Consider the following 68,249-nt stretch of genomic DNA (forward strand, 5'->3'; position numbering starts at 1 on the left):
GATCTTGTGAAAAATGTGGCCTCTAGAGAGGTCACAAGGGTTTTCTATTTTTAGACCTACTGACCTAGTTTTTGACCGCACATGACCCAGTTTCGAACTTGATCTAGATATCATCAAGATGAACATTCTGACCAATTTTCATGCAGATCCCATGAAAAATACGACCTCTACAGAGGTCACAAGGTTTTCTATTATTTGACCTACTGACCTAGGTTTGGAACGGACATGACCCAGTTTCGAACTTGACCTAGATATCATCAACTTGAAGATGAACATTCTGACCAATTTTCATGAAGATCTTGTGAAAAATATGGCCTCTAGAGAGGTCACAAGAGTTTTCTATTTTAAGATCTACTGACCTAGTTTTTGACCGCACGTGACCCAGTTTCGAACTTAACCTAGATATCATCCAGATGAACATTCTGACCAATTTTCATAAAGATCCCATGAAAACTGTGTCCTCTAGAGTGGTCACAAGCAAAAGTTTACGCACAGACGCATGCACGGACGGACGACGGACGCTGCGCGATAACAAAAGCTCACCTTGTCACTTTGTGACAGGTGAGCTAAAAATAGGGGGCACACCAAAATGAAAAACAAGCGAATTCGATGAATTGGTATCCCCCGCCGAAAGGGTTTGTGGTGAGGAATGGCAAAAAGATATATCCGGCAAAAAGTTAAGGATGTTAATAAGAAGCAAATAATTTCATTAGTCAAAATCAATTTAACAGAAAACAAATGTTTAATTAAAGAGTACATAATAAATGTATGATACTTTGATCCTGACTAAAGAATTTATTTTGAATGGGATATGCTTACTGTAACAAGGTTAGCTTTTAAAATTAAATGCAGTTAATTGAAATGTGAGCTTGAAGTTTAACTGGAATGAAATATTGTCTTTGAGTGGTTTGGCACCAGGTGTTGCTGTTTTACATGTACATTTGAACTTAAAAGATCAGATGTCCTTAAGAGAACACAGGTAAGATATCTTGAACATGGCTGAGGGCAAGGTTTGTGCAGTCACAACTTAACATGTTGAAGGTTTGAACATTTAAAAAAAAAAAAAGGAATGGAAATATATATTTTTTTAGGGGGTGGGGGTGCAGGGGAACGGGAGAGGAAACAAAATTTCACATGTTGATTATAAATATTGATTGAAAATTAAAAATGAAAAAAAAAAAAGGTAAAAGGGTGGAGTTGGAGGGGGGGGGGGGCAGAGGATGCATGATCAGTGGTGGGCATGACTGGGTGGAGAAGTGAGGTGGGGGAATGGTACAACTTGGAAGGTTTGAAAAAAAATCTAAAATAAGAAATGAAAAAAATTAAAAAAAATTTGGGAGGTGGGGGGGGGGAGGGGGAGGGGGTGTGACCAAGGCAAGTGGGTGACCAGGTGTGGGTGCGCAACTTCACATGTTTATAATAAATGTTCACAGAAAAGAATGAAAGAAATTTAATGAAATTCTGCCAAATGGTAAGTTTGTTATGTACAAATATGTTGATTTTTTGACAATTAAAGGGCAATAACTCTGAAGTTACAAAAATAAATCCGTCCAAAATTGTCTGTGCACAACCACATTATAGTGCTCTAAATTCTGTTAAAGTTTCATAGTTCTAGGTCAAATATATCAAAAGTTATGATGCAGAAATTGGCATATCTATAGATTTATAGTACCCTAAACTTGTAAGGGCCATAACTCTGGTGTTACTTGGGCAATCTGTCTGAAACTTGATGGGCCCCATAACCTCATAGTGGTGAACATGTATATGAAGTTTGTTTGAAAAAAGTCTAAAGTAAGGAATGAATTTTTTTTTTTTTTTTGGGGGGGGGGGGGGGGGGGGGGGGGTCGGGGGGATAGGGGGGGAGGTGTGTGATCAAGGTAAGGGGGTGACCAGGTGTGGGTACACAACTTCACATGTTTACAATAAATGTTCATGGAAAAGAATGAAAGAAATTAAATGAAATTCTACCAAATGGTAAGTTTGTTATGTACAAATATGTGGATTTTTATACAATTAAAGGGCAATAACTCTTAATTTACAAATAAATCCAAATGAAATTGTTTGTACACAACCACATTATGGTGATCTAAATTCTGTTTAAGTTTCATAGTTCTAGGTCAAATATATCAAAAGTTATGATGCAGAAATTGCCATATTTATAGTACCCTATATAGTTAACACTAGAAACTTCTAAGGGCCATAACTCTGGTGTTACTTGGGCAATCTGACTGAAACTTGACGGGCCGCAAGAACTCATTGTGGTGAACATGTATATGAAGTTTTAAATAAATATTCCCAACCATTTCCTAGATATGGCTCCGGACGGACGGAAAGACGGAAGGACGGACGGACGGAAAGACGGACGGAAGGACGGACGGACAACGCCAAAACTATATCCCTCCGACTTTTGTCGGGGGATAATAAGAGGTGCACAAGTTCATATCATGATTAAGACTCATGCAAGGTTTCATGAATCTATATCAATACTATTTGAGCTTGGCCTGTCACAAGGTGAAAATGTGCATTTTTGACTATTTCTGGGGCCATAACTCTAGAAATAGTGCGCGGACCTAGATTAAAAATAGGAGGTGCGCAAGTTTATATCATGATTAAGACTAATGCAAGGTTTCATTAATTTATATCAAATACTTTATGAGCTAGGTGCATCACGAACTTCGGACGGACGCATGGACAAGACCAAATCTATATGTCCCCCACCACTCACAGTTGGCACAAAAGTCAGATTAGCTAATAAATGAAGTCTCTAAATGGCTGTAAAAGCCAAAATAGCAAATTTTGGCCCTTTAAGGAGCCTTAACTCTGGAACCCATGATGGGATCTTGCCAGTTTCCAGTTTTTAAAAGAAACTGAGATATTATGCCAATGCAAGTTGTGTGCAAGTTTGATAAAAATCACTTGCAAAATGTGGTCTCTTTCATGTTCACAAGTCAAAATAGCATAACTCTGGAACCCATGAAGGAATCTAGCCAGTTTTCGAATGGAACAAGATATTATGCCAATACAAGTTGTGTTTGAAAATCAATTGTTAAACACGGTCCCTATCGTTTTCACAAGAAATTGTGGATGGACAGATGACAGACAAAGGGCAATCACAAGAGTTCACCTTGTGCTAAAAATGAGATCAGCTAGTGTATTTCCAAATGTTTACTGCTAATTAATGTAAACTAAAGCACATGATACTATTTCTGCACACTTCTGGTTAGGCAGTTATCACTAATAAAAGTGCTGTAACTTTTTTTTAAGACTGCACCCAGCTGACTGAAAATTTACTGTATATGAAGAGAAAATCAACACAAGTTTTTATCATTGTCTTAATGCTTGAATGCTATAAATGACTTTGGCTTACTTACCTAAGAATACCCAGTTTGAAATGAGCAAATTCTGTAGATTTTTGTACTGTATATAATTCTCTGTTATATGTTGTCGTTTTTCCACCATTTGCAGCACCACAACTTCAACTCCAGTTTTTTCCCTATTTCCAAGCTCACAGTATCCAAATACAACAAAACCAATCTCAATATCTGACTGATAGCAGTGAAGCTGACATTTTCTAAACCAGCAGAGCCGATGCTCTATCTTTATTGAGCGACTGCTATTTGTTGGTAAATCCACATCTTCTCCAATTAACATCACATGGCTACTGGTAATAGCATATGCATTGTTGCTCCCTTTCCTGACTATGGGAAATCCAAGTGTACCTGCCCCCCATCCATGCCTATTTATTGGCATTCCTACCATTTTACAGTTTTCTATATAATGAGTTTCAAAAAGGCACTCTGAATGTGGTCTATCTACCAGTAGTATTTCCTTTGACTCTGAAATCATACAAAAAATAAAAGTAATGTAACTTGTATGAGACTAATTTCCTTGTCTTTTAGGACTGCAATAACCCACAAAATTAAATACAAATTAGAGGTGCTTTTGAGAAAAGCACATGTCTCCCATAACTGACTAATTGTCTGAATAGTAAGTCTGTCTGTGTATACTGTTTGTGGCCTATTGTTATTCACATGTTGGAGTAACCGGTCTAAAATGCTGCGTTGGTAGTGGAAACTGGTCCACAATGCTGTGCGGGTCTACAATGCTGTCTGACAGTAGTGGAGTGGAGTAACCGGTCTACAATGCTGCACAGTAGATGTTGGTAATTATGTTCAATGGCCATAAAGTGTCCTGGCTAGTTATCGAACTTGGCCGAGGTCTTATGGTCAAACACATTTTGTTCAAGTTTGGTGAAGATCGGATGAGAAATGTTTGACTTAAGAATGCAGTTAAGCTTTGTAACACACACACACACAGAGGAGTAAGAAAAGCGCCCACAACTGCAACATTGAAAAATGTCTAGTTTCTCTCGATGGCTTTGATGAATAGGCCCCATTGAAAAATGCCTAGTTTCTCTCTATGGCTGTGATGAATGGATCCAATCAGCAATTCAAGGGCCATAATTTAAAAGTGCCTGGGTGGATTTGGCTAGTTATCGAACTTGGCTGAGGTCTCATGGTCAAACACATTTTGGTCAAGTTTGGTGAAGATCAGATGAGAAATGTTCGGCTTTAGAGTGCAGACAAGCTTTGTGACAGACAGACAGACACACACAGACTGGAGTAAATCAATATGTCTCCCACACCACTGTGTGGTGGGAGACATAATAAATGTATAAAATTCCTATTTTTATCCCCCTCCCCCTCTGCCAATCCCACCTCTCAAACAGCATATAGTAATTGCAATGTCTGTGCTTAGGTCCATCCATTTGTTCATTTGTCCCAAATTTGTGTCCGGTCTGTAATTGTGTTGTCCGTGTTGTTCATGGATTTGTTTTCAAACAGACTTGGCATAAATGATCAGTATGGCATGACAATGTGTCACATGCAAGAACTATACAACTATACATTTACCTGTCTTACTTTTGAATGTCCATTTATTGAATGTCCATTCAGAATTCAAGTCTGGTCTATAACTTTGTCACTGGCAGATGGATTTAAAAAAAAAACAACAACTTAACACTAATGATCAGTATGACATGAATACATGTCGCATGCAAGAACCTTATATCAATTTCCCTTACTTTCTGAATTATCTCCTTTTACTGAATTTCCTGTCCATTCTTTAACTTTGTCATTCATGGATGGATTTTAACAAGAGCTCGTAGAACGCGAAATCCCCCCTTAATGCATTCAGTAATTGCACAAGGAACAGAAACTATTTGGTCACTGTGACCTTGGCCTTTGACCTACTGACCTCATAATCAATAGGGGTCATCTGCTGGTTATGATCAACATCCCTATTAAGTTTTGTGATCCTAAGCCTAAGCCTTCTTGAGTTATCACCAGGAAACCGTTCAACTGTTCTGGATCAGCATGACCTTGACCTTTCACCTTCTGACATCAAAATCAATAGGGATAATCTGCTGGTCATGGCCAACCTCCCTTTCAACTTTAATGATCATAGGCCCAGGCGTTCTTGAGTTATCACCTGTTCCAGGTCACCGTGACCTTAACCTTTGACCAAATTACCTCAAAATCAATAGGGGTCATCTGCTGGCCATGATTAACCTCTCTATCAACTTTCATGATCCTAGGCCCAAGCGTTCATGAGTCATCATTTGTAAACCGTTTAACTGTTCCTGGCCGATGTGACCTTGAACTTTGACCTACTAACCTAAAAATCAATAGGAGTCATCTGCTGGTCACCACCCTATCAATTTTCCTGATCCTAGACCCAAGCATTCTTGAGTTATTGTCCGGAAACCGTTTTACTGTTCCTTGTCACTGTGACCTTGACATTTGACCTACTGATCATAAAAACAATAGGGGTCATCTGCTGGTAATGACCAAACTCCTTTTCAACTTCCATGATCCTAGGCCCAAGCATTCTTGAGTTATCATCCGGAAGCCGTTTAACTGTTCCAGGTCAGTGTTACCTTGATCTTTGACCTACTGAACTCAAAATCAACTGGGGTCATCTACTGGTGATGACCAATCTCCTTATCAAATTTCATGATCCTAGACCCAAGAGTTCTTGAGTTATCATCTGGAAACGAATTGGTCTACATATAGACTGACCTACAGATCGACCGACACACTGACCGACATCTGCAAAACAATATGCCCCTCCTTCTTTGAAGGGGAAGGAGGGGGGGGGGGGGGATAACAAAAATTTTGCTCCAATGTCCAATGATCAGCATGACAATCATGATGATATATCAAGTGCAAGAACCTTTTAGAGTTATATATATTCATTGAAATTTCTTGTTCAGTGCATAACTCTTAAAACTACTGTAGGGAGTATATGCAACTTACACACATATTGATTGAGGAAATTCAGAGAAAGTGCAACAAATGGACCATTACTTTATCATACAATGGGACCCCGTTATAACGCTGTTGTCGGGGTCCAAGGTTCGAGACTCACGGATCTAGCGGGGTTAAATTTATAACGCAGGTTGATCGTATACATATAAGCGGTATATGCAATACCCCACCTACCGGTAATGTATTAGATTTATTTATTTATTTTATTTTGTTGGGTTTAACGTCGCACCGACACAATTTTAGGTCATATGGCGACTTTCCAGCTTTAATGGTGGAGGAAGACCCCAGGTGCCTCTCCGTGCACTATTTCATCACGAGCGGGCACCCGGGTAGAACCACCAACCTTCCGTAAGCCAGCTGGATGGCTTCCTCACGTGAAGAATTCTACGCCCCAAATGAGGTTTCGAACCCACATCGATGAGGGGCAAATGGTTTGAAGTCAACGACTCAAACCACTCGGCCACGGAGGCCCCGGTAATGTATTAGATGTATTTTGAACGCTGTTTTATGTTACATAAGAAATTCTAATCGTATAATCGGGACATTTATTTACCTTAAATGCTACTGAAAAATACATTAAAAGAATTATAACGTTGTGTAAGCTTCTCATTTTGTTGTGATTCTAAAAGAAAGTTGGAATTGTGTATCCCGGAAGTAAACATATAACGCTGTGTGAGAAGTGCACGGACGTGAAAATTACATATGCAATGGGAGTTTATGTAACTAAAAGAGAAAAAACGAGGACAGTCTTAAAAAAAAAAATTTAATGTTGAATACATGAAGAAAATCGATAAATAAGATAGAAAATTGTAAAATCACCGTCGTTAATATACGATATCTCAATACCCTTACAGAAGAAAAAGGCCTGCCGGGTACTCTTGCTATGTACATACAACGTATTTGACGCGTACATGATGTGTACTGAAATCAAGGGCTTTAAATAGTTTGCAGGATATACACCGCACATACACCGATAGTACGTTTGTAGTACACTTTTGACATGCAAATGAGCTCTGCCGCGTACTACTTGCTGCGTACATGCTGTGGACTACATAGTACACAGGATGTACGCTGGAGGAATCTAATACGCGGGAAGTACACCGGAGAAATAGTACGTAGCATGTACGCGGCACATACACTTTTCACATGCAAATGAGCCTGCGGTGTACTACCCCTGCGGCGTACATGCTGTGTACTCCTGCGGCATACATGCTGTGTACTCCTGCTGCATACATGCTGTATACTCCTGTGGCGTACATGCTATGTATTCTTGTGGCAAAACTGCTGAGAACAGGTTTTACTGTGCATGTGCAGCCTTTTCTAAATCAAACAAAATTCATAATGCTCAAAAATACCATATTTAGTTTAAAATTAACAGTTTTAAATAGTGACCTAAAATGCACAATAATTCGACTTTGGACATTCAGTAACAAGTGCACTTAAAGCATATGGCAAATCTGCGATAAATGCTGAGGAGCATGGGTAAGACACAGTTCACTGCTCAATTTTTCATTATAATTGCATATACAGGTGTTACTTTACATTGCATGCAAGGTGCAGCTCAGAAATCACTTAGATGTAATCTTCACAAATGAACATTGCAAATAGTTTGGCAAATTTTCATTGTTCAGAATAATCTGAACTATTCTATGCTATTAAGATAAAAGTTACTCGGAAATCAATTTCTTGCTTCCAAAAAAAAATGTACAAATCCTTCCTGCATGATGTATACTTCAGACTTTTACCTAAAAAAATTCTAAGTATAAACACCAAAAGAAAATGAACAAGTCTCTCCTGCGTATATGAAGTGTACTTCAGACTTTAACTTATAAAAAAAACTTTCCGCATATATGAAGTGTACTGCACAAATTTCACAGTATCTGCGGTGTACATGCAGTGTACTATTTTCTTGTACAAGTCCCTCCTGCGTACATGCAGTGTACTCTGTGCTGCGTACTTGAAGTGTACTAGTAACCTCCTGCGTACATGCTGTGTACTCTTCGAAATAGTATACGGCATGTACGCGGCATGCGGTGTATGTAAAATGTACTCCTCTGGCATACTACTGTGTTTGCGGCATATACACAGCAAATACGCAGCATGTACGCCACAGAGGCTTGCTTCTGTAAGGGTATGGCTTTCAGTGCGTCGAATCTTCGTTAATTCCGATGAACTGAATGTGATGATTACGAAAAACGGCTGCATTTTATTACAAAACTGGGCCTGTTGTTTGATTTTTTATTCACTCAAATGCTCATGCCAACCACTTAATTGGTGCAAACATAAACGGTTTGATAGTTGAATGACCAATGTTACACGCTTGTTATGCAAACAATCTAATTTTGACACAGTACTGATTGCCTAATAGTCACATGTCTACAATCATGTATTCAAACTTTAACAAAGGCGATACGCACACAAGTAAGCTAGCAGACAATTATTGATTTTTGTCATAGTTGTCATGGCAAAGGTGTTAATGTACACAGGTACATGTAGTTTTAACGCTGGTTATGATCAAATTAAATAACATCCGCGGACTGGTTTAATTTTTTTTTTACCCCCGAAAATTCGGGAGCCAAGAGCATACCGCGTTATGACAAATACCGCGGTATATCGAGTAGCATTATAACGGGTTTAGAGTGTACTTATTTTGTTACTTATTTCCCTTTATTGTTTTTTTATATGCGTCTTTGTTGAACTGCCTATTGTATCAATAGATAAAGAACACTTATGGACATAGATTAAATATGAATAATGTCTCAGACTTAAACACTGGTGAGACATACCGGGATATCAAATGGTAAAAGCTAAGTATACTCTGGGCAAGAAATGTTGCTACAGTATACTAATACTGAATAATCAAAGTGCAATTACGCAGTGAAAAATCATCCAACTGAAAAAAGGAAGAAAATATGCACATCTCCTCTTGGGAGTGAAGCTTCCTATGAATTCAAATGGCAATAACTCACACAAACGAAGCAGCAAATATATGCTGCTCCTTCGGGAACATAAAAATTGCATTATTATATTTTGCTTTGAGAAAAGTTAGTAACATACCAATCATTTCCATCCCCATTGATGTCAAATATATGTTGAATCTTTCCTTGTCTTTTTCCATTCTTGAAAGCCGTTTAAATTTTTGCTTCAGCCCCTTTCCTCCTAAAGATAAGGCAATTTCAAGCAATGGTTCAAATTCTGGCAATAATAATGCACATAACTTGTTTTTCTCCCTATCTTCTGTGGGTAGATTACCATTCTCCTCTAGTTTTCTAACAATAATGTCCAGCTGCTTTAACAACTCATTCATATCTGGAAAGCGCACTTCATTCTCGTTTCTGCCAATATTCTCTTGTGTGTGACATGGCATGGAAAGCAATGCCCATAATGTTTCAAAGTCCCCTACCACCTCAAGAAGTTTTGTTAAGTCATCCAGTTTCAGGGTCTCTAAAAATAGAAGAAAACAAGGCAGTCTGAAAGACAGCTAAATCCCCCGCCACTGCTATGGATAGTGAAAGGGTAAACCTTTGATTTTAGCTGTGACCTTGACCTTAAACTGACATGGCTGACTCATGAATTCTGCACAACGTCTTGATGAGGTGATCATTTGACCAAAGTTTCATGAAAATCCTTCAAGGGGTTTAGGAGATACAGAGCTGAAACCTTTGACCTTCAGTTGTGACCTTGACCTTGAGTTGACATGGCTGACTCATGAGTTCTTGATGAGGTGATCATTTGACCAAAGTTTGATGAACATCCTTCAAGGGGTTAAGGAGATACAGAGTGGACACCAAATGGAAGGCTCAAACCTTCGACCCTTAGTTGTGACCTTGACCTTGAGCTGGCATGGTTGACTCATAATTTCTGCACATCGTTCTGATGAGGTAATCATTTGACCCAAGTTTTATAAAATTCCTTCTAGGGGTTTAGGAGATATAGAGCAGACACGAAATGGAAGGCTCAAAACTTTGACCTTCAGTTGTGACCTTGACCTTGAGCCGACATGGCTGACTCATAAGTTCTGCACATCGCCTTGATGAGGTGATTGTTTGACCCAAGTTTGATGAAAATCCTTCAAGGGGTTTAGGAGATATAGAGCGGACACAAAATGGAAGGCTCAAACCTTTGACCCTAAGTTGTGACCTTGACCCTGAGCCGGCATGGCTGACTCATGGGTTCTGCACATCGTCTTGATGAGGTGATCATTTGACCCAAGTTTTATAAAATTCCTTCAAGGGGTTTAAGAGATATAGAGCGGACACAAAATGGAAGGCTCAAACCTTTGACCTTGTTTGTTTGTTTTGGGTTTAACGCCATTTTTCAACAGTATTTCAGTTATGTAACGGCGGGTTGAGTTGTGACCTTGACCTTGAGCCGGCATGGATGACTCATGGGTTCTGCACATCGTCTTGATGAGGTGATCATTTGATACAAGTTTTATAAAATTCCTTCAAGGGGTTAAGGAGATATAGAGCGGACACAAAATGGCAGGCTCAAACTTTTGACCTTGAGTTGTGACCTTGACCTTGAACCGACAAGGCTGACTCATGGGTTCTGCACATCGTCTTGATGAGGTGATCATTTGACCCAAGTTTCATGAAAATCCTTCAAGGGGTTTAGGAGATATGGAGCGGACACGATTTTGTTACGGACGGAAGGACGGATGGAAGGAAGGACGGACGGAAGGACGGATGCAGACCATTCCTATAATCCCTCCGCCACGGCGGGGGATTAATAAAACTTGAGTGCTTCAGCAAAAAACAAGAGGCTGCATTCAATAAGGGTTTACGACCATTCATCGAAAGATAAATAAAAGAATAAGACAATTAGTCAAATGGACAAACTAAAGAATGGAAGAATTGTCGAATACGACAAATGGTCGAAACATATTCATACGACACTTCGCCGAATAATTGTTTGTGATATTTTTGACGTTGTGTCGCACTGGTCTGCATCCTGATCTTTGGCCTATTTGATTACCTAAAACACGGTTCAAGAATAAGTTACGCGCGATTTGACCAATTAACTAGGTGAGCGAAAATCAGAATTACTCTGCGAGCTATATTGTACAGTTATAATACATTGTAAATAATTGTCGATTTTGCAAGGTTTTAAAATCATTTCTCTTGTGATATAGTACATGGCTAGTTGAAAGTGAAATAAAATGGAGAAAAATGTAAGTTATTTTACAAGTTCAAGGGGAGCCAAGAAATTGACTTTGGATGGCTATGTTTATGGGAAGTACAAAAGTGATCAAAAAAGTTGAAAAACTTACTGGAAATGTCAAAATAGAACATGCAAGGGACGTTTAATCACCGGATCTGACGATAGAGTTTTGACTTTCTTCGAGGTGTTGCTTACAACTTCCGTTATTAGAAATACATGTAGCACCATCAATGTGCTCTGATAGACATTCCACGGTGTAAAGGAATATACAACTGTATGACCTCTTTTGACAAGTTCGATTGACTTATAGATTTATACTGATAATAAATCAAATACAGTCTGTTTTGTTTTCTTACTTTCGTTCTTAACTCATTCTTTGCCTTTGATGTTTTGGACAGGTAATTTCGACAAGTTTTCGAAAACTTTTCGACGAAATTCGACACTTATATCATTTCTATCAAATATCCATTCTACCACTTGTTGTATTCGATCAGATGTCCATTCTACCAATTGTCTTATTCTATCATATGTCTTTCGACGTAATGTCGTGCACCGGTTCAATAAACGCTTGATGCCCCCAGTGGCATCCTTGTCGATAAATTTTGCACCTAAGTCCAAAACGAGGTCAAGGTCAAACTGAGGTCACGTGATGTTTGAAGATGAGGAATGGTCACAGTTTACATCTGTATTAGTATCAATTCATTCTTGTATTGATCAGTAGATGCTGGGGGCATAAAAAGCAAAACAAGGACTCATATTGGTCTGACCTTTGCATAGAAGATGTAACATGAGTGTCTTTTCATACTGAATTTATAAAACAAGTTGAATAAATTCGATGTGGAAAATCACATATGTAATATTCTTTTTATTATTTTTAGAAAATTTTTGAAGATTTTGCTATGTAAAATCAAGTGACCCCTGGGGCAGGGTCATGATTTGAACAAATTTTGTAGAGGTCCACTAGGCAATGCTACATGTGAAATATCTAAGTTCTAGGCCTTCTGGTTTATTTTTAGAAATTTTTTTGAAGATTTTCCAATGTAAAATAAAGTGACCCATAGGGCGGGGTCAATTTTGACCCCTGGGATTACGATTTGATCAACTTTTGTAGAGGTCCACCAGGCAATGCTACATGTCAAATATCTAAGCTCTAGGTCTTCTGGTTTTATTTTTAGAAAATTTTTGAAGATTTTCCTATGTAAAATCAAGTGACCCCTGGGGCAAGGTCATGTTGACCCGAGTGGTCATGATTTGAACAAATTAGGCAATGCTACATGTAAGATATCTAAGTTCTTTCTAGGCCTTCTGGTTTACTTTTATAAAATTTTTGAAGATTTTCCTATGTAAAATAAAGTGACTCCTAGGGCGGGGTCAATTTTGACCCAGGGGGTCACGATTTGAACAAATTTTGTAGAGGTCCACTAGGCAATGCTACATGTGAAATATCTAAGCTCTAGGTATTCTGATTTATTTTTAGATTTTTTTTAAAGATTTTCCTATGTAAAATCAAGTGACCCCTGGGACGGGGTATATTTTGACCCCGGGGTCATGATTTGAACAACTTTATTAGAGGTCCACTAGGCAATGCTACATGTCAAATATCTAAGCTCTAGGCTTCTAGTTTTTGAGAAGAAGATTTTTTAAGATTTTCCTATGTAAAATCAAGTGACCCCTGGGGCGGGGTCAATTTTGACCCCGGGGTCATGATTTGAACAAACTTGGTAGAGGTCCACTAGGCAATGCTTCACACCAAATATCTAAGCTCTAGGGCTTCTGGTTTTTGAGAAGAAGATCTTTAAAGTTTTTTTCCTTTCGGTTGCCATGGCAACCAGAGTTCTGTATGGAATTCAATTCTTTGAACAATTTTGAAAGGGGGCCACCCAAGGACCATCCCTGTGAAGTTTGGTGTAATTCTATCCAGTGGTTTTCAAGAAGAAGATTTTTTTAGAAATTGTTGACGGACGACGGACATCAAGCGGTCACCTGAGTAATATGAGCTACATGTTTCAAATGTCAAACTGATGATTTTTAGAAATTTTTTGGAAGATTTTCCGATGTACAATTAAATAACCCCTGGGGCGGGGCAAATTTTACCCCGGGGGTCATGATTTGAACAAAGTTTGTAGAAGTCTACTAGGCAATGTTACATATCAAATATCTAAGATCTAGGCCTTCTGGTTTATCTTTAGCAAATTTATGAAGACTTCCCTATGTACAATCAAGTGAACCCTGGGGCTGGGTCAATTTGACCCTAGGGGTCAAGATTTGAACAAATTTTGTAGAGGTACACTACGCAATGCTGCATGTCAAATATCTAAGATCTAGGCTTTCTGGTTTATTTTAAGAAAATTTTGAAGATTTTTCTATCTACAATCAAGTAAACCCATGGGGCATTGTCAATTTGACCCTGGGAGTCATGATTTGAATAAATTTTGTAGAAGTCTATTAGGCAATGCTACATGTCAAATATCTAAGATCTAGGCCTTCTGGTTTATTTTTAGAAATTGTTTGAAGATTTTCCTATGTAAAATCAAGTGACCCCAGGGGCGGGGTCAATTTTGACCCCGGGGGTCATGATTTGAACAAATTTTCTAGAGGTCCATTAGGCAATGCTACATGTCAAATATATAAGCTCTAGGCCTTTTGGTTTATTTTTAGAAATTTTTTGAAGATTTTCCTATGTAAAATCAAGTGACCCCTAGGGCGTCATCAGGTTATAAAAATAAAACAGTCTAGGAAATATGATCAGAAGGCATTTTTTCCTATTTAACTCATAAGGCAATGCTACATACCAAATATCAATGGCCTAGGTCTTGTGGTTTCAGACAAGAAAATTTTTAACGTTTTTTTCCTATATAAGTCTATATAAAACTTAGGACCCCTGGAATGGGGCCTCTTTTCACCCGCGGGGCATAACTTGAACAATCTTTATAGAGGACTATTAGATGATGTCACATGGCAAATATTGAGGCTCTATGCCTTGTGGTTTCAGACAAGAAGATTTTCAACGTATTCACTATATAAGTCTATGTAAGCCAGGCGCGTAGCTACCTATACACAAAAAACGCAGTTGAGTACACATGGTCCTCAAAAATTAAAAACACAAACAATCTAAAAATGCAATAAAAACTGAAGGGGGAGGGGGTATCAGGCATTGTTTGAAGGAAAACTAACTAACAACAAACATTTCCGTAATTTGAACCTTTTGTATTTTATTTGAGGAAGCCCCGATGATTTGCAAAGTTGCAATTATTTCCAATAAATACAACTCATGACGTGAAAGTCAACATTCCTAATTTAAAAAAAAAAATCATTTAATTGCTACCAATATAGTTCTCAGTACATTTAATAAACATGTAAATTGTTATCATTATCTTTGGACATTAGGAAATATAAAATTTTCAACCACATGACACGTGATGTTCTGTCTCATGAAACGATGTCGTGTGTGTATTAAAATTATCAATGCATATTTGAATATTCAAAAATCTCCAGTGTTTCAGTCACGTACTAGATCATCAGGATTCAATTTATTTTGAATTTGCAAGAATATTTCTAATGAAAACCATTAACACTCGCGCTAGTAACTACTGTAGCATAATTTTTGGCTATTTGCGACTTTGAAAAAACTAGGGTTTCATCGGATTAGATAGTGATAAAATCTGCTAGCCTTATTTCATTGTTCATTTTGTATCAAACGTTATCTTATACATTGTTCTAAATTCCCTGAAAAATGTATTCAGTTCTTTTTGGTAGGTTTAAAGTTATTGCGGAAAGGCTACCGGTAGCGTAAGTAAAGTTAGGTGATACGAGGTTAATTTACGACATACATTCTACAGGACGGTTGATTTTATTTAACATGAAATGATATTTTATTTTGGTAAAATATTTCAAAGGATTCAAAATTTTACGCTGTTTTTCCAAATCTAAAAAGAAATAGCAGTAAAGAGAGCCTTTTGGTTTACACCTAAAGTTCAATGTTAATGTTTAATAGTTAATGACAAATGCATTTAAAACCATTTTGATGAAAAATATTCGCTGATTTGATCAGCATTTAAGGCAAAGTTCCTTACTTTTACACATTTTGTGTCATCTTGTGACTTTCATTTTTGTAGTGTGTGTTTTACTTATAATGCATACAATTCTATATAAGTGGGGCGTTTTGAAAGCGGTTCAGTGTATTAACTGGAAACATAATAATCTCGTTGAAATATTTAATCAAACACTGTTGCCACCTGATTTTCCATAGGTGGGAGGGCGCCATTGAGACAGACATTCCATTCAGCTTGCCAGATACCATTATTCAAAGCAGCACTGCAAGACCTATATCCTCTAATTGTATTGTACTCTGTGTTAGTATTCCAGTATCAACGATCGTTCAGTATATTGAGACGAGTAAAGACATTGAACACAATGACCACTGACACGCTGTCGGGACTTGGGCTGTTAATCGTTTACCGGAAAATGTACTGAACAGCGAGTCTGTTCTAGATAACTTCACTAGAAGGAAGAGTAGGAAATTGGCGCTTATTTTTTGAATGAACTGAACTATATTTTACATCCGTCAATTCTACCATCAGAATAATATGCACATAATAATTTTACACGACTTTATACAAATTAAAGTTATACTACTAAATTTAAGTTAACATTATTAACCAGGCCGAAATATCATTTTTTGGTGAAATTAATTTTTAAAAAATCATTATTGTTGGAGAAACGTAATTAGGAAGACATCGCGGAAGTGAGCATTTAAATGTTTTCTCTGCATTTTTTGAAACGAAAAAGATTTAAATGACAATTTTCACTTGTAATGTCAAAAACTCCACTTTGGAAAATAAGCACATGTATTTAACACGTTTTACTGACTCTATTTCTTGTGAAAATACTCCCAGATTGCACCAAAAACGTTCTAGCAAACGAAAAACCCCTAGAATGCTTGCGTACACATTTTCTAATGCCTAGCTACGCCCCTGTAAACCATATGATCCCCAGGGCGGGGCCATATTTGACCCCAAATGAATAATTTGAACAACCTTGTTTAAGGACCACAAGATGATACTATATATCAAATATAAAAGCCCTATGGGCTGTGATTTTGAAAAAGAAATTTTTTAAAATTTTTCCTTTTGGTTGCTATGGCAACCAGAGTTCTATATGGAATTCAATTCTTAAACAATTTTTAAAGAAGATCATCCAAGGAACATCCCTGTAAAGTTTCATCAAAATTGACCTGATGGTTTAGGAGGAGATGCTGTTCAAAGGAAAATCTGGAAGGATGCCGGATGGTGAGCGATCACAATAGCTCATCCTGATCCTTTGGCTCAGGTGAGCTCAAATAATAAAAAATCATTTTCCTGAAAATATGCATTTACCCATTTTATGTTGATGACAAACACCAAGTTTTATTTGAATTCGATGGAAACTCGAGGGGTTATGTACACACAAAATTGTGATGGACAGGCATACAGTTTATGTCTCCCCTGACTTCTACATCTTTTATTTATTGACCCTAAAACAATAGGAATCCTCAGTTTAGTCATCATATAGTTTGAAAGCTGTAGCTGTAATAGTTCCTTAAAGTGTGTAAAAGGAAAAAGATGATGGACAGATGGATACTGCCATAACATAATAATCATTTTTTTCAAAACCAGCCTAAAATGGGGACATAAAATTTACTCTCCTTTCATTCTTTCATTCATGTATAATTTTAAAAACATCAACTCACCAGTTTGTTTGAGCCTGACAATTAAACATGCCCAATGGACTTCCTTTGATACAATCCTTCGTATTCTATCAATCAAATCTTTCATTATCACTGTAAATGACTGTTTTCTTTGTATCATATCCTGAACAATGTATGTGATGGTGACCTGTTTTGCATTTTTGTCATCTAATCCAAGCATCTCCTTCTTATCAGCTGTTGGCATAAGCAATGCAAGGTATTGCCAGTCCCCACCACAGACATCATTCAATTCATCTAATTGTTTAGTTTCTTCTATTTCTGAATTACAATAGGCAACATCATTACCAGAAATAATAAACAGAGCCTAACAGATGTAAAACTCTAGCACTTTTTATCTGTTTTTTTCACTTTTAATTAATAAATGTCATAAATGTTAAAATTCATCACATTTTGAAAAAAAGATGGTCGTGATGACCCTGGATCGCTCACCTGAGTAATATGAGCTACATGTTTCAAATGTCAAACTGATGCTAAAATATTAAGAAAGTAAGTAGGTCACATTCATGGTCAATGAAATTCAGTTTTACGATCGATGTGCAAAAGTGTGTATGTCATCCAAATTTAAAGGCTGTATCTTAAAAAACAAGAAAGTAGGTCAGTAGGTCAAGTTCACAGTCAAGTGGCATCATATTACTTCACATCATCAGGTAATTATAATTTAACAGTCTTGGAAATAGGATCAGATAATTATTTAAGTATTTTTTCCCATATAACTCATAATAACTAAGTGACCCCGGGCTTGGGCCACTTTTAACCCCTTGGGCATAATTTGAACAATTTGGTAGAGGACTACTAGGCAATTCATCATACCAAATATAAAATGCCCCTGGTTGTGTGGTTTTAGACAAGAAGATTTTTGAAGCTTTTTTTCCTATGTAAGTCTATATTAGAAGTCCCTAAAAGTTTCACACAAGAAGATTCTATAAATTTCTACTATAAACATATAGGGAAAAGTGACCATGCACACTGGCAGCCATGTTTTGAGACAAATCAGAATCATTTGAATAATCTTGGTACGGGGTCACACAAGAACCACTTGTGCAAAATTATATTAAAATCGGGCCAGTAGTTTCACAAAAGAATTTTTTTTTTAATTTCCACTAAATACTAAACACAAATAGGGAAAAGTGATGTTGCTGCCCCTAGTGACCATGTTTTTGGACAAATTTGAACAATCTTGGTAGAGGGTGACATAATGACCATTTGTGTGAAATTATTTCAAAATTGGACCATCAGTTTAGGAGGAGATGTCATTTGAAAATTTTTACTATTATTAGCTCTGGCGCTATGTGCAACCAAGCAGTACCACTGGAATAAATTTGGTAGAGGACCATCTTAGGAACATACAGGCCAAGTTTCATCAAAATTCATTCAGTAGTTTTGGAGAAGATGTCTTTTAAATACAACTTTTGACGACAGAGGACAGATGCCGGATGGTGTGCGATCACAACAGCTCACCCTGAGCGCTTTGTGCTCAGGTGAGCTGAATATGATAAGTGATTTCACAATAAATGAATTATGTAATAATTCTTTTTGGTTAATAAAGTTAAGTTTCAGACTTACGGAGAACATTTTGTGATGCTGAAGCGTTGTTAACACCTGGAAGAACAGGAGTGACCTTATGCTGTAAAATAAAAAATAGAACTCATTCAACTATTTACATGCGCAACAAAAGTGAAACTTTCAGGCAAGGCAAATTTTAAGGTCAAGAGCATGATATGAAAAACACTACACAATGATATAGGCCAAGGTATTACAGTTTACATTAAAGAAATTTTAGTGTATCCTACATAAGTACAAAAACAAGAGGGTCTTTGACCCTAAAGCGCTCACATGTTTACAAGGCTTTGAGTGTGTTTAACATAATAGTACAAGTACAGAGCAGTCAAACCCTTATAACACAATCATGCAAAATATCAAAGCTCTAGAATAAATGATTTCTGAAGTCTGACTGCTGCAAACCTATTTTAACTTAAAAGCCTAATAAGTTCAATGAACCAGAACCATTTGAACAATTTTGAAAGAGAGATACCCAGAGATCATTTGTGTAATGTTTCATTAAAATCTACTCATTGCTTTTTAAAGGAAATGTTGTAGGTCACAGAAGGACAATTTGTGTGAAATTATTTCAAATCGGGCAAACAGTTTTATTCAAGAAGATTTTCTGCAAGTTTCCAATATACATATAGGGAAAAGTGACCAGGCCCCCTGGCAGCAATGTTATTTTACCAATCGAAATAATATGAACAATCTTGGTAGAGGGTCACACAAGGACCATTTGTGTAAAATTATTTTAAATGCCCCCTGGCAGGCATGTTTTTTGATGAATCAAAATAATTTGAAAATTTTGGTAGAGCGTCATACAAGGACCATTTGTGTAAAATTAATTAAAAATCAGGGTAGCTGCTTTGAAATCTTTTTAATTTCCACTATATACATACAGGGAAAAGTGACCATGCATGCTGGCAGCTTTGTGTATTGACAAACTGGTATATCTTAGTCTTGTAGAGGGTGACATAAGGACCATTTGTGTGAAATTATTTCAAAAAAGGACCATCGGTTTAGGAGATGTCCTTAGATGATTTTTTCTTATTTTTAGCATTGGCAGTCCCTACGTGCAACCATGCGGAACTGTTTGAACAACTTTGTTAGAGGATCATCCAAGAAACATTCATGCCAAGTTTTAACAAAATCCATTTAGTGGTTTTTGAGGAGATGTCGTTTTAATACAATAATTATTGTTGATGATGGATGGTCAGCATGATCATAATAGCTCACCTTTTTGCTCAAGTGAGCTAAAAAAATCTGGGTGGCACCAATTTCAACATCAGGTGCATGAATGAATGATATAAACCACATAGCAATCATCAAAGTTCTCTGCCTTGTGGTTTTGAAGAGGAAGATTTTTTTTACATTTTTATTTTTGTTGCCTTGACAACAGAGTTTTGCATGGAATGAAATGTTTTGAACAACTTTGGTAGAAGATCATCCAAGGAATACCCGGGCAAAGTTTTATCAACTTCCATCAAATGCTTCCAGAGATAACTATGTAAGACAAGAAGGCCATGAAGGCCCTGTACTGCTCACGTGACCTATTGACCTAAAGATCATCAAGATCATCAATCTGACCAAGTTTCATTAAGATATGATCATAAATGTAGTCTCTAAAGTGTTAACTAGCTTTTCCTTTGATTTAGCCTGGTGACCTAGTTTTTGACCCTACACGACCCAGATTCAAACTTGACCTAAAGATCATCAAGATTAACATTCTGATTATGTTTCATGAAGATACAGTCATAAATGTGGCCTAGCAAGCTTTTCCTTTGATTTGACCTAGTGACATAGTTTTTCCTTTGATTTGACCTAGTGACATAGTTTTTGACCCCATCTGACCGAGATTTAAACAAGACCTATAGATCATCAAGATTAACATTCTGAACAAGTTTCATTAAGATATGGTCATAAATGTGGCCACTACAGTGTTAACAAGCTTTTCCTTTGATTTGACCTGGTGACCTAGTTTTTGAACCAAGATGACCCAATATCAAAATCGTTCAAGATTTTATTGAGGTAACATTCTGACCAAATTTCATTAAGATTGGGCCAAAATTGTGACCTCTAGAGTGTTAACAAGCTTTTCCTTTTATTTAACCTGGTGACCTAGTTTTTGACCCCAACTGACCCAGATTTGAAAACAATCTATGGATCATCAAGATAAACATTCTGACCAAGTTTCATTAAGATATGGTCATAAATGTGTCCTCTAGTGTTAACTAGCTTTTCCTTTGATTTGACCTTGTGACCTAGTTTTTAACCCTACATGACCCAGATTCAAACTGGACTTTGAGATCATCAAGATTAACATTCTGAATAAGTTTCATTAAGATATATCATAAATGTGACCTCTAGAGTGTTAACAAGCTTTTCCTTTGATTTGACCTGGTGACCTAGTTTTTGACCCCAGATGACCCAATATCAAACTTGTCCAAGATTTTCTTAAGGGTAACGTTCTGACAAAGTTCTATTAAGATGAGTGTTAACAAGCTTTTCCTTTGATTTGACCTGGTGACCTACTTTTTGATCCCAGATACATTGTAACAATTACCCAATATCGAATTAATCCAAGATTTTATTAAGGGTAACATTCTGACCAAGTTTCATTTAGACTGGGCCAAAATTGTGACCTCTACAGTGTTAACACTCAAGTTATTGACGACAGACAGACAGACAGACTATGACGGACACAGGGCGATCACATCGTTACCACTAGTGCGCAGGTGGCTGAGGGACGGATATTTCTATCTGATTCATAAACACAAAAGTGATATTCTTCTTGCGTATCATATAAATAATAATGAGCTTTTTATTCTAACAGATAATTTTACTTGCATGCCATATTTTACAAATGATAAAATAAACTAAACTTTTTAGGTCTCATTCTTATACAAAGTGTGGGAAATTTACTTTGTAAACAGAAGTGACAACATGTCGTTTCAGTGAATAACAAAGTTCCACTTTAGTTTTATCTTTTGTAGAGTAATGAAATGTTCTTACCATAAAATAACGTATTTTGAATCGAGAAATGTAATATAAGGAACGGAGAGTAACTATCAAGGTACCTGATTTTTTCATATAAACAATATATAACCAATGTATGGATCGTTAGTTGTCATTAACAGCATAAGAGGCATCTGACATGGGAAGTACCAGATTGGTTTTGCTGGCATAGGTTATATCACCGAAAATGCCAGTCCGGTGTGCAAGAATAAGAAAAGTGGGCAAATATAAAAGGATATTGTCATGTACACTGGGACCCCGTTATAAAGCTGTCGTAGGGGTCCAAGGTTCGAGACCCGCAGATCAAGTGGGGTTAAATTTATAACGCGGGTTGATCGTATAAGCGGTATATGCAATACCCCACCTACTGGTAATGTATTAGACTTATTTTGAACGCTGTTTCATGTTACATAAAAAATTCTAATTGTATAAACGGGACATTTATTCACCTTAATTGCTACTGAAAAATACATTAAAAAAATTATAACGCTGTGTCAGCTTCTCATTTCGCCGTGATTCTAAAAGAAAGTTGGAACTGTGTATCCCGGAAGTAAACATATAACGCTGTGTGAGGAGTGCGCGGTTGTGAAAATTACATATGCAATGGGAGTTTATGTAACTAAAACAGAAAAAACGCGGACAGTCTTAAAAAATTTAATGTTGAATACATGAAGAAAATCGATAAATAAGATAGAAAACTGTAAAATCACCGTCGTTAAAATATGATATCTCAATATGGCTTTCAGTGCACCGAATCTTCGTTAATTCCGATGAACTGAATGTGATGATTACGAAAAACGGCTGCATTTTATTACAAAACTGGGCCTGTTGTTTGATTTTTTATTCACTCAAATGCTCATGTCAACCACTTAATTGGTGCAAACATAAACGGTTTGATAGTTGAATGACCAATGTTACACGCTTGTTATGCAAACAATCTAATTTTGACACAGTACTGATTGCCTAATAGTCACATGTCTACAATCATGTATTCAAACTTTAACAAAGGCGATACGCAAACAAGTAAGCTAGCATACAATTATTGATTTTTGTCACAGTTGTCATGGCAAAGGTGTTAATGTAAACAGGTACATGTAGTTTTAACGCTGGTTATGATCAAATTAAATAACATCCGCAGACTGTTTATTTTTGCTTTGTTTTTTTATCCCCGAATATTCGGGAGCCAAGAGCATACCGCGTTATAACAAAATACCGCGGTTTTTGAGTAGCGTTATAACAGGTTTCGAGTGTACTTGATTTTTTTGCTAGACTGATGTGAAAACTTTAGACCTCAAGCAAGTTTTCATGCTGGGAGCCGATGTAAAAATCACAAGATATTTTCAAAACTAGATAATCTTCTAGTGATTCTTCTCACAGATAAACATAATTATTGTCTGTTATATAATCAAATAAAATATATTGGTATTGTGTTTATTTTTTATATATTACTTATGACTAAAAAGATTGACATTTCAAACTGATAATTGAAATTTTATCGCATTTCCACAAATTTAAAATAATATTTTATCTTTAGAAAGTTATTAAAGTTGATGTTATTATATGGTTGTCTTTTCTTTATGCAAGGTGATTTCTTTATTTTATATATTTACAGATAAATTATGTTACATTATTACTTTCGGTTTATCAAACATGCAGAACTACCTTGAGTAAATAGCATTTTAAGTTGCAGTCATTCAAATACCTGTACACACTTACTGGTACTATTGTAGTAATACTGGTAGAAAATTCTGGTCTTTGTTCACAAATTTCAATATCAGGCTTTTTTACATCAAGGTCCTGAATGTCTTCAAAACTACTTCCAGTCTGTTCATCTTGTGCTGAAATATATAAAATTATATGTTCATGGTGAATCAGAACAAAAAGTATCAATGTCATGGGCCTAACTATAACAGAAGAAAGGAGCCAAAGTTGCCTACATGAGAAGGGAACCACAAGACAATGCTACATGTCACCATTTTCCTTCTGTGAAAGTCATTAAGTAAGTAACTACAACTTGAGTAATTCATTAAACTATTCACATTGTTACCTGTTTAAATATCAATTCTTTCAGATCAGTTGCTATAGGTACTACGGGATGTAATCGCTGCGTGGAATTGCCACAGTTACGTGAGAAGAAACAAACGACCACATTCTACGATTTATATAATGAAACAGAATACACAGAATACATGTTATATTTTGCTACAGAAATAATGTTTACATTAACAATCGAAACTATATTTTTATTTGTTTCAACGGCAGTGGTTTTTTTTTTTGCTATTTTTATACTAAACAAATTCGTTTTAAAAACATTCTGACGCAAGCTGAAAGTAATATTGTATAAAGTGCTTTGTCTCTAATTTGCTTAAGGGGGGGGGGGGGGGCGTAGATGTAAGCAATTTTTGTTTAAACACATGTTTTCAACTGTATTTCAAGTTATATTAAGAAAGTGGACCCATAATGGAGTTAACATTATTTTGCACTGTGTTGCATTTTAAAAAGACTTTTATCGTATCGTTTTTCTTTTCTATTTTGTTTAATTTGTTATTTCCTCAAGTTCAAACAGAGACAAATTTCTGGTTTATTTTAAGAATTTTTTTTAAGATTTTCATATGTAAAATCAAGTGACCCCTGGGGGGGTCAATTTTGACCCCAGGGGTCATGATTTGAACAAATTTTGTAGAGGTCCATTAGGCAATGCTACATGTCAAATATCTTAGCTCTATGCGTTCTGGTTTATTTTTTAAAAAATTTTGAAGGTTTTCCTATAGAAATCTAAGTAAAATCAAGTGACCCCTGGGGCGGGGTCATGATTTGAACAATTTTAGTAGGGGTCCACTAGGCAATGCTACATGTTAAATATCTAAGCTCTAGGGCTTCTGGTTTTTGAGAAGAAGATTTTTTAAGATGTAAAATCATATGAACCCTCGGGCGGGGTCAATTTTGACCCCGGGGTCATGATCTGAACAAAACTGGTAGAGGTCCAATAGGCAATGCTTCACACCATATATCTAAGCTCTAGGGCTTCTGGTTTTTGAGAAGAAGATTTTTTTAAAGTTTTTCCTTTCAGTTGCCATGGCAACCAGAGTTCTGCATGGATTTGAATAATTTTTGTAGAGCTTCACCCAAGGAACATTCCTGTGAAGTTTGGATGAAACTGGCCCAGCGGTTTATGAGGAGATGTCGTTTAAAGTAAAAGTTTACGGACGGACAACAGACAATGAAGGACGGACGATGGACGCCGGACGGTGAGTGATCACAATAGCTCACCCTGAGCCTTTGGCTCATGTGAGCTAAAAAAGTTTGGTCCTAGTGAGGCTTGAACCTACGCCTTCCTGAAAAATTAGTTAAAGTAGTCTCCTAAATATGGTATATTGGGCCAAAATGTGGCCTTGATATGAGATTTTATTTATTTATATGCAAGTCCATGCTATATTAAAGTCAATGAATCAACTTGGCTGTTTAGTTTTACTTTGAAACCATGGTGGGGGCCAATGATAAGGTTACAAAAGTAGCATAAACCAGTTTAAATTAACCTCTATGTGTTTGCTACTGACATTGACGGTGCCCGACTTTATTCCTGTAGTTTTTTATTTTGCCCCCGTTTGTCTACAGTGTTTACTTCATTTATATTTTGAAGATATGTTTATGTGTACAAATCAATACATACACTGTTACGAGGTTGTGGTTTGATTGGACTGCGTTCTCGGAACCTGACTTTTTAATCTTTTCATTTTCCAGATTCCCAAGTGAGAATTTTGTGCCGTTTTTCTCATTAATTATGTTATCCCCAATGGGGCAAACACAATGTATTTTTTCTAGGGCTGTAACGAGTATCCGAGTCCTCGGATATCCACGAGTTTGACCAAAAGTTCGAGTATGGATATTCGTCATTGTCAAGATCATTGGATCGCGATCTTTTTCATTATTACATGCAATTTGTAAAATTCTATCAATAAAACTAATAATTTAAAGCCACATTAAACGTCTTCAATATATTTTCTAGCACATCTAAGATGATTACACGTTTTTAGATTTTAAACCAGATGTAAACAAATGTCTTAGGTAGAGTTAGCATGGTCCTATTTTCAAACTAAAATTAATATGGAATCTATCAAAATAGCGAATAAACATTTATCATTTAAGTAATTAAATTCAATAAAAAGTTAGATACAAAATTTCTGTCCAACAAATAAAATTTTCTTATCAAAAAAACGCGGAACTGTTACTAAATATTGTGATATTAATGACTGACGTCATATCGTTCATCTGCAAGAATGGCCGAACATTAAAGAAGTCCACCCGCAAAACCTGATTTTAATTAATGAGCAAAACATTAAACATAGGTCAAAACTATTAAACTGGGCACTATGAGAACTGCAAAGCTTAGATTCCATAGAAAAAAAAACAGTACAAAAAATAACAGGCTTGCATTTTTGTATCATTATAAGTTGTTGCTGGTGATCCGTGGTTCGATCTGTAAATCGTCAGCCCCGACTCGCGGATCGGATCGGATAGCCACTTGTCTGACGATCCACAGCCCTAATTTTTTCATCATCTATAGTCTGCAGTATCCTTACACTAACTTCTTAAGTTAATAAAGATGATTCATCGTAACAGTACTCTACGCTCGCCTTAAGTTTGCTATGGAAAACCCACAACATCTTTCCCTCAGTTTTCATCCAGTGTTTTGTGGTAGCCAGCCTTTCTGTACTTTCAGCACTTTGACTGTGGAAGGGAATCTCAAAGTTGGAATTTTGTCCAGAAACAAGGTTCTTGCTAGTTTCTGTACACATCTCAAACCCAAGACATGATTTCCTCATTCATGCAAACTAATTCAACTAATTTACCACTACACTTACCAGACTGTTATTGTGAAATCATATATATATATTTGTCCAACAAAGAGAGCTCGAAAAGTAATCAATTGACCTAAATTGTGTCTGAGTGGCTCTAATCTACCTAAATTGTGTCTGTGTGGCTCTATACAGACAGATTCAGTGAACATTGGCATAAGTTTACAGCCAAAAAGACACAATTTATGTTAAATAATGACTTGTTCAACTCTTTTGATGGTGAAAGACCAGGTTCCCTCTTGGCAGGCAAGAACATAGGTAGACCCACCAACTTTCTATAAGGCAAGTGAAAGGTCAGTTACGTTAACTCCTCAGACACAGAAGCCTTTACAGTGACATCAGGTAACAATGACGAGCAATAATATGGCTATCTGGCATTGTGCATAATAGATTAAGTGAACATTGGAGTAAATAAGGCAGAAACAACGCAGTCAGCCTATCAATAAGTTACGTACCTGTCAAGACACACGCATTGCGCATGTGCCACACGCATTTCGGCCTTAGATCATGCTCACACGCCTACTATTCAAGGTCACATGCATGTTAAAGAAATAAAGCAATCAATTGTTTTTTTCGTAGAAAATTATTGAATCAAACATGCAAGGTGACGTTGACACAGTGTTTTTATACCGTATAATACAGCTTTTACATTCACCGGTGCAACATGTTATTTCTACTGCATGAATAAACATCACAAAAAGTAAACATGGAGGGAGACTATTCAAAACCAGATCTATTGTGTGTTAAAAGTCTAAATTTTCTATGTGAGGGCGTTTCCGGCTTTTAAGGATCATCGCCCTCCAGACCCTCACGAGGGAAACCTTCCCTTCGAACTCCGATCACACTCGTGGCCTTTGTGGAGCCTTGACAGCTATGAAGTTACAAAATAAAGAAATCTGTGACTGGTGTGAGACACGCGATGCCTTATTTGGTGAGATAAGATTTTCTCACAACTGTTTTATTCAAAATACAGTTTACTGCCTCATAATCTCAAACTGGTGTTTTATCTGAATCACTGGTACTCAGTCCCACAGGTGAGAAATTGGGAATCATGGTGGGGGTGGGTAATAATAAAATCAATAACAAAATGTCATAATGGTCCTCTTGTTCTTTTATATTTTAGAGTCCTACTTACCCGGCTGGGCCGAAATATCAAACTGATCAAGCAAAGTTTCTAGAATGGAATCAAAACTGCTCAAAATAACAGTCAAGTACAATCAATGTAAATCCTCAAACAGTAAAAACAAGAGTGCCAGAATGTCAAAATATACGCCCGTCACAGCAAATTTCTTTACTCTAGCACCTGTATTTGCAAATGGAATTTTAATTTTGTGGTTGTTTAGTAATCATTGTAAGTCATTTGTTTTTCTAAGTCCACAAAAAAACTCCTTACCAGGTAGAGATACATTAAAATACACCTAAAATTTGAAAGTAACATCTATGTTGTACCACAGAAAAGTGGTCTTGTTTTTTCCCTACGGTCAATTATAAAAAAGTTACAATATAAGTTATTTATAGTAACAACTAAGGGAAGATAATCTTAAAAAAAAAAAAAAAAAAAAAAAAAAAAATCCAAAAAAAAATTGTAAGTCCACACAAAAATCTTTACCAGGTAGAGATTGGTCAAAATACACCTCATAATTGGATGTAGCATGCATGTTGTACTACAGAATAGTGGTCTCGATTTTTCCCTACGACTAGTAATGAAAAAGTTACAATATAAGCTATTTATAGTAACAACAAAGGGAAGTAATTCTAAAGAAGGGAACTGCGCAAGACACTTCGTCTCATGATGGTGTATAATTGTGCCAAGTTACATCAAAATCCCTCCATGCATGAAGAAGAAATGCTTCGGACAAAGTCATTCTTGTATCTGACCTTTGGCCTCTAAGTGTGACCTTGACCTTTGACCTAGGGACCTGGTTCTTGCGCATGACACTCCGCCTCGTGGTGGTGAACATTTGTGCCAAATTTTATCAAAATCCCTCTATGTATGAAGAAGAAATGCTCCGGACAAGGTTTTCATTCTTGTATCCGTTGACCTCTAAGTGTGACCTTGACCTTAGACCTAGGGACCTGGTTCTTGCGCATGACACTCCACCTCGTGGTGGTGAACATTTGTGCCAAGTTATATCAAAATCCCTCCATGCATGAAGAAGATATGCTCCGGACAAAGTTTTCTTTCTTGTATCCTTTGACCTCTAAGTGTGACCTTGACCTTAGACCTATGGGACCTGGTTCTTGCGCATGACACTCCGTCTCATGATGATGAACAATTGTGCCAACTTTCATCAAAATCCCTCCATGCATGAAGAAGATATGCTCCGGACAAAGTCATTCTTGAATTTGACCTTTGACCTCTAAGTGTGACCTTGACCTTAGACCTAGGGACCTGGTTTTTGCGCATGACACTCCGTCTCATGATGGTGAACAACTGTGCCAAGTTTCATCAAAATCCCTTCATGCATGTAGAAGATATGCTCCGGACAAAGTCTGTGGACGCCGCCCGCCCGCCCGCCAGGGGCGTTCCCATAATACGTCCCGTTTTTCAAACGGGCGTATAAAAAAACACTACATACCATTTGTTGGTTCTTCAAAACCTCCATAAGCACCGAGAGAACGTACATCAGTCTGCTTCTTGAAATCAGTCTGCAAAATATGTTTCTGTTGATTAGATTTTTATCACATTTGAAGTCTAATTAGATGGCAATACTAGTACTACTTTGAACACATGGCCTTTAGGTCAAGTTGAATTTTAATGCAATATGTCGTTCCAGAATCATATTATTGAGCTGAAACCATCTCTTTAATCAAATAGTGACTTTGACTCTATTGACCAACAACTCTATCTCCACCCAATCTTTCTATAGCCCAAGTTTTATTGCAAATGGTTATTCATAACTCAAGATATTGTAATATACAAATTATATCAGGAAATGAACTGGCATATAGCATCAAGCTAACCCGTAAACCAACTGAGAAGATTTTTTTATTCTGTACATGCACAAATGTTGAGGCAGAAATATACTGGCCGTAAGATGTCTGCCTGTAAAATGTGCTGAATAAAAAGAAATGATGCAGTAAACAATGTCTGGCTCCCAACATGTAGGTGTCATTTTACTTAGCAGACAGTAGATTAAAAATTCTGGGAGCAGTCAGTGTTTTTCCACTGCTATATGACCAAAAAAACATTAGGGGTCATCTACTTCATAAGCCCAATCATGCTATCAAGCTGGTTTAAAGTTATTGAGCAAAATCAGCATGTCAAAATTAATTCAATATATATAGCAATGGAAATACCCATATACGACCAATTTTCTGTCCAGTTTGCCAAGAACCTACATATTGTAAGAATTATTTACGTTTCTCTTTCAGAAAATGACACATATCTAGAAATGCATCACCACAAATATATGTTCCTTCTAAAACAGTAAAACAAATGTTCATAAAATTAATGCATTTTTAAAAAATCACCTCTTCTGAAAAACTCTCTTTGCCAGATTCTCCATTATTTTTCTGACCCCCAGTCTCCTCACATCCTGAAACACAAACTATTCACAATTATAAATAAATAAATTGTATTCTTTTACTGGCAATCATAGATACAGTGATGAAACCAAAAATTCAAACTGCCTCCGGAACATGTAGGTGTATAACTTTCTGACGTGTACCCAAATTTTACAATGATTTAACTTCACTTTAATGTCGAAAGTCAATTTTCTATCACTACATGTGTTCCTACTTAGGAAAATGAAGTAAGTGAAAGATAACTTTTCTAGGGCTATTCATTTATCTGTGCAAAGTATTTAATATAGAAATATAGTCTCTGTCATTGCAAATTTCTGTCATTGCAAATGAATATTCTGAAATACAACAAATTTTCTTACCATCTTCTAAGACCCCAATGTACTCTTGTATATTATTCATCTTGTGCCATTTTGTGTCACTACAAAACAGACATAATCTTATTAGGTTTATATAATACATGTCACCATTTATTCCACCTTGTAAAAAAAAGCAAAATAATGTGACTGAAGACTTCTAGGTTGTTTATTTTATTTTTTTGTTTGATCTTGTGTCATACAGAAACAGTTTGTTTATGCTTTTATTGGTGTTGTATGACCAAAGGTGCCCCGGTGAGTATCATCTCTGCAACCAAGCTTGATGAAAAATCATTCTTGCATGCTAAGCAGGACTTTTCCATCCTTTCGCAAATGCTGAAAAAACTCATCTTACACCTGGTGTTATAAATAGTGCTTCAAAAGAAGCATTCATTTTAATAATACCTCACCACAAGTGGTGGGGGGTTAAACTTTGGTCTTTCAGTAAGACAGCATTTCAGACACATAAAAATAACAATTTTATACAGGCTTATTTTTAGAAAAACCTACCCCCTTTAGGCCTTTGTTGGATGGCATCGAGAGGCAATATGCCTACTAACAGCTACTATTCTAAAGAGACAATTGAAGAGTCAAGTTTGTAAAATATTCTAAATTTCACAGAAAACATTGTATTGCTTGATTTTGACACAAAATTTATGACATTAAACATAACCTTTTTTATCGATTTATCCAATCAGCTTACATCTCATTGACTCTTACGGGTTTCCCTACACTTTATCCAACCAATCCAAAGCAGTGATCATTAATTACATGTTCCAGCAACAACTCTCGGAGCCCTTTCTTTTTTACTAGTTAAATGCTTTTGAAAATTTTTGATCAAATCATATTCTATATTGTAGAAAAAAAAAAGGATTATGGTCTAAACGTACCCAAAACAAAATGTACCTACATGGTTAAAGTCAAAATGTACCTAAAAAGACCAAAACTTGCCTACATTTAGTGTACAGTACATTCGCGATCCTACGAAAAGCAAAGGGATCGGCCGTTTTCTTCGTAATATCGCATTTTTGTTCGAGCATAGCATAGGAAATTTTGCTATACAGCACCGTAATATCTACATGTCGTAACCCATGGAATTTAAACATTTGATTTTCGTATTGCGGTACATGTATACCAATTTTATATGTACATCTGGGTTTACTACAATTCTTATTCGAATCTAAACTCATATGGTATCTGGAATGTAAACGGGTTGATTTTTTTCTTCACTTTTTATTAACTGTACATAAAACATAAAACAGGGTGCATTGTTGCACGAGAACAAAAAATCGCAATTACATACTGAATTGTTCGGAATAATAAAACAGCAACAGAGATCAGGACTTAAATTTTTTTCTTTATGCAGCGATTGTTTGAGATGTATAATAGCTATCAAAGCAAGTGTGACTGGTATGCCATCCGATCTGAGAGTTATAGGAGAAAAAATTAACCACTAACTTGTGTCATAGTGTACAGCGCATGTGTTTCGAAATTAATTACTAAGTTTTCACACTTTAATAACTGTTTACGCCCAGCTAAATGATAGTTACACTTTCCACTCCGAAGCGTTTTTACACTATTATGGAAGGTGTGAATTAGACGAAACAGGTATTCGTAAAATCGCAACTTAAACAAGTTGGAAACATGCTTTAAGGGCATAACAATACATTCGTAGGAGCAAATTTTTCGTAAAATTGCATTATCGTAAAACCGCGACTTTGTAACATAGAAATAAGAAGGAAAGCTGCCGGGACCAAGACCCCTTTTCGTAGTATACCGGTATTTCGTTAAATTGCGATTCGTAGCATTGCAAATGCACTGTATTTTATTGTTGACAGTATAATCGATTAATTATGTGGAACAATCTTTCACAATCAAGTAGTTCTTATTGTTGTGCCAATCATTTTGGTTGATCATCGGATTATTTAAATTTTAAATTGATTGGTAAATTTGTTTACTGTTATACATATTTTGATAGGTTGGCTGTATATGTACTATATAGATTTCTCTGTTTTTGTCACTTCATTCCAGTTTTTTCTAGCATTCTGATCACCTCAAAAAATTTCTTTTAACACAATTTTTGATAATTTTCACACCTTCAAAAACTGAGCAGAGTAAGTTTCACACCTGACGACAAGTTGGCAACAAAAAGTAATTTCTGTGAAAGTCATTAATCATTTCTTTCAAATTTTTAATGGAGTGACACCTAACACCGTCCGGTAACAGGACACCTAGCTTGCGTTCAACCCAGGGTGTATTAGTGTCTGAAGTAAGTAACAGGTAAATCATTACTTATTCATTAAGTAATTGATTATCTGACGGCTAGAAAATATCCCAACGACTAGAACGCAGGCTACCAGATGGCTAGACACTTCCATTCAGGAAAGCTTGTGGAAAGGAGAGATAAGCTCCTAAGTGTGTAGATAAACCTAACAAAACAAAATCAACAACCTTGCTTAACTAAAAATATTATCAAAATTCATTCTCTTACCCTTAGAAACCTTTAAAAGTTATTGTTTCAAGGATAAAACAGCAAAATGTTCAAATAATGTGATTGCACAACATGTCATCAGACACATTTAGGATACAGTTAATTTAAAGAAATAACTAAAACAGTATACTACAATTTCATTTACAATGTTTCAACATCTCAACAGAAACAAAACTACCTACTAAATTGTCAATAAAGATATATTCCTGATCAACAAATGTCTCTTTTCTTGTACCATGTGACAAGAAAAAAAAAGCGGAAATGACGTCACTATTTAACGAATAGCAAATCATCATCGTCGTAAAAATTATAACCATTGAATGATAATCTTTTTGGAGATGAGATTAATTGCATGTTATAAGATACCTGAAATTAGATCTATAGCTTCAATGCTCAAAAGCCATTTGTTTAATTAAAGTATCACATTAATGTAGTAAAATGAACTTTACTTACGCTTGATTATAATTTTCTCAATGCACTAACGACTTGCTCATAGATTTTTGACTAGAATAGAATGCTTAACATTAATCTGCAGCAAATTTTTGACATCTCTCATAAGAGACCGAGAGTAGTAAACCTGAAACTTGAAACTTGTTTATTTACTTAAATGCCTACTTCTACATATAAAACATATTCAGTGACGTTGTACAATAATAAACAGTTAAATGATAATAAAGCATCAATTACATGTATTACATTAATACACATACAAGACTCAGTCAGTTGTCAAAGCTAAAATGCACAACATATTATAGAATGTTATTTACAGAAATTTATTATTTTTATTCAAGTGATATCTAAATACCGACAGATCTCAAATCAAATTTATCAACAAAGAAATGTTATGGATTCATGTCAGTGTCATTGCTCTATCTACTATGACTACAATTTTATAATAATGTAAACTCTGAAGAAATGTTTTCAAATGTTTCTTGAATATGTTCACTGATACACTTTGTCTTAAGTTCAAAAGCAGTTCATTCCAGAGCTTGGGTCTGAAGGTGCTGAAAGGCCTTTCTCTTGTTGTCTTTTGTTGTAAGGAACAACATAGCAACTTGCTGATGACTCTGAAGATCACAGTGTGCATTTTGGGACTTTGACAGACAACAGATCAATCAGGTATTGAGGGGTATTTCCAACAGAACAGTTGTACATATAAGTAAGAGTATTAAAGTTAATTCTTGCATTGATGGGTAACCAGTGCAGATCATACAATGCCTGTTTTGAACTATTGTACCTACGGCGACCAAGAACAAGTTTAGTACACATATTCTGGATATGTTGTAATTTACCTAATTCTTTCTGAGTGATTCCACAGAGAATAACGTTGCAATAATCTAAGTGGGAAATCACAAATGAAAGAACTAAAACCTCTGTGGCTTCTTTAGTTAAATATTTCTGAATACTTTTGATCTTAAAATAGTTCAACATTGCAGTTTGGCACTTCCTTTTCACATGCTCGTTGGAAGTTAAAGTGTCGTTGAGAAAAGTGCCTAAGTATCTGATACAATTCTGTAATTCAATTTTATCACCACATATATCAATTTCCTTGGTGTTACACTTATTCAGTTATGGGCGACTGCCAAACATGATAAACTCTGTTTTAGATGCATTCATTTTTAGTTCATTTTTGTTCATCAAATCTCCGATAACAAAAGCACAATCTTGGAGTTTGTGAATTGCAGCCTCTTCTGCGATTGCTGTTGGTCTGAAACGCGTATTGACCGTGTGATCATCCACAAATCCAAAGTAACGGAGATAGATGGTGGCACATTGTCATAAAGAGTTCCCACATAGGTCAGATAAAGCCAGGGGCCCAAACGACTTCCTTGTGGAACACTAAATTTCAGCTCATGTTGAGATGACAATGTTTGATTTACCCTCACAAAACAGCTTCGCAGTCGCTGGTATGAGTCAACCCACTCCAATGCTGAACCATAAATGCCATATTGGTTATGATGAGTAGTAAGAAGTAATAGAATACTCTTTTATAACAGTTTCAAACAAGAGCTGTCCGTAAGACAGCCAAGCTCGACTATTCGAAATATTGTCACAGAAGCAGGAAATTATTACCCAAAATGTTAAATATCAAAAGAGTTTTAAGTTCGAAAGGGGACATAATTTGACCAAAATACAAATCAGAGTTATGGGACTTGATGTTATCAACTAGTTTTATAACCCCGAAGAAACATGTTAAGTTTCAATTCAATATCTGCATTAGTTTTGGGGATAGTAACTTGCATGTAAAACTTTAACCAGAATTTTCTAAGTCCAAAAGGGGGCATAATTTGCTCAAAATACATGTTAAGAGTTATGGAACTTGACCCAGTGAGGTTGGTAATTGACCTAGAAAAAGAATAAATAAGTTTCAAAGCTATATGCCTTTTGGTAATAGCTGTATGTACTTGCACGCAAAACTTTAACTAGGATTTTCTAAGTCCAAAAGGGGGCATAATTTGCCCAAAATACATGTCAGAGTTATGGGACTTGGTGTTATCAACTAGTTTTATAACCCCGAAGACACATGTGAAGTTTCAATTTAATATCTGTAGTAGTTTTGGAGATAGTTACTTGCATGTAAAACTTTAACCAGGATTTTCTAAGTTTAAAAGGGGGCATAATTTGGCCAAAATACATGTCAGAGTTATGGGACTTGACCCAGTGAGGTAGATAATTGATCTAGAAAAAGAAAAAATAAGTTTCAAATCTATATGCCTTTTAGTAATAGCTGTATGTACTTGCACGCAAAACTTTAACCAGAATTTTCTAAGTCCAAAAGGGGGCATAATTTGGCCAAAATACATGTCAGAGTTATGGGACTTGACCCAGTGAGGTAGGTTATTGATCTAGAAAAAGAAAAAATAAGTTTCAAATCTATATGCCTTTTAGTAATAGCTGTATGTACTTGCACGCAAAACTTTAACCAGAATTTTTTAAGTCCAAAAGGGGGCATAATTTGGCCAAAATGAAGGTCAGAGTTATGGGACTTGGTGCTATCAACTAGTTTTATAACTCCGAAGACACATGTGAAGTTTCAATTCAATATCTGCATTAGTTTTGGAGATAGTAACTTGCATGTAAAACTTTAACCAGAATTTTTGTAAGTCCAAAAGGGGGCATAATTTGCTCAAAATACATGTTAGAGTTATGGAACTTGACCCAGTGAGGTTGGTAATTGACCTAGAAAAAGAATAAATAAGTTTCAAAGCTATACGCCTTTAAATGATAGCTGTATGTACTTGCATGCAAAAACTTAACCAAGGTGTGACGCCGACGCCGACGCCAGGGTGAGTAGAATAGCTAGACTATTCTTCGAATAGTCGAGCTAAAAATTAAAGCTATAGTTTGTTAAGCAGCCTGGATCGCACTTCAGCATAAAGCAGAATGTAAACAAAACAAGCCATTTCAGTAAATAAGTTGTTTTGTGAATGTGAAAGATATTTTAATTTCCAGATATACTCAAGTTATGTACAAATGGACAATGCAACAGATTGTTAGTTCTCGTTTTTTACAAAATCAAGGGATAAAGCTTTGCACTGTAATGATCTATATTTGTATTAAGTTTCATGAAGATTCATTAATGGATTTTGGTATGTGCGAATCTATGAATTGTAAAATAATTAACCTTTACCCTGTTAAATTTCTAAAATGAAATGGTCCATCATTCAATTTGGGCAGTACCATTTATTATTCGAAGGGGTGTTCAATGGAAATTTACTGAGTAAATAGCGAACAGTGCAGACCATAATCAGCCTGCACAGATGTGCAGGCCTATCTTGGTCTGCACTGGTCACAAAGGCAGAATCACTTACCACCAGCAGGCTAAAGGTTAACAGGCAATTACTCTGATTAATGGACTCATCCCCACAATATTCGCAACTCTCCTTTTACTAGGTCAAGGGGGAAATACTAAATATGATCAAAGTTCATTTATAAATCAGTCATTATTTGAGATGTGATTCCAATTAAAGAACATTTTTTAATTCTAAGCATTTTCAATTTTTTACCAAATCAAGGGGAACAAGTGATGTCCATAAGACACGCTCAACTTTTCTCAGTGCTTGACTCTGAATCAGAGTTTTGCCAGTAAAACCTTTAAAACCTTTAACCAAAAAAATTCCATTTAAAAAGGGGCATTACTCTGTCAAAATTCAAATCAGAGTTATGGGGATTGTTTCTCCTGGTGTAGACTTTGATAGTAAGCAAGACCTATCACTAATGGTGATGAATACCACCAGACAGCATCTTATTGTCAGAGAAACAGGGGTATTGAAAATATACATTGCATTTGTATATTGCATAGGGAGAAACTGTACAAAGATGCATAATAAATGTTCTGCAAAACTGTATAAAATCTCCAAATTTCATGGTTCAAAACTGTACAAGTGGTCCAAATTTTATGGCAGTATTTTAAACAAGAGGGCCATGAAGGCCCTGTATCGCTCACCTGACCTACTGACCTAAAGATCATCAAGATCAAAATTCTGACCAAGTTTCATTAAGATAATTATGGTCATAAATGTAGCCTCTAAAGTGTTAACTAGCTTTTCCTTTCACTTGACCCGATGACCTAGTTTTTGACCCCACATTACCCAGATTCAAACTTGACCTAAAATCATCAAGATTATAAGTTTCAAGAAGATACAGTCGTAAATGTGGCCTCTAGAGTGTTATCAAGCTTTTCCTTTGATTTGATCTAGTGACCTAGTCTTTGACCCCACCAGACCCAGATTTGAACTTGACCTATAAATCATCAAGATAAACATTATGACCAAGTTTCATTAAGATATGTCATAAATGTGGCCACTACAGTGTCAACAAGCTTTTCCTTTGATTTGACCTGGTGACCTAGTTTTTGACCCCAGATGACCCAATATCGAGTTTGTCCAAGATTTCATTAAAGGTAACCTTCTGACCAAGTATCATTAAGATTGGGCCAAAATTGTGACCTCTAGAGTGTTAACAAGCTTTTCCTTTGATTTGACCTGGTGACCTAGTTTTTAAACCCAGATGACCCAATATCAAACTCGTCCAAGATTATATTGAGAGTAACATTTTGACCAAGTTTCATTAAGTTAAGGTCAAAATTGTGACATCTAGAGTGTTAACAGTCAAATTGTTGACGACGAACGGACGGACTGACGACGACGGGCACAGGGCGATCACAAAAGCTCACCTTCAGCACTTCCTCAGTAGGTCAAGGTCATGGGACCATGAAATTACTATGGGTCATCAACTAGTTATACTTAACAGCATATGAAATATGTCAGAAAATTATTGAATTTTTTTTTCCAATGTAACTCTATTCATATCTGAAACAAATCAAGGGCCAAAAATACATGAAAAATCATTCAAATGGAACGTGCTTCGCACAGGCACAACTACACTTGGTACCAATGAAAATTACAAGGTTTGATAAAAGTCTGGCAAAAAAGTACAGAGAAATAGCACAGACAATTTTTTTTCATATACATATAAAGAAGAAATTAATAAAGGCCCATAACTTCATGAATAATCATCTGAATGGAACCCGCTTCACACATGCACAACTAGGCTTGGTACTGAAAATAATTACAAGGTTTGGTTGAAATCTGGCAAATTATTGCTGAGAAATAGTGTGGATTTTTTGTTCCATATATACATATATAGAAAAAATTAATAAAAGGCCTAACTTTGTGAAAAAACCCGCTTGCACATGCACAACTAGGCTTGATACTGATAATAACTAGAGCTATCACTAAAGATGATGAATGTACCCCCCTCATGCACTGACACAGTACATTGCAATTTAACACACACAAGATTGCATAATTATGTGGACTGTATGTATACAGACTATATGTATACAGTATAGTAACAAAAAACAAAGACCCATAACTATGCAGAATATTTATCTAAAAGAACGCAACATGCACCATGCACAACTAGGGTTGGTACTGATCACTTGTGTGAAGTTTCATTAAATTATGTGCAAGGGTTCGGAAGATTAGGCGCGCACAAGATTGCATATGCAGACTGTATGTACATAGTATTTTAACAAGAAACAAAGTCCCATAACTCTGCAATTTTTGTTGTTGAAAGAACCTAACATGCCCTATGCACAACTACTGTTGTTACTGATCACTTGTGTGAAGTTTCATTAAATTGTGTCAAGGGGATAAGAAGAGATGGTGCGCACAAGATTGTGTCTATGTATATAGTATAGTAACAAAAAACAAAGTCCCGTAACTCTGCAAAAAAAAATTCTGAAAGAACCTAACATGCCCCATGCACAACTACTGTTGTTACTGATCACTTGTGTGAAGTTTCATTAAATTGTGTCAAGGGGATGAGGAGAGATGGAGCGCACAAGATTATGTCTATGTATATAGTATAGTAACAAAAAACAAAGTCCCGTAACTCTGTATTTTTTTTTTCTGAAATAACCTAACATGCCCCATGCACAACTTGTAACTGTTGTTACTGATCACTTGTGTGAAGTTTTATTAAATTGTGTCAAGGGGATGAGGAGAGATGGAGCGCACAAGATTGTGTCTACGGACAGACAGACGGACAGACAGACTGACGGACAGACAGACAACCTGAAACCAGTATACCCCCCTTACAACTTTGTTGTCGGGGGGTACAATTACCAGGTTTGATGGAAATCTGGCAAATAATTGCTGAGAAATAGCCCATACAAATTCTGTCTACAGACGGACCAACCGATGTACGTACGGACCAGAATCCAGTATAGCCACCAGATACTAGTGTCCCTACTGTAAGTGATCTTATATTAGCGCAGCTAAATTTTAGCGCAAATGCCTAAAATTGAGTAGTTTTGACTTATTAGCGCGTACTTGTATTAGCGCAGTATCAGCAGCGCTAAAATAGCCAATCTGAAACACCAGTTTTCGAAAACTAAGCAGTGGCCCGAACATGACCGTTGTGTCAAACAGTTTTGCCATTGAATATATATACTCTTTTTTTTTTCTTTAAAAATATTACCTAATATTATTTGCATTTGAATTACGTCTTTTTTAAATAAAAAGCAATATAGATATTGTGCATGTTGATTTGTTTTCTTTTTCTTTGTTTTCTTACTACGGAAAAATTTCATATTGATAATGTTATTAAATCAACCAGGCACGCAAATAAATGTACATTCGTTCAGATCAGTGTTAATCTGTGTACTGTAACTTTATACATGAATACAGTGCAGAATGTTGATAATTGTTTTTAAATTCACACTTGGCTTTCAAAGCAGTAAAATGTTATGGTGATACTAGAAATTAACTCAACCTGACAAACTGGCGATCTACTCCGAAGGTGTTATATACAATGTTTACGGACAATGGCGAAGATAAAAAATGCAACTTAATTTACAAAATTATTTGAGTTCTGCACTAATGTTCAAACAGGTTTAATCATTCTATTCAAAATTTTCTGCAGAATATCAGTTAAGAATGCAGTTATTGTCATATTTACACACTAGATATGTATTTCTCTGTGTTCTGTTATATTGTAATAACGGTATTTTCGATGCGATAAATGTTACTTTTTTATTAGAAAAGCCTTTCATTTCAGTCTAATATTAGCACGGTGCCTATCCATATCGGCGGACTCTTAGCGAAATCTGCTATATCGGCGGTTTCTTTGCGTTGGTACTGGCTTTTCTTTGCTATAAAGAATGTCCTGATCGGATGAGGAGGCGAAAAATCGAGCTGCCATCCATGATAATATGTATGCTGCTCAAAAATAAGTAGAGCACGGAACATTAGAATGTGTTTACTATGTATTGTAGCGTTTACTTTTTAATTATCAGCCATTTTGCTTGCAAACTTGATGAAATTAATTGATGGTCTACTGACATGGAACACTAACCCGACCTTTTCCACAGTCTTTAACGAGTATTTGCTTTGATATCATACGTATCAAGCGCACTACTTGTATTCATGTTTTAATATTCTTCCAAAAAATATTGACAAATAGGCCAAAATGTAAATAGAATTCTTCAAAACCCCTTACTTTCGGTTTTGTCGGGGCACCGGCGGTCTCTCTGCACACCAGGTTTTGATGCACAGGCAGGCTCTCTGCATTACGCACAGGCAGGCTCTATGCTAATTTCTATTTGGACATGTTATAGCTTAGTTCATTTGGTGTGTAGATCTGACTTTTTATAACTGTCCGCAACCATCACACCTTATTTCAAAACGTCAAAAACCAAGCTGACAGGGCAGATTAAAATTTCGGATGTTCAAACCTTTACACGCACGCGTCGTTTCACAAAATATACTTAATATTTGTTTGTGTATTGCTACGAACAGCCGATCTACACCAAGAAAAGCTACTTTGAAAAGTTGTTTCTCCCCTTAAATTTCTTTCACCAGTGTCCATGTTGTCGGTTTCAATTGTTCTACGAGTGTAAAATTACAGCTGCTTTTTTGTTTAGTTATTTTTTATCTTTATTGTGTGTTTTCTTTTTCAGATATCACAGACTGCAGGTTTTTAAAAATGGTAAGTTTTTTTTATTGTTAATAGGGTCGATATCAATATTTTCTTACTTGTACGAACTTAACAAATTTATATTGATAGTCTAAATGGTTCACCATATCTACATTTCTTTCGATAAAACAGGCTGTTGTGTGTAATAGGAATAGCAAATGTAAATATAAAAACATATTTTGTATGGCAGAACCAGGATTCGAACTCTTTCCGTATGGCAACGTCGCATGGGAATGTCAAAAAGCAAACTCATACTATACATAATATTGTTTAAAAGCAAGGGAATGATTCAAATAAAGGTTTCAGAACAGAAGTAAAATGATATGAAGTTCAAAGATGTAAATGCTAAAGTCACTTTTCAAACGGGTCTGTCGGGCCCCGCGCGGCATATGAGGTCGGGCGAGCACCGGTCTTTTCAGTCCTGATAAAAACTGCCCATTTATTGTGCCAAGGTGGGTACCGACAGGGTTCGGGCGGCTTGATTTTAAAATAAACGAGAGTTCTCCTCGTGTATTTCGTACAAGTAAGAAAATATTGATATCGACACTATTAATAGTAAAACAACTTACCATTTTCAAAAACCTGCACAATCTGTGTTATCTGAAAGAAACAACAGGAAAGATAAAAAAGCAGCTTTAATTTTACATCCGTAGAACATTTGAAACCTACACTGGTGAAAGAAATTTTAGAGGAAAACAATTCAGTAGCTTTTTGGTGTCGGCTGTTCATAGCACTACACAAACGGAATTTTTGTGAAACGAAGCGTGCATGTAAGGGGTTTGAACATCCGAAATTTAAATGTGCCCTGTGACTTTTCAGACGTCTTCAGGATTCCTGGTTCAATAAAAAAAAACACAAAAAAAACTCTTACATCTAAATATAAAATTTGTCACTTCAAGGTAAATCTTTTAAGTACTTCAATATAGTAATATTATGGGTCGATAGTAAACTCATTTTCAGCTTGGTTTTTGACGTTTTGAAATAAGGCGTGATGTTGACAGTTATAACAAGAGTGCCAGAATGTCACAATATACGCCCGTCACAGCAAATTTCTTTACTCTAGCACCTGTATTTGCAAATGGAATTTTAATTTTGTGGTTGTTTAGTAATCATTTAAGTCATTTGTTTTTCTAAGTCCACAAAAAAACTCCTAACCAGGTAGAGATACCTTAAAATACACCTAAAATTTGAAAGTAACATCTATGTTGTACCACAGAAAAGTGGTCTTGTTTTTTCCCTACGGTCAATTATAAAAAAGTTACAATATAAGTTATTTATAGTAACAACTAGGGGAAGATAATCTTAAAAAAAAAAAAAAAAAGTCCACACAAAAATCTTTACCAGGTAGGGATTGGTCAAAATACACCTCATAATTGGATGTAGCATGCATGTTGTACTACAGAAAAGTGGTCTCGATTTTTCCCTACGACTAGTAATGAAAAAGTTACAATATAAGCTATTTATAGTAACAACAAAGGGAGGTAATTCTAAAGAAAGGAACTGCGCATGACACTTTGTCTCATGATGATGTATAATTGTGCCAAGTTACATCAAAATCCCTCCATGCATGAAGAAGAAATGCTTCGGACAAAGTCATTCTTGTATCTGACCTTTGGCCTCAAAGTGTGACCTTGACCTTTGACCTAGGGACCTGGTTCTTGCGCATGACACTCCGCCTCATGGTGGTGAACATTTGTGCAAAGTTATATCAAAATCCCTCTAAGCATGAAGAAGAAATGCTCCGGACAAGGTTTTCATTCTTGTATCCTTTGACCTCTAAGTGTGACCTTGACCTTAGACCTAGGGACCTGGTTCTTGCGCATGACACTCCGCCTCGTGGTGGTGAACATTTGTGCTAAGTTATATCAAAATCCCTCCATGCATGAAGAAGATATGCTCCGGACAAAGTTTTCTTTCTTGTATCCTTTGACCTCTAAGTGTGACCTTGACCTTAGACCCAGGGACCTGGTTCTTGTGCATGACACTCCGTCTCATGATGATGAACAATTGTGCCAACTTTCATCAAAATCCCTCCATGTATGAAGAAGATATGCTCCGGACAAAGTCATTCTTGAATTTGACCTTTGACCTCTAAGTGTGACCTTGACCTTAGACCTAGGGACCTGGTTTTTGCGCATGACACTCCGTCTCATGATGGTGAACAACTGTGCCAAGTTTCATCAAAATCCCTTCATGCATGTTGAAGATATGCTCCGGACAGTCTGTGGACGCCGCCCGCCCGCCATCCCGCCCGCTAATATTAATACACTTACAGTATTATACCCCTAGGAATAATAACTACTTTAAGTACAAGTCAAAAGCTTTGATAGTAACAGAGATATTTGACTTTATCAAAAACTTTAACCAAAAAATTCTGAAGAGCCTACACCCTATTGCCTTTTTGTTCAGTTGGTCAAAGGTCAAGGTCACAATGACCTTGAAACTGGAAACGGTTTGTGATCAATAGCTGAAGAAAGCTTTGACCTACAGGCGTCAAACTTCATACGATGATTGCATGTAGTCAGTATATGACCTTCTATTATTTTTGGCGTTGATAGATTAAAGGTCGAGGTTGCTGTGACCTTGAGACTGAAACTGGGTTCCAACAGATAACTCAGTAGATTATATCATTGTTTTTTGGGGTCAATAGGTCAAAGGTCAAGGTCGAAGTGCATTTGAGACTGATAATGGTTTTTCTGATCGATAACTGAAAAACAATTTGGCCTACAGGTGTAAAATTTCATTAGATGATTTCCAGTGGTCAGTGGATTTTCTATAGTTTTTTGGGTCACTAAATCAAAGATCAAGGTCACAGTGACCTCGAAACTGAAAAACGTTTTCTGTCGAACTGAACATGCTGGCTAATAGTAACTAACCACTTACAACACCAACTGGTGTAAACAAAAACAAAATTGGTCAATATTCTGTATAAATAAATGACATATTTATCTGTTTAAAAATAAATATCCAAAATTACTGGGGAAGAGGATGTTTTTTACCGCATGCTCATGCACTGTCAACACATGAAGACCTGACATTCAACTTTGAACTGGGTCACTTTTCATTACTTGATCAGGAATGACTGTTTCAGCAATTTTTGGAAAGTTTCAATATAATTCTATGGAGAATTTTTTTTAAATGACAAAGTGGTCGACTTTATCATCAGTCAATGTTCGTACAGTCCCCATTTTACATACCCCTCTCAAGGCTTCATTTTGTGAGTTTGCTTACTAAGTATAAATTTAAATTATGTCAATTTTTTGGCAAAAGTTAAGCTTTATTTTGATACCAACCACTGATAACAATTTGCCGACCAGTCATAATCAGAAACTGATTGCTGGTTGTACCGCTGTAGATGTAGATGAATTTGCAAAAATAAACGTGTTACCGGTAAGAACCTCATTTTCTGTCCGCATTTATCGTCAGTACCAATACATATGTATGCCCCTTTTTAACTTAGAATATTTTTGTTAAAGATTTATATAGATAACGTCCAATATTTCTGTTACTTTCAACGCTATTGACTATTAGCTTACTACCCTTTTTAATCGCCAAGCTCTAACTCATGGTCAAGCACTGAGAAGTCATGCCTGCCGTCTAATGACAGCTCTTGTTCTAACTTAAATCTTTTTAACAGATTAAATTTGTTGAAACAAAGTCTCAATTAAGGTCTGAAATGGAGATTAACGTTCATTAACATTATTCTACTCAGGAAATGGAAACTTCGATCTAAATTGTTCTGAACACAACTCGTAATGTAAATTAATTCCTTACTCCACTTTGTATACAAATGTTGATATCGGTCATGCTAAAATAGAGAAAAGTGGAAACTTCACAGGTCGCCCAACACGACAAAAACGAAAATGTTGCAGGCTCGGTTTGATTGAGCCTGTTCATGGACGGTAGTGGAAATGCATGCTACCGTCCACGCCCTCTAGCCCAGGGTTGAGCAGAACTCATCATTTACACATGCTAAAAGTACAACAAGCAATTTAGAGACATCCGCAGATGTATTCAAACGGCGGTGAACATGGAACCTTCAATGATACACGTGTTGAGGCGTGTAATTCCATGAAGAGCGGCGTTTGGTCCCAGATAAAATAATGGGTTTGCCCCAAACGAGAAAACAATGGGCAGAACTAAACAAACTGGAATTTTGGAAGGGGATCTGAGGTTATGGAGCCTGCGTATCACAGGAACTGTCAAAAGACAAAATTAAAAAGCAGGCACCATATCCAAGGGGTGGTTTTACAATACCCATGGCTATGAAAGCGGGAGTATTGGAACCACCCAGGCTGAAATGGTCATGTTGAGAAACTAAACAGTACCAATCACACGACATAAAAGTTGTGCTGAACGATCCGAGAAGATCGAAATATAACAGCCCTGACTGAATGTACGGGGGAGACTTTTTACGGCTGCCACACGGCACAAACAACGCTGCTGTGATAATGAAATAGAGAAAAGTGGAAACTTCACAGGTCGCCCAACACGACAAAAACGAAAATGTTGCAGGCTCGGTTTGATTGAGCCTGTTCATGGACGGTAGTGGAAATGCATGCTACCGTCCACGCCCTCTAGCCCAGGGTTGAGCAGAACTCATCATTTACACATGCTAAAAGTACAACAAGCAATTTAGAGACATCCGCAGATGTATTCAAACGGCGGTGAACATGGAACCTTCAATGATACACGTGTTGAGGCGTGTAATTCCATGAAGAGCGGCGTTTGGTCCCAGATAAAGTAATGGGTTTGCCCCAAACAAGAAAACAATGGGCAGAACTAAACAAACTGGAATTTAGGAAGGGGATCTGAGGTTATGGAGCCTGCGTATCACAGGAACTGTCAAAAGACAAAATTAAAAAGCAGGCACCATATCCAAGGGGTGATTATACAATACCCAAGGCTATGAAAGCGGGAGTATTGGAACCACCCAGGCCGAAATGGTCATGTTGAGAAACTAAACAGTATCCGGATACCAACAGGCTGGTAACATTGCCCGATCGGGCTTATGACACAAAAAGTAATATTTCTTGAAAAATAAGGCCTAAAAAAAAAATATGTTTGTTTCCTGTAACATGCTGAAAAAATGGAGGTCGGTAGGTAGGAAATTTTTTTTTTTTTTTTTTTTTTTAGGTGTTAGAACATTTCAGTGTTTAGTAACCTTATTATCGCCGATTAACTGCCTAATCAGGCCTCGACCTTAACTTTTTTCAGCAGTTGCCAGCAGGTTCACCAACTGCTAAAATCTAGTAGACCTGCTCAGACTTTAGTGGACCTCCAATTCTATCTCATAAATTGTGATGCTGTAGACGTCATAACTTCATATGACTCAAAGAAACAGGACTTATTTCTAAAATAATTAAAAATGGAAGACTGTAGCAATCTGTTATCCCGAAAAATAATTATTTTGAAAAGTGTCCCAAAATATGGACAAAATCATCATCCTCCCGACCAGTGTTGAAAGTGAAAAAATTCCGATGATAAACTAAGTAACTGGCCTCGTTTTATCATCAATTAACACCCCCTCAAAGAGCTAAAAGAAGTGTGTCGGTTATTGTGGCATCTGCAGTGGAGATCAAAGCGGTATAGTTTCCCCGAGATTGTCATTGCATTACGTCATGTTTTCGCGCCATGTGACACATCACTGTCTGATCGTACTTTCTCGATTCCTTTAATTGTTGAGAAGAAATCAGTAAAAAAGTTTTTTCTTTAATTTTTTAAAAGCGAATGCGCAATATCCAAAATAAAGTGACATGTAAATGTGTCAGACCGTGAACGATGATGACCTATTTGCCCTCAAGAAATTTACATTATTGTTTGAGAAGAATATCTAACAAAGTGTTGTGTCAAAAAATATATGTACGAAGAATCATTTAAAACTTATTAAAAATCGCAACGACATCATACTGCTTCATTTTAAAACCACATTTCTATTTACGTTCATGAGGTCACGTAACCTATTCTGCCGTGCTAACAGAAATCTGTTTGCCAAAAAATCGTTTTACTCCATGTATTTTTGCTGCCGCTTTTTCATTATTTAAGATTTTTTAATTGTGTTTTTTGTACTTTCTGGTCAAAAGTCTGAATTTTATTACCATAGTATGTACCGTTTATTTACTTTAAAAAGGAAATAAATAATCAAGATCTCACTGTTTGAAATTTTACAAAACATTATATGAAAATTTGATCGCTTTTAAAGAATTTTGCCTACATTCCTGTCGATATCTTATTAAAACTGTTATAGAATTCAAACTGTATTAGTTCTCAAGCGGTGTTGAAAATCTGAAGCGATTATATTAAAAAATGAATGCACTACGCACGTTTTTTGTGTCAAAAGTGACTGCGATGTAAATTAAGTATTACGATAGGGCGCACGTGCTTGTGGAATGGAAAATTACCAGCATGACGTTTTGATATTTTTACAATTCGCGGGTAAATTCCAGTCAATCCAGGTAATTTTGCCTGATGTAATTACTCAATTTGGTAAAGTTACCACGTAAAAACCACTCGCCCGATCGATGGAGTAGTCCATTCGTGCTATCCTGACTTTAACTCGCTAATGCTTATAACTGTAGAATGCCGTACTAAGGCAAAATCAACTTTCGTTTTGTGAATTTGCCGATATGGGTACGACCCCCCCCCCCCACTCCCCCGCTATTTTTCACTTTTAAGGGTTTTATTTTATTTGCAGACCGTGACTGAAAATTGGTTGACCGTCGGTCTACCCAACTTTTGATAGTGGACCTGCCGATATTTTGGTTGCGTCGGTCCAACGGTCCACCGCTAAGGTCGAGGCCTGCTAATCAAATAAAATTTTTGAAAACTTGCTCCCGCCTTTCAATAACAGCTGTTGTTCATACAAGTTCTTTTTCTACACCGATTCCTTTTGTTCAGTAAACATTGTGTAACAGGCAAAGTTCATAGTTTTGCAGACAGACATAGCTTCGGGCCGTTTTTGCCAATTAGAGATTTTCGGGGCCACAATTAACATGATAATAGGCTGCTCTTCTACGAATTGTTTATCAATTAACGTTTACACATTGATCAATAAACACTTTTCGTAATGAAGGACATTATTGTACTAAATACAAACCGCGAGATTAGTATATGACGCTCCGCCTACTGCCATACTTCCGCTTGTGGCTGCGAACAGTAATGAAATTCACCTCGATTTTGATTGACAAGGGGCAGAACTTTTGAACTCGATATGCATAAAAAAAACTCGATTTTCGCGGGTGAAAACCCGGAACCTCGAGTCTACCGACAAACAGGCTTTTCGCCATGTTGTTTCATGTCGACGGAACCAGGAACGTTCGTTACTATGCGCGACGAGGTCGGGTACAACTAAATTATCCCAATAATCAATAAAGATATGATCAGAATCTCGAATTTTGGCCCATAAAAAAATTGCGGTCGGCGGTAAAAACTTACGGTCGGTCGGGTTACAGGAAACAGACATATTTTTTTTTTAGGCCTAATGAAGATATTTCTTTCAAACATGGTCCATTTATTAAGCATAACTAATGATACAAATTAGAATAAAAATAACTTGGTTGCCTTCAGTTTTGGTAGCATTATTTCCCCTTTTCAGATTTTTATGACGCATAATCTTTGAAGTCCAAAAAAAATGTTTTAATGCTAAGTTTAAAACAAAAAAGGGTTAAATGGCTTTCTAATGCTCTAAATTATTGCGCTAGTACATGAATGTATACATTTTACTCTGCTTTCACTTACAACATTATAGAGAAATGTAAGTTCTAAAAAATATGCTCAAACATCTCCAATAGAAACAAAGTATTTACCCTAAATATATAGAATAAAGGTACTGTCGCACAAGTTTGGAGCAATAGAAAGCCATTGAACCTTTTCTAGTTTTAAACATTGCATTGAAACATAATTTGTTTGGACTTCAAAAATTATGCATCATAAACATCTGAAAAAGGGAGGTAATTCTAACTAAACTGAAGGCAACAAAGTTAATTATTTCATAACAGAAACGACAATGACTGATAAATTAAATGATTTAATAGAGCACAGACACGTCTTAAACAATGGTCAAGGATAACGTAATATAAATTACTGACATAACACTCCATGATTACTATATGTAACTGACAGACTATATTCAAAAACTACTACACTGTCAATACAACACTATTCAATAAGTAACCATAAGAATGTTATTCTAAATTCACAAATAGCTGTTACCCTATGACCTTATGTATGACAATGAGGAAAGCAATCATACTATTTATATTGCCAAATTAACGCTTTAAACTATTACATTGGAAAAAAAAAATTTTGCAAATTAATAAAACTATCATGTCAAATACAAAATTGTAACCATAATGTATGAAACAAAATAAGCACAAATTAATAAGCACAGGAAACAAGGGTAAGCAAAATTAAAGCAACAAATAAAAAGGATAAGCATATTACACAAAAAAAAAGGATGAAACAGAATAAGCGCAAACATTAATAAAGGTAAGCAAAGTAAGGCATACAATTATATAATATAAACAAACAAAATGGAACTTAATTTATAAGGGTGGGTGGGAGCGGCAAATTTTTGATGTTGACTGTGACGTGTCATTCGAAACTGTGAAGAGGTTCAAAATTTGACCAAAAGAAGTTCGATAGTGTATGAATACAATGTTCACTAAACCATGACAGGATAAAAATAGAAAGTGAAAGTAAATATATAGGTGTCGCTGTAAATTCAATAATTAATAGATTTTATGGAACAAAATCTCCTAAATTATTTCATAACAGAAACGACAATGACTGATAAATTAAATGATTTAATAGAGCACAGACACATCTTAAACAATGGTCAAGGATAACGTAATATAAATTACTGACATAACACTCCATGATTACTATATGTAACTGACAGACTATATTCAAAAACTACTACACTGTCAATACAACACAATTCAATTAGTAACCATAAGAATGTTATTCTAAATTCACAAATAGCTGTTACCCTATGACCTTATGTATGACAATGAGGAAAGCAATCATACTATTTATATTGCCAAATTAATGCCAACTCCCAGCCCAAAACAAGCATAAAATAGGCAAAAGAAAACAAAATAAATAAAGCTAATAAATGCATTACCAACAAATTACTTACATACATGTACCAGCTTCAAACTTTTCTAAATAATCTGTAGAAAAATACAAATAGTATATATGAGAGGTTGACTATAAAATATAGAAACAAAGTGCTTGTAACCCTTGAAGACCTATTTAGACCTTTCATCAGCCATAATACCCAAACCAAGGATAACGTCAGCACATAGCTCATTACCTCATGGTTAAAAGTTTCCAAGAGTTAAATACAGTCTTGTGAAACATACAAGAAGGATAATCTAGAAGTACGATTATCTCATCAGGCTACCTCTTCAAAGGAATAAGTCATACAGACCTTCCTTCTGAAGAATCCCCGGCTGAAATGAAAGGAACTAAAGAAGTCAAACAAAAGTTTGTTAAATATGAATTAAAGAACATACATGATCAAATACAAATGTTGCGCAACATATCAGATCAAAATTTAAGCCTGACTAAATCTGTAATACATATAGTGTGTGCCACCTGCTGACTAGAAATTTATGTTTTAACTAATGGTAAATGAGCCACTGTGTTGACAAACACAGAACGTAGTTTGCGGGTTCCTTCGTAGTTTAAATGAAGGCCGCCATCCCTTACTGCATACAAATCACTGATGGGTTTCGCAAACTTCAAAAATGGACGGAATGAAGCTACAAACTGAACTCGTCTCTCAGTACATTTGACCTTTAATTGTTTATTGACTTCCTTAACTTTTTCTTCTGTCGATACGACATCTACTGGTCTTGGAAGAATGCTTGAAATGATGATACGTGTACTTGAATAATTGCGAATCAATGAAATTAAAGCATTAAAGTTACTCAAGATCATGTCAACTGTCATATGATTTTGAGCAATATCATTAGTACCCACATGAATTAATGTATATGGTTTAGATATAAGAGATTTATCCTTCTCAATTTTGGCCATCAATCTGGAAATGTTGGCCCCTGGATAAGCTTTAACCTCAGTGTAATTGATGCCATCAACGTACTTGGCTATTGAGTCAGACAGAATATACACCTGGATATCTGTAAATATATATCATAATATTTTATTAAATTAATATTCAGGAAACATTTGGTGTAAGATTTTTAATTTGTCTGTCCATCCTAATTCCAGATAAGTTTTATATGCATCACTTTTCCAGTCCCCTAATAACTGAATATATTCAGGCGGAATATTAGATTGGAAGGCAAGTGTCGTGAAACCTCGTCTGAACGAATGTGAAGAAAACAATTTTGCATTCAAACCTATGTTGTGTAAACACTCCCTTAACTTCTTTTGAAACAAATGATATGTAATGGGATTACCAGAAGGCAGTGTAAATAACGCTCCATTACAAAATTTAATTTTTAATGATAATAGTTTTTCAAATGCTGTTACTAGGCACAACCGATTATCCTTCATCCTCATAAGTGGACAAATAATCTTACGCTCCCCAAACTGAATGGTTTTCGACCAATTTATATGTACTAAAATGTAGTTATCAAAATACTCTATATCTTTTAAGGCAAGAAAACGACCACCAGTAATATCATGTTTACTAGTTGGGACCAAATTGGATTTCCTTGCTAATAGAAAGAATGCAAAAAGAAATAAACACCAATAAACTATGTTTGATTTGACAGAAAAATCCATATTTTCATAAATTGCTAATAAAATTTCAATTGTAATGGGCTCGGCTCTTTTGACTTGTCAGGGATTTAACCTTGCCATTCCCTTTTTTTTTTTTTTTTTTTTTTTTTTTTTTTTTTTAAATTAAATGATTTAATAGAGCGAAATTTTTGATTTTGACTGTGACGTGTCATTCGAAACTGTGAAGAGGTTCAAAATTTGACCAAAAGAAGTTCGATAGTGTATGAATACAATGTTCACTAAACCATGACAGGATAAAAATAGAAAGTGAAAGTAAATATATAGGTGTCGCTGTAAATTCAATAATTAATAGATTTTATGGAACAAAATCTCCTAATTTCTATCTTGATAAGCATTATATATAATGCTTAATAAATGGACCAAGTTTGAAAAAAATATCTTCATTATTTGTCAAGAAATATCACTTTTTATGTCGTAAGCCCGATCTGGCAATGTTACCAGCCTGACCAATAACAGGACATAAAAGTTGTGCTGTAACCACAGGCACCAGTATCAGACCTGGGACAAAGAATATGGCCTTGTTTTCATCCTAAATGAGTTCAAAATGAAAAATATATGTATCATTTGTAGGGGGGTCATATTTCATTACATATTTTTCATTTTGAACTCATTTAGGATGAAAACAAGGCCATATTCTTTGTCCCAGGTCCGATACTGGTGCCTGTGGCTGTAACCTGATCATTCGAACAAAAAAAACAGCAACAGATAACAGAAAAGTGACATGCATCAATACCTATTCACCCTTATCAAAATAATGTATAATGATGTTATCAAATAAATAAGTATGTTTTTCATCCAATTTTCAATGAAATAACCCCGGTCAATTTGATAAATGGCGTAACTGCATAAAGGGAAATAACTCGGAAGGTCTTTTCACCCCAAGACACCCAAAGACACTCCAAAACACCCCAAGACACCTTTTGTATCATTTTATTAAAAATATATCTTAAAGACATGCTTATACAGACTGTAACAGTTAAGATAACCTTAGAGTAGATTTGTTCAGGGAAATACATCTAAGAACAACAGCTGAAATGAACTTGTTATTAATGTGAAAGGGAGGTAAAGCCAACGTAACTATTTATTTGTTTCCCTTGGATATAGTCATTCTGCAAAACCCGGACGCCCTTACAGTTAAAAACATTTTTATTTGTTAGTCAAATTTACTAACATGTTTTACAAACACAAATAACTTCTGAATGAAAGGGAAATAACTGGATATCCTTTAGGCTTTAATAAATTATCATAGATAAACTTTTGGATTGTTTCCCTTGAATTATTTTGTTCTAAAGTTTCCTTTTTTATGATTCAGAAAAAAAGAAAATTATCACCTAAAACATCAAAATATGTTATTATTTTGACATTTTGATACTAAACAATAGGATAATTAGCGTTTTTAGGTGTATTTGGGTGTTTTGGGGTGTCTTGGGTGAAAAGACCCTCCCGAAATAACTTTCTTGATTTTCATCATGCAATACAGTAGTATTATTTTCTTATTTTTGCCTTGTCTTTCAGTTATGTCTTGAATGCAGTTGTATTTGCTTAGTTTTTCCTGCAGTTATGCTTTTCTAGCTATCATGTCGATCTAGTAGTTGCTGCTCAGTTCACCTCATGTTATAATACAGCGTATTAAAGTTGTCAGTAGCTCTCGTATGAAATTCCTAGTGTTCCTTAAATTTCAACGCAAGTGATACAATTCGTAAAAAGTATACTTGCTACATTAAATGCATTGAACTAAAATGAAAATTAAAACTTTACAGGTAAATCTATCTAAATGTAGAAAAGCATATTTCTAATTTAAGTTACCAACAAAAAATAAATAGAATCTACTCAAAGCAAGGTTATATGTTTCATAATTCGCACACGTAACAAAAATGTTATATCACAGGAAGTTAATAGAAAATGCCCAGCCTTTGGCGCAAAATGCAATTACTGCCATAAAAGAAACCATTTCATTGGGGTATGTCGTAAACGGCTGAATTCAAAAGGACAACTACACGAAATATCCGAAAATAACAATGGCTATGAAACCAACAGTGAAGACGAATCTTGTTCTGAAACGGAGTGGCTTTTGGACTTAGTGTTGTAAAGAAAATTTCAAACAAAAAAGTGCCAAAAGTAAACTTAAAAGTAAATGGTGTTGATGTGACTTTCCTTGTTGACACAGGAAGTAGCTTGAATATTCTCGACGAGTCTTTAATCGACAAAATGAGACCGAAGCCGAAAATCCAGAAAACAAAAACAAAAGCATATGCATTCGGTCAAAACAAACCATTGTCTATAAAGGGAAATACGTATGTGTCATAGAATCGGGTCCTAAATTCGCAACAACGGATTTTTCATGTCGTGAACGGTGCATCGGAAAATTTGATAAGTTATGAAACCGCCGTGGAGCTTGAAATTGTACCAGTCATACAGACTATATCTAGTAAAAATGAGAAGTATTCAGACTTATATGACAAATACAAACCAGTGTTCAATGGGCTAGGAAATTAAAGGATAAGCAAATCAAATTCCATATAGACGAAAGTGTAATACCTACCGCCCAGCCAGCTAGACGCATTCCGTTTCACGTCCGTGATAAAGTTGCACAAGAGCTCGAGAAACTTGAAAAACTTGATGTAATTGAAAAAGCCACAGGTGCGACACCCTGGGTCTCGAACTTGGTCGTTGCTCCAAAACCCAAGTCTCCGAATGATGTCAGAATTTGTGTAGATATGAGAAAAGCGAATCTAGCATTAAAGCGTGAAAGACATGTCGTGCCTACAGTGGATGACATTATAATGGAACTAAATGGCTCCACCGTGTTTTCAAAGGTGGACCTTTACAAAGGGTTCCATCAGCTCGAACTTTCCGAGGAATCAAGAAACATGACCGTGTTCGCAAGCCATGTTGGACTTTGGAGGTACAAACGGCTAAATTTCGGTGTAAGTGTAGCACCAGAAATTTCCAAAATGAAATACGGCAAGTGATAAATGGATTAAATGGTGTGCTAAACATTTCAGATGACATAATCATTCATGGGAAAACGCAAACAGATCATGACTCGAACTTAGAAGCACTTCTGCAACGGCTACAAGATAGAAATCTGACACTCAACAAAGAAAAATGTGAATTTGGAAAAAGCAAAATAAAATTCTTCGGATATGTCTTTTCTGAATCGGGAATATCACCAGATCCTGAGAAAATCACTGCTATCAAGAACGTTGAAAAGCCGAAAAATCAGGGCGAGGTTCGATCTTTCCTTGGAATGACAAATTACGTGTCAAGATTTATTGAAAACTACTCTACAATCTCAGAACCCCTCAGACGCTTAACACAGCAAAATCAGCCATTTGAATGGACAACACAGCGGGGAAAACGCGTTTCATCAACTGAAAAATGCATTAGTCAGTGACAAGGTCATGGCATACTTTAACCCGTCAAAACAAACAGAACTGTGGGTTGATGGAAGTCCTGTTGGTGTTTCTGCGATCTTAGTTCAAGAAAATCGAATCGTGTCATATGGAAGTAGGTCACTTACACCCGTAGAGCAACGCTACAGCCAAACAGAGCGTGAGGCATTGGCTTGTGTTTTTGGTTGCCAGCATTTCCACCTTTATTTGTTTGGAAAAGGGTTTACATTAATCAGTGATCATCGTTGTTTAGAATCAATATTCAATAACACCAAGCAAATTCAGTCAGCGCGCCTTGAAGATGGAGGTTAAAATTGACAACTTACAATTTCAAAGTGAAATATCGCGCCGGAAGCCAAATGATCTCAGACTACTGCTCCAGACATCCAGTTAAAGAGCAGCCAATTGAAAGCTTTGCTGAAGATTACGTCAGGTTTATTGCTCACACGTCAGTGCCAAGTTCATTAACTATGTCTGACATCGCAACTGCCACTCAGAAAGACTGTGTTATTAAGTGCGTAATGGACGCGTTACCAAATAACAGTTGGTCGAAACAATTATGTTACCAAGATGACAGCTTCAGGAGTTATCAAACTGTGAGCGAAGAGATAACTGTCGTGTCACTCGATGAAGGAAATGTTTTATTGCGCGGCACGCGACTGTGCATTCCTGATTCGCTGCAACAAAAGGTCGTTAAGCTAGCACACGAAGGTCATCAGGTCGTGTTCGCTGCAAAGCACTTTTGAGAGAAACATGTTGGTTTCCATACATGGATACACGTGTAGATGAAATGTGTAAAAACTGCATACCGTGCATGTCCGCTTCTCCCTAAACAACACAAGAGCCTATAAAACCCAGTCCGTTACCAAAACAACCTTGGACGAAGTATCCGTGGATTTTTGTGGACCTTTCCCTCAGGCGAATATTTCATGGTAGTCATATGTGACTATAGCAGATATCCTGTTGTAGAAAAACTCCATAGCCTTTCTGCGCAAACAGTTATTCCACATCTTGAGAAATTATTCAGTTTGTTTTCTATCCCAAGTGTCGTGAAAACTGACAATGGATCTCCATTCAACAGTCAAATCTTCTCGGACTTTGCAGATCGTTTTGGTTTTAAACATAGAAAAATAACACCACTCCATCCGATGGCAAACGGTACAGCAGAAGCATTTATGAAGCCTTTAGTTAAAACCATGAAAACCGCATCAGCATCAGGAAAGAACTTTAAAACTGAAATCAGTAGTTTCCTCATGAACTATAGGAGTACCCCACATCCAAGCACTGGGCTTTCTCCGTATGAACTCATGTTTAACAGAAAAATGAAAACAAAACTTCCCCAGTTTTCAGTTTTCAGAAAGGATAAGTATGTCAGAGAAAGAGACACTAAAGCAAAGATGAAAAATAAACGTTATGCCGACATCCGACGGAAAACGAAGTATTCAACAATAAAACCTGGAGACAAGGTACTTGTGAAACAAAATATAAGGAATAAACTTGACACACCATTCAGCTCTTCAGTCGGTAAGGTAATCCCCAGAAAAGGTTCTATGGTCACAGTTCAACACAATGATCGTACAATTACCCGTGACATATCCCCTTTCAAACCTGTAAACTCATTTAACGACAGCGACCAGCGTAAATCCTCTTCCGGCGCCGACGGTACCTCACTGCGAAAATCGGGAAGGAAACGAAGACCCCTAGAAGGTTTATAGACGAATAATAGTAAATACAGTGTGTATAAATTGCCTAAAAAATGTGTCTCAATTGCAAAAGAAAAAAATCATACACTTATGGATTAATTTAGTTGAAAGTGTTCTAATGTTCAGGTCATAATAAAACCTGGAAGTACAAAAAAAAAAGTGCGATTCTATTTGTGGCGTGTTTTAAATAGCCAGGTCATAATAAAACCTGTAAAGTGCAAAAAGTGCAATTATACTGCGAAGTGTTATAGCCAGGTCATAATAAAACCTGCAAAGTACATATTCTATTGCGAAACAAATGAGCATAACCACTGCCGGTGGTCATTTAATGTCTAGTGTTTTTTTTTTTCTTGTTTATAATCTAAATATCTGGTTCCACAAACTAGCTCTTTAATTTGCACAGCTGTGGATAATAAAATATCAGCGAACGCTATCACGGGGAAAGATTAATGAGCGTCGGACAAAATGGACATTAACTTTACAAGCATTTAAAACAAAATTTCATGGTGTTTTCACAGACTATTCTGGTGTCATGATGAACATTAGATGATAATCCCTTAATTTTACAGACATTATTTCTTGTATTCGGTAATAATGACATTCTCAAGAACAACTACGAACTTATAAATGAATCGTAAATCTGAATATGTGAAGCTTAATGATTTGACACTGACATTTATTTCGTTCTGGGAAAACGACTCTAACCTCATGAGAAGGAATACATCATTATGCATGACAAATGAGTAAATAGGGAATTGATCGGATACTGTTGATATTTATTTTCTTTAAAGTTTGATGCCTTTCTTTTGTTTGTGTTATAAGCTTCACATTATATTTTGTTCTTAGAAAATACGATTATTATAAGATTTTAAATCTGAAGATAGGAGGGATGTAATGGTCACTCATTCATGAAATGTAGCTCCTCCCTCCTGCACCGCACTAGCGTATAGCGTGCCGGTTCTAAGAACGTATACATGTTTGTATTATACTGTTAAATCAGTTATCTTGTATTAGCTGTAGTGAATAGACGTAGTGTTAAACAATCCCGTCTTGGGTCAGTCATTTATAATACAAATCCCTTTAAGGGTCCGAAATGTTCATATATAATCAGAACATTACAAGTATAATGCCCCGTATAATGCCAATGACGAAACAACAACAACAACAATTTATTATCACATCGCTACCAAAAGAAAGTAATTAACAGATTTTCTATGTTCAAAGAGTTACTGATTTTTCAGTTATTAATTATCCGATTACCAGCTAATGCAATAAGAAAATAAACAAACTAGTTTTACAAAATTACTATATAAATTGTACAATTTTATTATATATCAATTGATTCGAACAATCTTATTTCCAGACTTTTATTAATTGCATTGTTACAGAAAGACACCTATGACATATAATTTTAACTGTATAAATTGTGATCACTTTAAGTCTAAAAGTGCTTTTAAAAGAGATTTGAATTTAATTCCGAAAGACACCTGTAAGTAAGTATTACTAGTACATGTTTCAACGCAGTCAGACAGTTAAAACTAAATGCATAAATTATCTAGGACGTGTACAACTACAACTACAACAACACGTATGTCTTTTTTTAGAGAGAGAGAGAGAGAGAGAGAGAGAGAGAGAGAGAGAGAGAGAGTAACATAAACATTGATTATTATCATTAAATGGAAAATTGGAATAAAAAGAAGTTACTTCAGATTTTTTTTTTACAAATTGACGGTAATCTCAATTAATGCATGTTACCTGAAGATATTAATCTAATCAACGCTGATTAATGGCGTTGTTGACACAAGCCATCAACGGTGTGAATAACTGACTTATTAAACAATTTAGTTTGGACGTTACTAATTTCTATTACTTCTTGAGAAAACAGATCGATTTTGCTTTTAAAAAGGATTTGAATTACCGAAAGACACTTTTTGTAAGCGTTAATACATGTTTTAACATCATCAAATATAACTTTGAATACTATACTTCAATCTTTTTACATTGTATGTGTATTTAAAGTGATTCACAGTGTCTTTCGGCATCGAACTACACAACGCATTACTTTCTTAGTTAATAAACACTTTATCATTATAATCTTATTTGCATAATCTATTTTGTCATCAAATATAATTTGAATATAATTATAACATCATAATCTGTGTATAAAACGTCTAATTTCAATCTTTTCATGTGAATTTAAAGTGACCCACGGTGTCTTTCGGTATCGAGCTACATAGAGCATTTCCGAAAGACAATTTTATGATCATTTAAATTTTATTTGCACAATGTTTTTTGTCATCAAGTGTAATTTAAATGTAATATAACACCATAGTATATGTCTAATACATCTTATTTAAGTCTTTTTTATATGTTTTTTTTATAACGGTTTTGGTGTCTTTCGGTATCTTTCGGTGTCTTTCGGTATTTATATATACCGCTAGACGCTCTAGTATTTGATTCTCATCTCGTGTAAGGACTGCCACCCAAGGTTGTTGATCATGTTGGCCACACAGCATGGAGTTCTCTCCCAGTAGTTGTTACAGACAGATTGCCTCAAATGCCTAGTGGTGGGTGTCCGCTTTGAGTGCGGGAGGTCTGGGGTTCGATCCCCGGCCGCGTCATACCAAAGACGTGAAAAATGGTACTGGTAGCTCCCTTGCTTGGCACTCAGCTTTGAAAGGGTAGTACCTGGAGGTAAAATAAGCACAGGTAATTATCTGTTACTGGATACCTAGTCGTAGATTTCAAATTGCCGAAGTTATTGAAGGTATAAAATGGTCTAACTCTCGGAACATGTCGATTGTGTTACATGTACAAAATTTGTCTTGATTAGAGTTGTATTATTTTTATATGAGGACATACGCCGCTTTTCATGGAATTGCACTCTGTGCATTATTGAAGGTTCCATGTGCATCACTGTATGAATACATCTGCGGGTGTCTCTTAGTTTTATTCTGGTACCTATAACATGTGTAAATATTGAGTTGTGCTCAACCCGTGGCCAGAGGGCGTGAGTAGCTTGCATTTCCACTACCGTCCATGAACAGGTTCAATCAAACCGAGCCTGCAACATTTTCGTTTATGTCGTGTTAAGTGACCTGTGGTTTTCCATTTTTATTGTACAGCATCACGCGGCCCTCTTTTGTTTTAAAGTAAAATTTTGTTTTGGTAGAATAATCCTTGTAATATTTTCGTGAAAATTGATAGAGTGTAATGTGCGACTAACAACTGAACGCACTGACTTTATAAGACGATCTCATATTTAAACAATAATTTGCAAATACATGTAATATTAATGTCCTTTTCATATTTTAGATTGAAGACCAGTTTCCGTCCTGCTAAGGTATGAAAATGTCCTTAAATTTAGCAAACGAAAAGCATAAAATGAAGTACACGCCGCAATGAAAGGGTAACGGGAAGCATATATTTTTGTCTTTCTTTTTTTTTAAGGAGATGAAATATTTCCTCTCTGAGTTCCATAAAGTGCAGATTTTCGTCTAGGAGACTCATGATCTCTTCGCCATTACAAGCTCCAAAACGAAAATATTTTGCAAAAATATACGATGGACTGCCCAAAACTTAAGTGATATCAATAAATCAGTGGAAACTACAAACAATGTTAAATTTTGGGAACGAAAATCGTTCAAATAAGATCGAAATAGAAGAAGTTGTAACAATTGATAGTGTACTTTCAGCAAGCAATCATACGTAATTATACCGGCGATGATAAAACTGAAGAATATTAACAAACTGTAGGTGAAGTTATTGAGGCGACCCGCCCGCTTAGCTCAATAGGTATTATAAGAACGTTGGTCTAAGGATCGCGGGATCGTGAGTCCGATCCTTGGGCAGGGCGTATTTCTCCGTGACTATTTGATGAACGACATTGTGTCTGAAATCATTAGTCCTCCACCTCTGATTCGTGTGGGGAAGTTGGCAGTTACTTGCGGAGAACAGGTTTGTACTGGTACAGAATCCAGGAACACTGGTTAGGTTAACTGCCCGCCGTTACATGACTGAAATACTGTTGAAAAACGGAGTTAAACCCAAAACAAACAAACAAACTTCACTTTTGACACGTTTGGTACGGGATGGAAAATATTCTACATCAAGTATGTCATTTAAGTTGCTCAAGATACCTTACAATGGTACGATTACAAACCGATTTCTGAAATAAGGTATCCTAAAGGAACTAAAGAATACGTTTGGACAGGCCAGATTATTGGTAGAGCAACTTGTCAGATTCGTGCGTGGCTTTGCCCATCAGGGGCTTGTTCAAGGAGGAAAAGCGATAGTAGGTTACTACAATCCATCGCCATCTGACATCAATCTTTCCGTTCCATCAGACAGAGTATTAAACAATTTCAGACCAAAGTCAATTGCAATTGGTAGGGATAAAGTGGAACTAGGAATTTTTAAAGAAAACATAGAAATGTCAGCTGAGTTTGGTGTTATTTTTTCACATCAAACATAATGTAAAATCTGATTCAGGCTAAATGCCTTTTATTGTTGATATATTTTTGTGTTGTATTATGTGTCCATATCATTCTGTGATATGTAGTTTGTACAGCGCTTTTGAACGTTTATTTTATGGATGAAAAGAGTGCTATAAAAATCTGGTAAATAATAATAATAATATTCAAAATAGTTTAACACTAATTCAAAGGCATACGCATTGAAAGGATTTTGTTGAAGGATATTGAAGAGATCTGGCATTGTAATATATCTGAAAATTTCTATTTGAAACAACATAGATAAAACATTCAAGCACCACCAAAAGGTACATCCATATATATGTATCATAAATTGCTTTGGTAGGTTCAGAACTGTCTACATGTAGCTCATTTCCGTTTGTTTAATCAGAGTTTTGTCCTCTAAAAAGAGGTCGTAAGTACTTACTAGTAGCTGAACTGTGACAGAAAAATGCAATTAGCTCTTACACATAAACTTTACAAAATCCTTTCAAATGTTGTAAAAAACATAACTGCTTGTACAAAGATCTTTTTCACTTGGCTTTTAAAAGACAATTTCATTGTATGTTTGATTCTCCATTTCTCGTTATTTTACTAAAATTTTAGGTGATTTAATTACTAAGTACGTAGTGATACTAAAAAGATTCAAGCCAGCATAGAAGAGAATTAGTCATCAAGATATGAGAAATTTGGAGGCAATTGCTCATATGTATAATAATTTCGGATTAATTTGAAATGTCATCTTAAATAATGACTAGTATTGCTGGATAGATGTCGTCCATAGGGAACTTCCGTCTAATCAGTTTTTGCAATACTTTCATCATTTCTACTCCACTAGCAAAGAACAGGTCCGTCATTATGCAAATCGCCCAGATATGAAACAGGAACCATAACAGTGCAAAGGTCTCTGTTGTTGTTTTTTTTTAGTTAAATATTCATCCATTTTGTTTTCTTTCTTGTTAATATGAGGGTTCAGTTCCTTTTTAAAGGATTAGAAATTCTTAAGATTTCTAACTTAAGTATATGTATTAACGTGGTGGGTAGGGTAAATCAATCCCTACTTTTTCAATTTTATTCGGTATATAATATATAACGTAGCACTATTTGACAACCAAAGTAGATTATTGATTATTTCAGGCATTAAAGGATAAGATTTATTATAAAAATTGTCACATAAATTTCTTTTTCACCATCAAACTCAGCGTTATCCCTGTGTAATGCTAAATTGTATTTATTAGACACTAACGTTTTTAAAATCGTCATTAAATTTTACTGACATGTTGTTCAGACCGACATCCACCCTTAAACATTTCCTAAATGATAGTATAACATCATGGTATAGCTCAACCTTTGCCTAATTTCTGGGTTACGACTTCCATATTTTTGGCCTCGGCCCACGGACCATAATTGTGAACGACGTATCTTTTATTACTTTCCCATAATTTTCTATGTTTCCTAGTAGAAAACCTGATTCTAAATTATTTCTACCAAATGCATTCGCAGATGGTCAAAAGCCACGCATGAATCTGACAAATTGTCGCCTTTCCAAAGGATTATTTTTTGGTTTCTTCAGAATGCCCCATTTCAAAAATTGTTTTGCAATCGTACCATTGTAAGGTATTTTAGAACAATTTACATGAAATATTTGATGTAGAATTTTGATTTTGGAGTTTGAACAAGATATATGTGAGTATAAAATCATTTATGAAGCATGCAGAACCAAACATTTATGAAATTCCTCACAATCAGTTGTTTTGTCATGTTTAGGGACCTCAGAGCAGGCTATGATTTAAAAATAATCGGCAAGAAAAGAGCCCGTTCAAATAGCAAAACATGCACATTACCATCTTATACCTGCAAAAACCTCGACAATTTGAAATCTACGACGATGAAACGCAAAACCGAGTGTGACGTAGACGTAGAACTGATGCATGCACATATCCGTAGAGTTTGAAATACCATAGAATCCCACTTACTTGATGAAAAAGCAAGCGAACGTGTAATACTTTTAGCAAATATCCGCGATATTGCAATTTTGCAACCATTTAGCTCGCTTGCAGTAAGTGTGCAAGCACTTCACGTCCTGTACCTTGTTTTGTAGTCGTTTGTTATAAAACGTGCTGCTTGTCGTTGCACCCTTTCAAGTTTGGTGATGAATTTTCGTAAATATGTGTCCCGTATAAAGGCTTAATTCGTATTCCAGTAACGACCTAACCAGTGAAATGTATGCTGCTTTCTAAGGTTTCTACGTAGAACCGCCACGGTGGAGTTGGCTTTCTTAGCAACTTTAGTTATATGTCTTGACCATTAATGTTCTCGCTGAGGGTAAGGCCGAGATAAGATTTTCAGAGACCTGTTTTAAGATTACATCGCATAATGTGTAGAAATAATGTGATATTTCATTAATACTTCATAAATAACTCGTTTTGGCATTAAAACGTATGCCCCATTTTTCAGCCTAGCGTTCAAGTTCAACTAGGTCATTATGAAATATTTGATAGTCCTATTGAGAACGGATTTGCATTTATATATAGCAAACAGTCATCTGTAAATTGTCTAGCTTTGGATTGCACTGATTGTGGTTAGTTATTTATGTGACACAAGAATAAGAGAGAGCCCATCACTATCCCATAGGGCACACTAGAGTCTACTGTAGCTTTCTGAGATTATTCACTGTCGACAACTACCTGCATATAATGTCTAGTAGTTAGAACGTTCTTTATACATGTACGTATAGGACCTTTGATGCCAAAACTTAGTAATTTATGTAGTAATTCATCATGAGGAATGGTATCGAAGGCTTTCGAGAAATCAAGTATAATAACATCAGTTTGGTGACCGTCATCGTACGTTTAAGTAAGTCTCCCATACTTACGAGAAGTTGCGTTTCACATAAGTAGCCTATCCAAACCTAAATCCATGATTTACGTTAGTCAAATCGTTATTCCGTTCAAGATGGTTTAGAAGGTGTTTGCATATAATGTGTTCTAAATAATAATTTGCACAGTGACTGAAGTTCAAGACACTGGTCGGTAGTTCTCGGTAAGGTGAAAATCCCCTTTATTGAAGACAGGTGATATTTATTATTGCATTTACCCAGTAGACGGGCAAGTTCCCTGTGTTTATTGATACTTGGAATATAGACGTTATCTCGGGAGCGAATTGTTTTAACTTAGCACAAATTTTCAAAGGCACATTAGATATGTTATCCGAGTGCGGCATTTGAAGTTTTAACTGTTGACAAACGTTTTTCTACGCCTGAAGTTGAACCTACAGGAAGGGGTATCTAATTTACTTATCCAAGAGTATGTAGACGTTTATCCTCTCATTTAGTGAACATGAACTGAATTGTTCTATGAATATTTCAGCCTTGTCTTTTAACCTTGCACTTCATGGGATCTTTCTCACTTTAACAACAGTTCATATGAATTGCACCTTTTGTAATCAGCTATTTATTAGTTAGTACATGTACGCCCGTGCATACGTAAAACTAAGTCGACAACGATGTCTAGATTATTCTACTTGAAATTAGACTATTCGGTCATGTGACCGTACAACACATCAAAATGGCGACGAAACAAATAGTTGGATGTTTTCTTTTAATTTTCGGTCATTTTGCAAGAGCAAGCGTATTTGATGGCATTTTAGACGATGTAACATCATGCAAAGAACTTTGCAAAAATACTTACACCCCGCATACATTTGAAAAGGCGAGTATTTTTGTCATAAATCGCATTTCACGGATTTATTTTTGATAGAAAAATAATAAACAAAGCAATCAATAAATTATTGGTATAAATGTCTTTTCTTTTTAAATGAATAATCTTATTGTTTTCAGTTGAAGAAAAATAGCGATAGATTTTGTAATTGTAACAGTCTCGGGACTCGAACCTTGGAACTTGGCTTACAGTGCCAACGCTCTACCATTTGAGCTACCGAGGCCGTCCCATACGAGAACCGCTACACAGAGTTCCCACTCACGTAAAATACTACGTAAATCACGTTATAAAAACAAAATTCACGCAAGTATTTTTTACCCGGTGCGAGATCGCGCACGTACGAAACTGCCGGGGACGAATCCGCTAAGCTGGACTCCCACGCTATGTGTACAAAAATAAACCTTGGAAATACTGCCGCAGTGCGTTATCTGCGAATCGATTGGCTCACGGCTCTCTGACATCAAAAAATGTAGATGGGTTGTATCTTTTAACGCATTGGTAAATGAATGTACACTTATTAAACGGTTACCGATCTACATCCGGGTCCCCGGGAACTGTCTCGTCTGCAAGAATGTCGCAGTCGAAGCTTTTGGCGTTTGGCTTCACGGCAAATTTCATACCCCCCAAAATTTGTGTTTTACCCCCAGTTTTTGTACCCAGGGGGTAAGTTTACCCCTGAAAAAAAATCTGAGTGGGAACACTGGCTACACACCTTCCCTCTTATAGCGAGACATTGGCACTCCTGGCCAATGTCTGCGGCAGACTGTTAACCAAATTCAGATGCACACCCCAGCCAAACTGCATGGGCTCCAAGGGTGAGCTTCACGGACGAGTCCCCAGATATAACAGTCTCAGAAAAATGTGCAGCCTCGACCAGGACTCGAACATCAGTCCTTTGGCTTACCATGCCAACGCTCTACCAATTGAGCTACCGAGGCCACCCGATACAAGAACCTCTACAAATGAATTTTTTCTGTTGATATACATAAGATATCAACAATTTGCATGACAGCGTCAAAAACGGTCACTGCGATATTTGTGATGAAGTTTACAATAACCTGCTCCTGAACATCGCCGCAAAATGTTTATCCTGTGCCAAACATCGCCATTTTTCGTGCATATGGTGTATTTCAAACTTAAAAATCTTCACTAAAACATCGATTTAGACATTATGATTTAGAAGGTTGACAGGGAAAAGTTTGATAAATATAGTCCATACAGATGTAATAGGAGCGGAAAAATGTGCATTCTGATACAGGACTCGAACCTGCGACCTTCTGCTTGCAAGTCAGATGCTCTACCAACTGAGCTAATCGGACAGCCAATATCATAGACAAATTATATACATTATATACACACTGCTACATTCCTCCCTCCTTTTTTCAAAGACAAACTCAGATTCTTTTGACTAACCCAGCCATTGCTTCACCCTAGCTCTAGGATTCCAAGGCTGGCCACCACACTCACGGCACCAATGTAATAGGAGCAGAAAAATGTGCAGCCCGATACAGGACTCGAACCTGCGACCTTCTGCTTGCAAGTCAGATACTCTACCAACTGAGCTAATCGGACAACCGATATCATAGACAAATTATATACATTATATACACACTGCTACACAGATATTGGCTTTGTTTTGGAATATTTTCAAAGAAATGTGGCTATAAACAGTATTAAACTTTAAAATTGCTGAAATGGCGTTAAGTTTAACATTTAACTTCACCGTTTTTGCTTAAAATGGCATCTTTTCAGGATTTTAAATCAGCTTTGGAAGCTTCATTTATTACGTGATAAGACTAGTAAGGTGATTTTACTGGTTAATTGTTTTTATAGACCGAGATAAGGAGAACACTAACACCACTAAAGTTTTCAAATCTATGTATCGATCCTGCGCTGAACATAGCATCCTTCGCCGAACATATCGGGTTACCTAATGTGCCCATGTCAGTCAAAATCCCTGTGAATTTCAATATTGTTCGCTGCCACAAGCAGAAGCATGGCAGTGGGCAAAGGTTGGTATATTAATTAGCTACTCGCAGATCTATGTCAGTTATGCCACGCGCCATACATGTGGTCATCTTGCAGTTTGTATTTAGTACGTCATTATCAAAGATTTTTAGTGATCAGTGTGTAAAAGTTAATTAATAAACAAGAGCATCCTATTGTGTTTGTACCACTTGACAATTAAAAGTATAGCAGGAGGGGTACAACGAAAGGTAAATGACAATAACAGAAGGTTTGTTAGTTCAGTAATTAGGAGAAATCAACTGGTCCAGGACAAAGCCTTGAGACAGTCTTTTGTGCATTTTCTGACCGAAAGTAATGTGTTTCATTTTTATACACCCATTGGAAAAACGAGATATATGGGAATGTACGCCCCCTAGCGAGAGGCATCCACAAACTTTGACATTGTCCAGAGCATATCTTCTTCATGCATGGAGGGATTTTGATGTCAATTGGCACAAATGTTCACTGTCATAAGACAGAGTATTATGCGCAAGAACAAGGTCCCTAGGTCTAAGGCTAAGGAACATGTAACACTAAGTTAGGGGTCACAGGTCAGATGCAAGAATGACAACTTAACAAGCTCTTGATAAGCATAATAGTGACTATGGCACTCTTGTTACTTCATTTGTTATACTTGTTTACTAATTTGGACAAATTTTGCATTAAAATTCCC

At 36.1% G+C, this 68,249-nt stretch overlaps 2 protein-coding genes across 2 annotated transcripts; one reads left to right on the forward strand and one right to left on the reverse strand.

Moving 5' to 3' along the window:
- Positions 1 to 3,371: 3,371 nt before the first annotated feature.
- LOC128553452 (uncharacterized) lies at positions 3,372 to 33,271 on the reverse strand (the record flags this gene model as incomplete). Its single annotated transcript, XM_053534602.1, has 9 exons — positions 33,206 to 33,271; positions 30,539 to 30,597; positions 30,126 to 30,190; positions 29,231 to 29,300; positions 23,512 to 23,633; positions 18,802 to 18,862; positions 17,221 to 17,496; positions 9,387 to 9,773; positions 3,372 to 3,836 (listed from the first exon to the last, which is right to left on the reverse strand). Coding segments are annotated over exons 1-9 (1,561 nt in total), but the record flags the coding sequence as incomplete, so codon positions are not given.
- Positions 33,272 to 54,997: 21,726 nt separating this feature from the next.
- LOC128553453 (uncharacterized protein K02A2.6-like) lies at positions 54,998 to 57,390 on the forward strand. Its single transcript, XM_053534603.1, has 2 exons — positions 54,998 to 55,185; positions 56,721 to 57,390. Exons 1-2 carry the CDS (start codon positions 54,998 to 55,000, stop codon positions 57,388 to 57,390), a joined length of 858 nt encoding a protein of 285 aa, XP_053390578.1.
- The last annotated feature ends 10,859 nt before the right edge of the window (positions 57,391 to 68,249 follow it).

The sequence above is a fragment of the Mercenaria mercenaria genome, unplaced genomic scaffold, assembly GCF_021730395.1.
Source record: "Mercenaria mercenaria strain notata unplaced genomic scaffold, MADL_Memer_1 contig_3839, whole genome shotgun sequence".
Classification (NCBI taxonomy): Eukaryota; Metazoa; Mollusca; class Bivalvia; order Venerida; family Veneridae; genus Mercenaria; species Mercenaria mercenaria.

What these genes read in the sequence shown, in the direction of transcription:
- LOC128553453 (XM_053534603.1), top strand. Translation starts at nt 54,998, where the DNA reads ATGAGAAAAGCGAATCTAGCATTAAAGCGTGAAAGACATGTCGTGCCT. An exon ending in AGCCATGTTGGACTTTGGAG is followed by an intron (nt 55,186 to 56,720) that starts GTACAAACGGCT and finishes TTCTATCCCAAG; the next exon opens with TGTCGTGAAAACTGACAATG.